This window comes from Fringilla coelebs, assembly GCF_963513975.1.
Source record: "Fringilla coelebs genome assembly, chromosome: 5".
Classification (NCBI taxonomy): Eukaryota; Metazoa; Chordata; class Aves; order Passeriformes; family Fringillidae; genus Fringilla; species Fringilla coelebs.
The window spans coordinates 50,384,669-50,453,013 of NC_140033.1; the positions used below are offsets into that span (position 1 = coordinate 50,384,669).

The 68,345-nt window shown below is 53.4% G+C and overlaps 4 protein-coding genes across 6 annotated transcripts in view; 3 read left to right on the forward strand and 1 right to left on the reverse strand.

Annotated features, from left to right (window-relative positions):
* Window positions 1–2,770, forward strand: part of LGALS2 (galectin 2) — a gene marked incomplete at its 5' end in the record, with an annotated part of 6,036 nt that extends 3,266 nt beyond the window's left edge. The window contains 3 exons of one of the 2 annotated variants that reach the window (XM_084205815.1): window positions 922–1,004; window positions 1,216–1,375; window positions 2,527–2,770. In XM_084205815.1, the coding sequence (XP_084061941.1) occupies window positions 922–1,004; window positions 1,216–1,375; window positions 2,527–2,673 (390 nt within the window). In that variant the 3' untranslated portion in view covers window positions 2,674–2,770. Of the gene's footprint in view, window positions 1–921; window positions 1,005–1,120; window positions 1,376–2,526 lie in introns of those variants that run through there. The other variant, XM_084205814.1, reaches the window with a different exon arrangement.
* Window positions 2,771–3,679: 909 nt separating this feature from the next.
* Window positions 3,680–11,768, reverse strand: CDC42EP1 (CDC42 effector protein 1). Of its 2 annotated transcripts, none has more exons than XM_084205712.1 (3): window positions 11,497–11,768; window positions 7,142–8,024; window positions 3,680–6,144 (listed from the first exon to the last, which is right to left on the reverse strand). In XM_084205712.1, exons 2-3 carry the CDS (start codon window positions 7,584–7,586, stop codon window positions 5,348–5,350), a joined length of 1,242 nt encoding a protein of 413 aa, XP_084061838.1. In that variant the 5' UTR covers window positions 7,587–8,024; window positions 11,497–11,768; the 3' UTR covers window positions 3,680–5,347. The 2 variants fall into 2 exon arrangements, with proteins under 2 accessions (XP_084061838.1, XP_084061839.1); XM_084205713.1 differs by lacking the exon at window positions 11,497–11,768 and adding an exon at window positions 10,094–10,245.
* Window positions 11,769–28,010: 16,242 nt separating this feature from the next.
* CARD10 (caspase recruitment domain family member 10) lies at window positions 28,011–41,803 on the forward strand (the record flags this gene model as incomplete). Its single annotated transcript, XM_084206609.1, is given in 21 exon segments — window positions 28,011–28,108; window positions 28,110–28,414; window positions 28,734–28,871; window positions 29,202–29,527; window positions 31,390–31,572; window positions 31,924–32,079; window positions 32,199–32,324; window positions 32,468–32,662; window positions 32,762–32,899; window positions 33,601–33,716; window positions 33,959–33,999; window positions 34,464–34,584; window positions 35,029–35,209; window positions 36,043–36,166; window positions 36,519–36,759; window positions 37,048–37,117; window positions 37,466–37,565; window positions 37,878–38,036; window positions 39,962–40,083; window positions 40,726–40,841; window positions 41,058–41,803. Coding segments are annotated over 21 exon segments (3,264 nt in total). The 3' UTR covers window positions 41,266–41,803.
* A 4,902-nt stretch (window positions 41,804–46,705) lies between these two features.
* On the forward strand, window positions 46,706–56,550 carry MFNG (MFNG O-fucosylpeptide 3-beta-N-acetylglucosaminyltransferase; the record flags this gene model as incomplete). Its single annotated transcript, XM_084205523.1, has 8 exons — window positions 46,706–47,044; window positions 51,616–51,664; window positions 52,153–52,255; window positions 52,342–52,495; window positions 53,513–53,598; window positions 54,880–55,045; window positions 55,554–55,639; window positions 56,481–56,550. The coding sequence occupies 8 exons, from the start codon at window positions 46,706–46,708 to the stop codon at window positions 56,548–56,550; spliced, it is 1,053 nt and encodes a 350-aa protein (XP_084061649.1).
* Window positions 56,551–68,345: the final 11,795 nt, after the last annotated feature.

Consider the following 68,345-nt stretch of genomic DNA (forward strand, 5'->3'; position numbering starts at 1 on the left):
GGAATGCCTGCTGGAATGCCTGCTGGAATGGATTTTGGAGCTGCCCCTTGCCACAAAATGAAAGAGCTGGGATGTTCTTTTGGGTGAGCTGTTACATACAGGAAAAAAGTGAACATGGTGGTCACACCTCCTTGGCCAGCTGGGAAGATGTATGTCCTATCTCATGTCTAAAGTAGTACCCCTAAGGGCTCTGTGTCATAGGCCTTCCACTGGGAGCCCACCAAGGAGGGTGGTACTTGCTTTTATTTGCTGGAATCCTTAGTAAGAAGTGTACATATGGAGGTTTTTTCCTAGGATCAAAGTCTCCAGGCTTAATAGCAGCCATTGGAGCTTTGCAGAAGCAGGAGTCATGTTAGTGTGTAAGCCACAGGGAAGTTTAGAGCTGTAAGGTCCCATGTGCAAAGCATTTCTGAGCTAAACTGCTGGTGTCTCCCTGCCTGGTAACTCTGCCCTCTGAGGAAAATGCCTGTAAGGGCAGTTGCTCCTGTCCTCTGTCACCCAGGGTCCTCAGCTCAGCAAGGCTGAGTGAGACTGGTGAGTCATAGTCGCTCTCACCCTTGCATTTCTTGGGCAGCATCAGCTTTCCACCAAACCCTGGACAGTGCCCCCCTGCTTTAACCCTCTTTGTATCTCTGCTGTCCTGCTTTCTCTTCATTCTGCTGAGGACAAGCCAGTTTTCACTTCCTCTCTCTCTGGTGCCTCTTCTCTCTTGCGGGTTTCACTCAGCCCACTCTTCTCTCACTGAATGAGAAGTTCCCACAAGACTTGCAACGTGGAGGGTTTTGTTATGAGAGGAGCACCAGCTCAGAGCAATTTATGTTCTCCTGGCTGGGCTGCCTCCAAGCAGCACCCTCTCAATGGCAGTGCCAAGTCAGGAGGAATGGCTGAAGGAGCCTCACAGACTAATTTTCTCTGCCTTAGGGAAATATTGAAATCTTAAACCTGAATATGAAGCCTGGGAACACCCTGAAGGTGAAGGGCAAAGTATCTGCTGACACTGTTGGGTAAGTACAAAGAAACCCCCTTACCATGTCAGGGTTGAAGGTGGGCTATAGAGGAAGGTGGTTTCCCAAGGCTCCCAGATACAAAACGGCACATTGTTGTGCCACCTGCAACACTGATGGAGGAACTGGGTGCAGAGATGTGTCTTGGATCTCAAGTATTCCAAGACCCTCTCCTGTCCATGCATATGACTTTCCTCATGCTCATTTACAGCTTCAGCATCAATCTCGGCTGCAGCTCAAGAGATCTGGCACTTCACTTCAATCCCCGCTTCAACGAGTCTGTCATCGTCTGTAACTCCAAGTGCTCCGATTCCTGGCAGACGGAACACCGTGACAGCCACCTCCCTTTCTTCAGGGACTGCACTGTCAAGGTGAGGGTGCCAGCATGGTGTCATGGGCTGTGTGTGGTGTGGGGGGGAGTATGGGGTGGGAGGGGAAGCCCCTGGTTAGCAGATTCCCATACCATAGTTTTCCCAGTCCCACCCAATACCTCCTGCTCCCTCACCATGGTCCCTTTTCTGGGTTTTTGTTCCTGATTGCCATTTCTGCTCCTCTTCCAAAACTGCAAAGCTGTTTCTGGGAATTTTAAGTGAGTCCTGTCTGTCTCATGCTTTGTAAGTGCTTTCTGGCCCCTCTGTCTGCCCTGCAGGTGAGTGAACCTGGGGCATGTATGAAAGTAAAGAGAGTCTCCAAGAAGCAGGGTTTTGCTGCTGTTTACCTTATTTCTCTCCCTCCTTCCTATGTAAACACAGCCTTTAAGACAACCTCGAGTTTGGAGCAATGTCCAAAAGCCTGTCCCTGAACTCTTCTGTCCTAATTACTCCTGAATCTATGCTGCCAATCTGTCCTTTCTCTCTTCCTGCCAGGGATGCTGTCCTAGTTGCTGCCTCACCTTATCTGATGTCCCAAATCGTCAATAGGGCTGCATTTAGGAGTAGTCCATTTAGGATTAACAGGGCTGCATTTAGGAGTAGCTCCTATATCTGTGGAGAGGAAGCTTGTTTCCTCAGACAGAACTGGCTCTTGGGGAAGGAGTAGTGAGGTGACAGCTTTGGGGAATATGGCCTTTAGTTTTCAATGACCAGTGTGAAACATTCTTATCCTGTCTGCTTGTGCATGTTTATCAGCAAAGCTCCTTTTTCTGAGTCCTGGTGAGCTGCTGAGGGCATTGGGGGGGTTAGATTTATTTTGCCCTGTTCAGAAGAGAACGGTGGTTGTAAACATTCCATATGCTCTGTGAAGACATGTAAAGGCATACCTGGGTTTATCTGCTCTGGGTTTACAGTCTGAGTAGCTGAAACAGCCTTGGGAGTGGTCCTGTCCTTAGTCATAGTCTGTAGACCCTTGATATCAACAGCTCATTTCCTGAATCACCCTCACCTCAAACCCCAGCACCTTGCTTGAGGTTGTAGTGGATAGGTCTGACCCTCTTATGTAACAGTCAGGCCTTTTGCCTAAATGCTGACCTCTGAATACCCTCCTTGCTCCCAATTCCTGCTCTTCTTTCTCTTTTTTCTCCCAGTTCTTCATTGAAATGCTGTCAGACAAATTCCGTGTGAAACTGCCTGACGGTCACGAAGTGTGCTTCCCCAACCGGCACGGCTACTGCAACATCAACTACGTAAGCATCGTGGGGGGCCTAAAGATCATCTCCTTCAAGCTGACCTGATGGGCACTGCTTCCAAGCTCTAAAGAGGGGGCCTAAAGAGGGGCCTAAAGATCATCTCCTTCAAGCTGACCTGATGGGCACTGCTTCCAAGCTCTAATAAAAATCCAAGCCAGTGGAAGTCTGCTTGTTCCACCTGCTTTGTCATCTGTGAGAGCTCTGTGTCTCTGTGTGAGCCACTGACAAAGCCCAAGGCTCTCCCACCAGTAGGAAAGAAGCCATTGTTGGAAAATGCCAGGTACCTTCCAGGTCAGAACAGGCTGTGGGGTTGAAGGGATGGCAGGTAGGACAAAGCAGGCTGTAGGTGGGGTCCAGGATGAGGACACCATATGATTGCTGGGGAAACGGTTGTGTAATCTTTTCACAAAGCTCCGTAGCTTCCTGCAGCCAGCTTTTGGGAATGGGGGATGGTGAAATGGGAAGGAAGGCATAAATGTAAATTAAGTGGCATTTGATGTGGCATTAGGTGCTACAAAAGTGCATAATTAAAAGGGGGCATGGGGATGACAGCACAGGTGTGCCCCCAGCCAGCATTCCTGCCATAGATAAGGGATTGTCTCCAACTTTGCCTTCTACCTCACCTCACTTATCTGCTGGCACATTCCCGTCAGCCATTACTCTGAGATTTCCGCAGCAGATCCTACTCATTGAAAATGAGGCAGTGGGATTTGGGCTGAGTTATGTGGCTCAGTACCTCCTTGCACAGGACTACAGGAAAATAGTCCCAATTTTACATGCTGCTGCTCTAATTGAAAAGTATCTTGCCAGCCCAAAAGGGAGACTGATGTGTAACAGCAAACATTGGGACACTTCAGGCTGGGTGGGAGGAGAGCAGAGCAGAAGAGCATCTTACAGAGAGCCTGGTCCAAGGCAAGGTGTCAGTGTCCTTGCCCTCCCTCTCCACTTCCTCACTGCCAAAGATGGAGGGATTGGTGGCTGGGGCTCCAGCAGACATAGTGAGGAAGACAATAAGGTCACGGCAGCCAAGGGGATGCACCAGAGGTTAGTATCAAAACTGTTTTAATAAGGACAATAATAAGTGCATGGGATACAGAGGGGAGGCAGAAAGGGTAATTCCACAGATATGGATCTTTGGTCTTGTGTTATGGTCTGGGAAGCAGAGGGCAGAAGGGAGCTCATCCTGAGAGCCCAGGTCCCCAAGCTCGAAGGTGCAAGGGAGAATAAGGCTGATCCTGCTGGCTGCCAGTGGCCAGACCTGGGGACTTCCTGAAGCTGGTGCCTGCCCTGGTTTGCTGCTGGTGGCTGGCATGAGGCATCCCCTTGGGGAGGCTGGGGAACATGGGCTTGTCCTTAACCTTGGTGGCCTGGCTGCAAGTGGCACTTCCACGTGCAGTATATGCACACCCTGCAGCTCTTTATCCTGCTCTGAAGAGCTTCCTGGCAAGAGCAGCTGGGTGGTGGGAGAGATGTGTGGGAGCAGAGTCCTGCAGCCATGGCCCAGCATCTCCTCCCACTGCACACGCCCCCCTGTCCCAGAGAACAAGGGGGTCCTGTGAGGGTCCCTCGGGTGACCTCAGCCCCCGAGCATGTTGGCTCCACACCGTGGCACAAAGGCGCTTCTATGAGGGCCAGTCTGCACACGGGCCAGCGTGGGGGGCAGCTCATTCCAGGGCAGCTGTGTCACCCAGGGCCACCCGGTGAGGGACATCAGCCATGCTCCACATCACCCTGGGGAAGGGGTGTGCTGCAAAGAGGGGCGTGTGTGTGGGGAATGGGCAGGGGGACAGGATGGAGACACAAACTGTGCCACCACCGCGAGGATGGTGGCACAAACCGAGTGGCTGCAGAGGAGTCTCCTTGTTCTGAGGCAGGCAGAAAAGAAGGGATTTTTAGGGCCTGAACTGCAGAATTTGGTAACCTGATAACCTGCCTTTGCCACCAGTCAGACAAGAAGTTTCTCCCCTCTCAATTGCTGAGGGGAGTGGGGGTGAGGAAGGAAGCTGTCCTAAGTGATACCCAGCAGCAGGAGGCAAGTGGAAACATTCCTGACTATTTCTGTGCATGCTCTCACCTCCTGAACACTGAGCACACAGCTTTTTGCGGGGAGCAGGGGAAAAGAGAAAGCTCAGCTCTGTGGGGTTTGCCTGTCCCTTGGGACCCCAGCTGACCTTCTCCTGTTGATAGATGTGCTGTTCTGAAGGGTCTTGCACCAGCTGGAGCTGGGGAATCCCCATCCCCTACGTGCCAGAGCTATCAGTGGGAATACCTCTGGGGAGGCACGTGTGCCATTGCAGAGGATGGTTGGGGACATCAGTGGAAGGATGGAGTATGTCCCCAGACATGCTGGTAAAGCCATGCTGGGGGTTGAGAGAGAGGGTGCTGGGGAGAATGGGATGGGGTAGGAAGTATTCGGGGTTCCTTTGGCACATGGGAATGTTCCTTTGATGTCTAGTGGCCGTGAGGCTGGAGAAGGGGTGCTATGCCTGGCTCTGTGGAGCCCACTGGCCCTCTGCAGCAGCCTGGCCCAGCCCTAGGGAGCCCCCCAGGAGCTGGGCTCTCCTCTGCCCTCCCCAGCCTGCCCAGTGCACCACTTGGCAAGGAGGTCACCCACTGGGTCTGCTGGTGACACTGGCACCAGCGGGTGGGGCACAGGGAGGAGGGCAAAGACGCTGGCACCAGTGTCTCTGGTGGGGCCTGTGATGGGCGGGATGGCTGTTCACACCTTGACTTCATCGTCCTCTTCCTCCTCCTCGTCGGCATACTCGAAGGAATTGCTGCGGCCCCCTCGGGCACCGCTGTGGCTTTCCTGCAGGCTGGAGAGCTTGGTCTCCTCCTCCTCCTCTCCTTGGTTCCAGCTGGCCTCGGGGGACCGGCTCTCCCTTGTCACTTGTGACCCCCACAAGCTGCTGCTGGGGCTCTCCCACGGGGTCTGTGTCCGGGCCTGCCGGGGACCCTCACCCTTCTCGGCGCTCCGCGGGGTGCTGGTCCCACCGTAATGGCGGGCCAGCACCTGGGCTGCTCGGTCAAATTCTCCGGCCTCAATGGTGCAGTCGTTCCAGTGGCCTTGCCACGGGGACCCTCTGGACGCTGCCCCCGGCCCCGAAGCCCAGACAGAGTTCGCTCCAGCGCCTTCGATGGCACGTGCCTCTCCGTTGGCATGGACCGGCAGACCTGGCAGTGAGCTGGCCCCTGACAGGTTGCTCTGCCTGGAGTGGTCCCAGAAGCTGGATGCTGCCTTGTCCTCTTCATGGGATGCATGCACTGCTGGAGGGACCCTGTCCTTGGTCCCCTCTTCACACAGGAGGTGTGGGCCATCCTCCCCCACCTCGCTGCCATTGGTTTCAGGGAAGCTCATCACCTGGAGGAGCTCGCTCATCAGGGAGGGCCCCAGGTCTAGGCGGAAGGACAGCAGGGAGTCGGAGCGATCCAGCTCGTCCTCCCCAAGACAGGTGCTCTCTTGGGCCTTTTCCAAACGAGGGACACGAGGGATGGTACAAAATCCGGACTCCAGCCCTGTGAGGCAGAAGGTATGGCTGGTGAGGGAGCAAGCCTGACTTAGTTCTGCAGGGGAAAAGGGACACTGCTGACAAAGTGGCTCAGGTCATGCTCCTGTCAGTGGCACTGGCCTCTAAAGGACTGGTCAGTGTCTCTGTGGACATCTCCAAAGCCCAGAGTTACAGCAGAGGGTCTCCGGGTGGGCTCTGGGCTCGGTAAGATGGCAGTGGGGGCTGAGCCAGGCAGGTGAGACCAGGAGATGGCAGCATTGCCTCAGCCTGCCTTTCCCTCTGAGCCCGGCCACCTCCCCCGGCTGCTGCAGGCACCCCACATCCAACCCCCACCCTGAGACCTTCTGCTCCAGACCTCTCTCCCTGGGGAAAAGCTGAGCGCAGCCCGGTGCTGTGAGGCTGGAAAGGAGCCAGACAGATGTCCTGTCCCGTCCTTCCCACAACCCTTCCCCAAAGGGCACCCTGGCTGGCAGGGAGGGATGTGGACACGATGGAGAAGGGTGGATGGAATCTACATGGAGATGTAGAGGTTGGCACAGCTAGGGACAGGGTTGGAGCATCTGTGTGGAGGTGGGGAAGGCCATGCTGTGGGTCCCCTTGACCTCGCTACCTTGGAGTGGAAATTGCTCCACTGTCCCAGCACCTTTTTGGCTTCCTCAGGCAGGCTGCTCAAGTGAAAGGGTAGATGGGGGGAGCTCCCTTACAGCACAGGCTGCCAGCTGTGCGGGGCTACAGGAGAGGGGCAGAAACAGAGAAACCATCCCTGCCCCGCTTTGAGGGACACCCTGGGAGGAGACCTTCCAAGGGCAGGAGGAAGGACCACAGTTCAGTGCAAGGTTAGGTTAATCTGCTTGGAGGGATTGTCAAGACCGGGCAGTCTTAAATTTCCCATCTCTCCTTAAAACCCTAAGTTCCTTACTGTGGAGGGAACATGGAGCAATGGAGAAGGGCTGCAGAGGGTGCTCAGTACCTGGGCACCAGCCTCTGCCTCGCGCTTCACTCACCGTAGGCCTGGTGTGTTTTGGAGAAGCTGTTGGAGGCACTTTTGAAGGAGAACTTGCTGGTCAAGCCCCGGCTGGTGCTGTCTCCATCATACATGGCCTCGTTGAGCTGCGGCAGCGAGACGGCGTTCTTGATGATGGGCGAGACGGCCGGGGGCGCGGGCGAGGCGCCCACCTGGCCCCCGCTGCCCCGTCTCTTCAGCGGGCTGCGGCGCACGTGCCGCAGCGTCCGCGCAAAGAAGTTGTTGGGCTTGGCCGCGTCGGCCCCGCCGTGGTTGCTGAGGAAGGAGGTGTCCCCGAAGACGTCCCCGCCGCGCCCCACGTGCATGGTGTGCCGGAAGTCGCCCAGCGGCGGGCTGATCATGTCCGGCGTCAGCTCCGACTTCAGCCGCCGCTTGCCGTGGGAGCCCGACACCCAGCTCAGCACCGGCAGCTTCCCCAGGCTCATGTTGCACCCTTCACCCTGCCTTTGAAAAAGCTCCAAAAATCAGCCCTCACCAGGCTTCCGGCACTGGGCTGGTCTGTCACATCCCCAGCCTCCCCATTGCTTCTGCTCCCATGCTCTTGGGGTGACAGGGCATGGCACTTTGGCTTTCGGCAGGTTTCCTGCTTCCCTGCACTACGTCGCGCTCATGAAATCACCCTCGGAGGGTACGGCCCCAGTGGTGAGGACAGTGGTGGCACGGAGAGGTCCCCAGGGGGTGTCTGGGTTACCCCTCCGTTCTGCAGTCACTGGAGGCTGTCTCTGGTCGTGGACTTGGAGGTTAATCCACTGTCTTCTACTGCCTCTGGGCGCGTGGGAGCCAGTCACGGATGGGGCAGCAGGCAACAAAGAGAGCTTCAGGTGGACTGGCAGAGCAAGAGCATTCGCCCCCTTGTTGGCCACCTAAACAAGGCAAGAGGAACAGTGAAACCCTTGGACAGGATTTTCCCAATCCCATTGGCTGTATCCACAGAACTGCCTGAGGAGGTTAAAGGGGGTGCATAAGGCAGTGGCGAGATTGCTACTGGCTGCCCCTTTATCTGGCTCTTCTCTTGGGGAGGAAGAAAAAGGCTTTCCTCCAAAAACATGTGCTCTCCCTCACCTTGCTGACCTACCTCAGTATGCCTTAGTTTCCCGTCTGCAAAGCAGCTTTGCCAGACCCACACCACAACACAGGCTGAGGATTTCCCTCCGAGGCAGAACCTCCTCCCAGAGCAATGCCCTGCTTGGCTGCCCCAGCTCCTGGGGCGAGAAACCTCTCCCTCCTTTTTGCCATTCAGATGAACCCTTGAGGAGAGGGTGAGGCCTGGGGCCCATGTGCTTCTCAGGAGGAGTGGTGGGAAGCAAAAATGCAGTATTTGTATATTGCTTTGTTTGTCCTTCACTGGCTGGGTCCTCGGGAGCTGGGCAGACATTGCAGAAGCAGGGAGTCGGCAGTGTGGGGAGGGCAGCTGCTCTGCAGACAGGGGAAACTGAGGCACGGCAAGGGAGGTGATTGCCTGAGGCTGGAGGAGAAGGTGGGTGGGTCCCTGCACTCAGGCAGGTCCCAGAGGCACCGAGGGGCAGGCAGGAAGCAGCAGCTGGATGCTCGGCAGGGTGATGACCTCCCGGTCAGTGGGGAGGACTCTCAGATCAGCAGATCCCCTGTTGGTGTGCACAGCAAGTGGGAGAGGGTGGGCTGGGGAAAGGAGAGGATTTGGGGCATCTCAGAGTGTTGGTGGCCTGGGCAGCCAGCTGGGGATGTGTCCTTCCCTCGGTTCTGTGGCTGGGGCACCAGGACAGAGCCGAGTCCCACCCCAGGGCTGGCTGTGGAGGACAGCATGCCAAGCGGTGACGCAGGAGCCTCACAACCCTTGATCTCCATGTGCTGGGACCCCCACTGCTGCATGGCTTCCCCTCCCACGTTCCCTGCCTCTCCTGCTTGTCCGTGCATCGCCTTGGAGCAGCCGGGCAGTGCCAGCATGGCAAAGGCTCTGGAGAAGGGGAGTCCTGGACATGAAATTGCTTTCCTGGCTGGCTAGATGCATTTTTGCTTTGCCCTGGCCTTGTTTGCTCACCCGGGGCCTCTCTTATCTGCCAGGGGTTAATGACTGGGGAAGGGAAAACAAACCTCCCCCAGCAGCGCCCAGCACCATTGGCTGCCTCCCCAGGGTGGCAGTGGCCTCCTGGGGTGGCAGTGGCTGGTGGCAGCAGGGACAGAATGGTGGCAGGTTGGGTTCCTGCTGGCCCCCAGCTCGTGCAGCTCATGTCTCCCTGCTGCCCGCAGACGCCATGTAGTGCTGCCTTGCAGCCAGGACAAACTAGGCACGTGGCAGATTTGGGGTGAGGGGATAACTGGGGAGCTATTTCCTTTCTGTGGCAAAAGCCCACCCATAGCCATTGGGTCAGGGCTCTCCTGGAGTGCAAAGGAAACTACTGGGCTGGTCCCTGCAGCACAGCTGGGGTCTTGGGACCACAGGGAGAGAGATGCAACCATATTTTTGAGCTGTCCCCAGGATCTCCCAAGGAAAGCACATGACTCTGGAAGAGGGGATTAGGTGAACTACAGCACTCAAGTGTTCCCTTTCCTCTGCACATTGAAGCCCCTGAGAAACCCAAAGTGGAGACTGTCCCCTTTAGCATGTATTGCACCAGCCAGGGCTACTCCTACCCCCACCCCAGATCCCCCCACAACACAGCTGCCCTGCACACCCCTATGGGGGACATCACACCTTGGGATGGGGTGCGGAGGCAAGGAATAGGGGGGATGTGGGAGGAGAGCATCCCCTTGTTCCCTATCTGGACAACTCTTGAGTGAGGGAGTGGGGTGGAGGAAAGTGTTTCTCCTTCCTTCTCTCTTGGTCACCACAGGGAAGCAAGCCAGCAAGTCCTGGCTGCTGGCTCTCCTTGCCTGCTGGCAGGCAGCAAGCGCTGGGATGAGGAGGGAGGGAGAGAGTGAGGGAGGGAGTGAAGCAGCTGGTGCCCAACCCTACCTGGATGGCAGGTTTCTGGCAGGCCTGTTGAGCTTTTCCTCCTTCCAATCTCCCTCTTTCTGTTCTTTTCTTTCCTTCTGCCCCCGGTGTGGCTCCCTGCCTCCTTTGAGCCCTCCCCTTCACTTGAACAGACTCCTCCAGGCCAGGGAAACTCGTGATTCTGCGGGCAAAGGGTGACCTGTGCGCTGTCCTTTCCTCCACTGGGCAAAGGGACCCCTCTGCCGGGCCCTCTCTCTGTCCGGGTGCCACCGCTTCCATCTGGCAGCCCTTGGTGTTCGCCAGTTCCTGGCACAGCAAGCCCACAGCCCACCACGGCCTCCCCTTCCCTGGCACACTCTCTGTGGCTCCCTTCTTGCCTCCTGTGGGAAGCCCCCTACCTTCAAAGACCCACTGCCAGCACCTCCTCCTCCTCCTCCCAGCCTGTTTCCCCCTGAGTTCAGCTGGTTACCACTGGTTTTGCACTAGCTGGGAATGGCCAGAGCTGTTCTGCTTGCTGGGAAGAGCGGAAACCAGAAAGGGGGGGAAAATAATCCAGATGTCTAGTTGGATAGAGCTGCTGAAAGCAGCCTCTTCCCTCCCCCAAAGGGCACATACTGCAAAAGAGAGCGAGAAATTTGGGGTGGTCTCAACAGCAGGAAGAGCGGGTGGAAATGGCTGTGGGTGGCCAGGAAGGCTTTCCCAGCCTTCCTGAGTGATGAAAAACCTCCCTTTTCCCCGAAGGAAGGGAGGCAGAGTTCCCCTATTGGGTGACTGCTTTGGGATGAGGAAAGCCAGCAGGGACAGGCTCTTGGGGAAGGGGGAAAGGGGCTTGGCTGGCTGGGTTGGGCCTCTCTCAGCTTCCCTGGAGCAGTGCCGGGCAGTAGGCAGACGCCTAAATCTGACTCCTGTGCTGCTGGCTGCTATATATACACATAGTGATATCTCTGTATAACAAGGATATTTTTCCAAGCGGACATTCTGGGACATAGAGGGAGGCTGGAGCTACGGAGATGGGCAGTTTCCAGCCATCCCTTCCCTGCCCACTTGTGAAAAAGTGCTCCCTTTCTTCCTCCATACCCCTAAGACTGAAGTGCCGAGAGCCTGTGGGGCTTTAAGGGGTATCCCGAGCAAGGTTGGGGAGACAAGCGTCCTCCTGCCTTCCCCCATCCGTGGGACCTTCTTCTCACTCCCTTTCCTTCCCGCCTCTCCCCCCCGTCCCGTGTCCCCTCTCCTCACTCCCAGTTTCCTGTTGCATTCCTGCTTTCTGCTCCCTTTATTTTTACCATCCCTCCCGTCTCTGTCGCCTTGCCATCCCCCCTCGCTTCTCCCCTCTCCAAACACCCTCTCCACCCTTTTCCTTCTGGTCCCCATACCCCCCTGCCCCCAGCTCTACAAACTGATGAACCAAAACTTTCAGGATTTACCTCTTTCGAACCAGGGTTATTATTTTTTCCCCGTCCTCCAGACGAAAAGTTGCGAGACACTCTCCGCAGGCCCCTGTAACTTGTTCCAAGGATTACCGGTGCTGTGCTCCGGGATGGAGTGGGGGAGAGAGGGGAGGCATTGTCCCCTCCTTTTCCCACGGCTGTCCCCCCAAGGCTGGCTCTCCCAGGCTGACGCCCTGATGCCACGGGAGAGAGGGAGCGAAGCTGGCGGGGAGGGGACGTGGGAAGGAGGAGGGCGGGCTGCAGCGCTGCCGAGCCAATCCTCGCCTCGGCAGGGAGACCAGAGAAAATGAGATTTATTCCAACTATCCAGGACAGAAAACTTCAGGAACTTCTCTGCCGCTCCCCTCCTCCTCCCCGCTTCCCCGGTGCCATTTCCCGTCTGCCGGCGTTGGCCGCCTGCCGCTCCCGGGTGCCGGCATCGGTGGGTCTGGGGGAAGGCCGGGCTGCTGCCGAGCCTGGCTAGAGGAGCCCGGCTGCAGGGCAAAGGAAAGGGGCTTGAACCCGGTGTGTGTGTGGGTGTGCGACCCCTGGGTGTCACACAGGGTCCCCTGATCCCATGTTGGATAGGAAGTTCCCAGTGGGGTAGCACTGGGGGCCGCGGGCGGGTGGTGGTACCAGGGGCTGTGGGTAGCCCAGCTTGGGCACTAGCAGGGTGACAGCCTCCCTGAAGGCCACCTGGGCCGGGCTGGTGTTTGTTACAGGGTCAGGACAAGTGTCATACCAGCGAGAGTGTGTCAGACCAGGGTGAGGGGGTGGCTGTGGATAATTGAAAGGAGGTGCTCTTTGGTGGCAGTGGATAAATGCAATGAGGTGCTCTCTGGTGGCACTAGGGAGGGCTGCTGCCCACATGTGGGACACCACATCCCTCTGGCATCGTGTGTTATCCCTCGTTGGCCACAGGGCAGAAGACCCTGTCGGTGCCAATGAGGGGCAACCTGCTGGTGGGTGTAGTGTCATCAGTGCCATTGGTGACCCTCATGGCCTTCAGGCTCGGCTTGCTGGCTCTGCTGGGGACCACTTGGCCACGTACAAGCACCTACTCAGGGCTATGCTGAGGAGAAGGGAGGTGTCTCTGCTGGTGAAGGCGAGACAAGACTTGTTGGGGTTAAGTAGGGCTTGGCTGAAGGGATGACAAGATGTCTGCAGAGGAGATGTCAAAATGGAGCCTGGCCGTTCACTGGGCTCGGGTGGCTTGTGCTGGGGTGCCCAGGCAGGAGCACCCCATTGCTCAGAGGTTTGCTAAGTGGCAGTAGTAGGGTTTGGCACTGTCCTCTGGCTTCTCTTCTGCAAAATGGAAGTTGGAGTTTCTGCCTTCCATGGAAGTTTTCTCCCTTAGGAATTAAGACCGTATGTGCGTGTTGGGGGTACTTTAAGTGGGTCTGTGTCTTGGAGGAAGATGGAAGCTTAGCTCTGATAGGAGATGAGCTCTGCCATCAGTGAGGAAAGGAGGAGAAATCATGACATGCATCCTCCCGGCTTGCCAGGGGTATGGTAGGCATTCCTTCCCCTAGGCCCTGCTCAGTGGAAGCGAATGGGGGTGGTGGGAGAGGCAGGAAAAGACCTTTTCTTTGGGTCTCCTCCCTCTGCATGGCCTGCCAGAGCATTTCCCCCCACCCTGCCTGAGGGGCTCTCCCTCACCCCCATCCCTGTGCCCTGCAGCAGAGGCTGCGTCAGGAAGCAGAGCCTGGGCCACGGCAGCCACCTCCACTGGGGAATGCAGAACAAATCTTTTCCAGATGGGACAGGGGCCACGTTCTGCTTCTTGCAGGGCGGCCGGCTCTCCACTGCCTCCTTCTCACTCCTACTCCAAGCATCTCTGTGCTCCGGGCCAGGATGGGCTTCATTTCCAGGAAAGCATCTGGAAATGCCTTCTCCTCAGCATCCTTCCCCAAACCTGTGATTTTGCAGCCATGCCAGCTGAGCTCTGACTTTTGTACTTGTAGGCCTAGCGCTGAAGTGCTTTGGTGACCTCAAGGGTCAGGGGATGTGCCAGCTCTGGGTCTCAGTACTCATCCTGGCCTCTGGCTGCTCGGTTGCACCCCCTTCTTTCATATACAGCAGCCTGGAAAGTCAATCCATACAATCCTGCTTCTCAGCCTATTTATCCACCTCAGCTGATAATTGAGAGGCGGCTGTGAGGCTGGACAGTGCTGCAGAGTCACTGTACCACCCATGGGTGCCCAGGGCAGGAGCTTATGCCTGGACCCCTCCCAGTGCGGCTACCTCATTTACCTTCAGTCACCCCAACCTTTCATCCCATCTGTAACCCTGAGCCCCAGGCAGCAGTACCAGTCTCACCATGACAGAGAGACCGGCTACCGGGCTTATCATGGAGCAGACAAGTGGCCCAGCAGCTTTCCCGGGTGAGGATTTGCTTTGACTACCACAACATCAAAGACAGGGCTGTGCAAATTGCATCCCCTCATCTTCCCAGCACTCATCCCTCCAACACAGGGCTGAGGTCTTATGGATGAACTGAATGTGATGGGGAGGCAGAGAGGAGTGGATGGATGTGGGGTGGCTGAAGTCTCTGCCCCACGCTTCCTGGTGCTCAGTCCTCCGTCCTATCTCACTCTGCAGTGCCTTCCGCTCACAGACTCAATGCCTGAAGGAGGCTGATACAGGACTCCCCTCCAGTAAAGAAAAATCCCTCTACTTCCTTTCCCCAGTGCCTGGGAGAAGCCAAGGGAAGGTGATGAGGGCATCCCAGCTTGTGATAGGGTGCTCACCCATGGGTTTATATTCCCTCCCATTTCAGTTTGCTGCCTTCCCACCTGCCCTCCTTCCCTGGGATATTTCCAGGGAATGGACCTCCAAGAGCACAACAGTGCTGGAAACTTCCTGAAGAGGGAGGGCAGGCAGGGGGCTCGGTGGGAAGGGGGTGCCTTGCTCAGTGCACAAGAAGCAGATATCCTGTTGCTGCCCAGGGTCTCTGGCTCATATTTCCTCATTAACTGAAAGTGCTGCTTGTTTGCAGGTGACTTCCAGATGTTTCCATTCTTCTCTTGGGGCTGTGAGGGCACACACCACAGGGGTATGGGGATTACTGCCAGCAGTGGGGCGGGGGACAGAACCCTGCCACGATGGGGGTGGGGGTGCAGAGAGCTCCCTTGCCCCACCAGGCATGGCCTCATCCAGCTCCCCCTCACCCTGGTGCTGTCAGGTCCCTTCTCCCTGCTCCCAGCCCATGGCCCTCGGTGCTGCCTCCAGTCCATGTCTCGCTGCCCTGGGGATGTGCTGAAGGCAAAACCAGTTTCAGGGTGAGCAAGCCAGAGTGGTGGCAGGAGGTGACACCCTGGGGCAAGGGATAGGTGCAAGCACCCAGCGTCTTGCCAAGAGCATCCCTGGTCTGATGCCAGCTCTGGCTTTGTAGGCACTGCGTCCCTCATGCCCTATTGCTTCTCCACTGGGCTGATTTCTCCTCTGGCTGAAGCCCCAGATGTGCTCAGCCAGGCTCAGCCCATTTTTGCTGCAAGTCCCCCACTGTGCCTGTTGCCTTTGAGATAACCAGGGAGAGGGGCTGGAGCGGTCTGCTTCCCAGAATCCTTGTGCTGCACTGGGGAAGGAGAGCAGGGAGATTGTGGTGAGCACCACCAGGCAGGCAGCAGCATTGGCTTAGACCCACTCATGCTAGAAGTGGGGTGGATAGCCCTGTAAACGCCCACTTCGAACTTTCCCCACCAACTCCTCCCCTCCCCTGGAGCAATGGGAGGCCGAAGGAATGGGACTGAGTGACGGCGTCCTGCTTGTGGGATTTGCAAAGGGGGGAGTGTGTGCTTTTCCCCTGGGAGCAGGGCTGGGAACTCAAAGCCTCGGGGTTTGCCAAAGCCCAGGAGGAGGCACGGATGAGTTCCCAGGCTTGCTGGCGGGCTGCCTCCCTCCCTCTGCCCATCTCCTCCTATCCCAAATATTTTCATCTTTCCTCCTCCCCCCACACTCCCCGGCTTCCTCCTGGTATGCTATTCCTGTCTGCTGGCCAGGGATGTGGGGTGCTGTAGGGCTGCTGTGGGTGTTGTGGGGTGTTGTTGGGTGTGAGGATGGCCCAGGACAGACCCTGATCTATGCTTTCCCTCCAAGTTTCACATGGGCACAGAGGAGAGGGAAGGGGGGTTTGGGACATAGCTGGGAGGGGGAGGGAGGATGTTGCATAAACCAGAAGTAATCCAGGAACAGCTGCCTGTGGCCTGGAAACACTTCTGTGATTCCACGTACTAGGAAAGGAGATGTAAATATAAAGATATATATTTATGTATGTAGACTACATCTCCCCAGAACAACCCCACCCTTGATTCTCCAGTTCTTTTTCACAGACCTTGTAAAAGTTAGTGCAGGAGGGACTGGGGGGAGGGCTTAAATACAAATGTGGTGCTTGGAGAAGCAGCTCTCTGTGTGCAGGGGCATCTGTGAGTCTCTTTGCCCTCCCTCAAATATGTTCCCTTGACAGGACAAGGAGGGGTAGCACATCTACAGGAGTTTGAAGCCCAGGCAGGCTGAAGGGAGCTGGGATGGAGGTTGTTGGGGTGGGGAGAGAAAGGAGGAGATGGTGAGGGTAGGAGGGATGCAGAGGGGAAGGAGGGGATGGGGGTGAGTGGGAAACTCTGGGCCTTTGGGAGGAAAGAGCTTTTTGGAAATGAATTACATGAGGAGGTGCAGAAAGGTGTTTTGGGGAAAGGAGGAGCTGGGGGATTTCAAGGGAAGGGAGAAGGTTGCCAGGGCTGGTGTGGCATGGGAGAGGGGACCATCAAGGAACAAGGAATGGGAGATGCATCCATAGAGCAGAGGGGGAGTGGCATGCAGGGGTGAGGAAGAGTACTCAGTGTACAGAGAGATGAAATGGGTATATAGGGAATGGGGATTAAGAGATAAGTCATCCATGTTGGGAGTGGGAGACCATGCTTGGGGAACCATTCTGGTCAAAAGGAAGAGGTGAAAGCCAGGGGAGTGGCTGGACACAAGGCCTGGACAACTCTTTTATCCTAATGATTTTGCCTGTCCATCCAGCCCATGTATTTTTGGCCCACGGAAGGAAGGGGGTGGGGATCCAGGAGCAGCTAAAAATAGGGGTGTCCCTGCCCATTCCCCCAAGGCGTGCATCCGTCTGCCTGCCTGTGGGGTTGCTGCGGGATCTGGAGGAGGGGAGCAGACCCAGCCTCCTCCCCATGGCGTCTGGCTCTGCTTTTGTTTGTCTCACAGCCCTACAGGGACAGGAAGAGGCTGCAGGGCTGGGGAACAATGGCTCATTCTCCGGGAGTCTGCGCCTGCGGAGGAGCGATAGGGGACACGGGATGGTGGCCAGAAGGCACAGCCTCCTAGCGCCACTGCTGCGGGAGTTCAGCCCCCAGGAGATGATGGGCTCCACTGCGGGATGCAGGGGCACCTTCCCCAGCCCACCCCTCTTCTTCCCCACGGTCCTGTGCCCGGTGCAGAGGGGATGAGGCGCTCACTCACAGTGGGTGCACTTTATAGAGGAAGCCAGGGAGGCAATGCTGCCAGCCTGAAGAGCGGTGGGAACACGTTTTCAACCAGCACTGGGGAATGCACTGTCAGCCTCTCTTGAGCCTCTGAAACCTGGAGTGAGGCTGCAGCTTGCATCCCCCAGTGGGAATGTCCCCAGGTGGGGCTGGGAAGGTATTTATTTGGGAGCTGTACTGTGCCTCTGTCCCGGCTGTCACGGTGCTCCCCGAGGCACTGCCAGTATTGATGGAAGCTCCCTCCATGCTCTGTGCTCCCTGCTGTCTGGGAGATTGCCAAGGGGCATGGATATGTGTGCATGGTGGGGGGTGATAAATCCTTTTATCCTACCTCTTTCTTCTCCAGACCCTCCTTTTGAGGCAGTGTCTCTCCCGGATGTTAGATCTAACAGCATGGTGCTGGAAACTCCGCAGGGAGAGTCTCTCCCCACACTTCTTCTCCAGACTTGCTAGGGATATGAGGAGGTGGTGTTAGCACCTGAGGTAGGGGAGAGGTTAGGACATATTTTGCAAAGATTGAGCAAGAAGGGGACAGAAGAACCTCCCTGTTTCCAGCCCCCTTTTTTTCAAGGTCTTGGATAGTTGGGGCTGAATGCTTGCCAGGGCTCCTCTTGTTTACTCAGCCGGGGAGCTGACACATCCAAGGTCTCTGCTGCCTCCAGTTTCCCACATGCTGCTGGCCGGCACATTCCAGGGCAGAGTGGAGATCAGTGCAGAGGCATACCAGAGGTTTCCATCCGGGATGCCATCCCTCCTCCCTGCTCTCCGGTGCCAGGTTGTGAAGAGCGGGCATCACACGTGCTCAGCGTCCTGGGCCTTTAGAAGCCAGGGCTTGCACAGAGCCCAGGCGTGGGTGGGGACCCAGAGACGGGGATATGCCTCTCAAACTGGATGCCTTCAGCAAGGCTCTCTCCTTCTTACTGCTTCCCTCTGCAGGTCTCAGTCCTGTTCCCTGTCATGATCCATGAGAGATGTGGAAGAGTCAGGGATGCCTGTCTCAGCTTAGTCCTCCCTAGGGGGACCTGGGGGAAAGGGGTAACACCCACCTAGGCAATTTTAGGACGGGCACCTATTCCTCCAGCTGGGTTTGGTTTGCTGAGGGTTAACAGCGCTGGGCTTTGCAGCTGCACCCTTCTCCTGCAGGCACGGGCTCTGCTCCCTCCTGGGCAGCAGCCCAGACCTGGTGTGGCTGCCTTTGGTTTTGGGACAGTAGGCCACAAAGCTTTTAAAAATAAACGTCAGGAGATAAAGAAGGGTTTGGAGAGCTGGCTGCAGGGCGGGGGCGGGAGCATGGCCCTCGCCCTGTCATTTAGGCTGGACGCCCGTGTCCCAGCGATGCTCCCAGCTCCACCGGGGCTGCGGGCATCTTTGCCTCCTCCGACCTCGGGCTGCCGCAGGCAAAGGACCGCCGTGACCTTTCCTTTTCCCCGCAGGCTGGCCCATAGAGGCCCCTTTACGCCCAGCCCCAGCGTCTGGAAGAAGGGGCCTCGTCTCCCTCCTGGGCTGCCACAGGAAATGCGGAGCCTGGAGGTCAGGGGCCAGCCGGCAGCTCCTCCCGAGGGGGCGCGCAGCCCAGCACTGCGCCTTGCATCGTGCCGGCGCCCGCCGCAGAGCAGGGGAGGGAGGCAGAGCCCTGGAAGGGGGAGGGAGAGGGCCAGGCTCTTCCTGTTTATGTGACTACCAGACCCCCAAGAAAGGGAAAGGACTTGGAAAGCTCATTGCTCTTGGGCGGGCTCCAGCAAGCGGCTGTCTGTGACTCTTAGGCCAGGGATTGCATCTATGTGGCAGGGCGTGACTTCTTTGTAGGGGAAATGGGCATCCAGCTCCAGGGAGGGCTAGGATTGCATTCTGGGGCCTTGTGAAGCTCTGTTCTAAGGGAGAGACTGTGGTTAGCTTCCTGGGAAGCGAGGGACAGCTCCTGCTACATGCCAGGCTTTGATTCCTCCCATGGTTGTCTCTGGCTGATGCTGGTCTCTGTGGGACGGTCTAAAGGGCAAAGACCCACTCAGGCCATGACAAGGAGGTAGCTGGGTATTTTGGCTTTGGGACAGAGGAATGGGGAGCACTGGGAATGCCAGGCATGGAGGAGTGTTTAGGGGAGGGAGCCTATTCAGCCATGACAGCTCCAGAACAGATCCCATACAGCCACCAGAAGGGCTGGAGACCTCCCATGTTATCTAGGGTCACATCCTGCAGGGTATCTGGTGTGGCCGTGGTGGTATGCGGAGGAGGAAATGAGGTCCAAGATGCCTTGCTCTTTTCTTCAGCTCTGGCACCATACTGCTCTGGCTTAGGTCACATCTGTACCGAATTTGTCATATCTCAGCTTTGGTTTGTAGTCCTTGGCTCATGCTGAGTGTGGGTGGAGGTGTGCTCTGTGCCACCTCTGGTGGATGTCCTGGAGGACACACCATTAGGCAGCACTAACAGGGGCAGGTGGGAGTTACAGCCCCTTTGCAGTCCCACAAGTAAGCCCAGGCCTGGCTCAGTGCAGCAGCTGTTGGATACAAATAGCTGAATGCAGTGTAGGTCATAGAATCACCACTGAATAACAAAAGTGCTTGGGTTGGAAGGGACCTTAAAGTTCATCCAGTTCCAATTCCCTGGCCAAGGCTTGGGACACCTTCCACTAGACCAGGTTGCCCAGAGCCCCATCCAACCTGGCCTTGAACACTTCCAGGGATGGAGCATCTGGGCAACCTGTTCTGGTGCCTCAGCACCCTCACAGTTAAGAATTTCTTTCTAAAGCTAATATAAACCTGCTGTCTGTCATTTTAAAGCCATTCCATGAAAGGTCTTAGGAAAGGTCACTCAGAAGCAAGGAGCCCTGGCAGGTCTGTGGGGCAGGAACAGGCACAGCCCTTGGCTCCCCATATCCTTCTCCTTGCAAGGCTCCAGTTTAAGGTCAGGCCGACCCAAAGCAGTCTGGCTTTGCCCAACCACCTCCTTCCCCAGGGGGTTGGCTGGTGGGGTGGTGACACCCTCTGGCTCTGGAGCAGTGTTACAAGTGATGTTCTTGGCTGTTCTCTGCCCTCTCTACAGAGACTTTGTTCTCTTAGCATCTACTCAGCTCTTTTCCCTCTTCATGTCTTGGACAGGTTTGCTCTCCAGCCAAGAGGAAAAGCTCCTGATACAGTCCTGACCTGTCCCTTTCCCGATATGGCACATGTTTAGTATGAGTGTTGTGGGATGGTATCACCCCTCCTGCCTCTCCTCCATCAGCATCTGGCCAGTCTCAGCCTGACACTGACCCAGGGACTCTGTCAGCTGCACAGCCTGGGGCATGTTTATGTACCAGCTCAGGAGAGGAGCCATACAGGACTTGGATCATCTCAGAGAAGAGGAGGGGAAGATGGAAGTGGTGTTTTCTATCTATGCTTCTTCCTTTTCTCCTGTTCAATCATTCAGAGTATTTCTGAATGGGGGTGAGCAGAGCTCCCAGCTAAGCATCTGATTGTCTTGGTGACAATTTGTTCTTCTGAATTCAAACTGCTTACAGACAGTTTGCTCATCTCTACGATGACATCTGAGCTGGTTCTTCTGACTGTCACAGGTTCTTTGCCTTCAGCTGCCCTGTGAAGACAAGCCAGGGTTTGTCTCTTGGGGATTCTTTGCTCCCATCCTAAGCTAGTGCTCCTGGGAGATGGTGGAAACACACTTGGTCTGGGCAGCTGGTCTTGTGAGGGGGTCACTGGTGATCCTGCAGTGCAGTGGAGTCATCTTGGAGAGGATGAGGTGTGCTGTCTGGGGACACCTGTCCTTCCCACAAGGCTGGAGCCTTGCTGGGGTGGAGTGGGAGTGTTTTGTTTGCTCTGACTAGGTGAGTGTCTACAGGGGTGATGGAGGGGTTGGGAGCCAGGATGGAAAGGGCTTCTAGGTGACTATTTGTGGAGGTCTAGGGGAGGATATAGGGGAGAACTGGTACACATGGGAGTGCAGAGCAATGGCTGGCTGGCTGTTATAAAGCTATCTAGGCACATTGATTTCTGTTCTGCAGTCTCATAATCCCTCTCTGACTTCTAACCCAGACTGATGACCCTGCCTCATTTAACCCATTTGCCTTTCTCTGGCTGCAGGTCAGCTACTTGTTTCATCCAGCCAGCCTGGATCTGGGGCAGACCTCATTCACTATGACAGACCTATATCCCAGAAAGCAGAAGTGGGAAGGACAGACTGCCCATTTCTACCTCTTTCCTGCCACCAAGGCTGGGATTGGTGAGAATACCTGAGTGACACTGAAACCAGCAGTGAGACATGCTCAGGGTGTCAGGAGCACTTGTGGGGCCCACAGCCAAGTAAGAGTCTCAATTCAGTGGGCTTGCAGGATGCTAACTGGAGACGTCATTCCCAAGCTATTTTATTCCCAGGACAATGCTGAGGCCCTATTGTGATTAATGCTTTGAATGTTGGTTTACAGGCAAATCTGTCCCTAAGTTATGTCCTAAGAGGTGGAAAACACTACTTCATGCTTGTGTTCGACGTCCCAGTTTCAAAGGGGTGCAGCAGCCAGCAGCTGGGCGAGGTTCATGGGGTCACATTGACCTCTGGTGGCTGCAAGGAGGCACTAAGGCAAACGGGCTGGGTTTGGTCAGCTGCTGCTGGCTGCAGTTGAAATGCCATTGCGTTTGTTCCTTCTCTAGGCTCCATTCCCCACCACTCTCCTCTTGGACAGTAATTTGTTTTCCTCTCGAAGCAGGTACCCACTCTTTATGAGTACACCCTCAGTCCATGTAGTTCCTCTCCCTGAGAAACAAATTCTGCTTCGCACACAGCTCAGTAAACAACAGAGGCGGATTCCTTGTTGGAGAACTGAATTCACTCCCAGTTTCTAGACAGAGTGGGTCATATTTGGGGAAAGCAGGCTGCTCCCCTGTATTCACTGTAACCTGTATTCACAGACCCTTCTTCTGCAGCCGAGGGCAGACTTTAATGGTCCTCTTGCCAAGGGTCACCAGCCAGACTGGGTTCACAGTGACCCCTGAGATGAACTCTTGATTGGCTTGTATTCTGGAAAGCAAGGGGAAAAAAGCTGGGACTAATCCCACTGGGATAATGGTTTAATGGATAATGGATAATGCTGAGTTGGAGCCCCTTTGCCAGGCAGCTGGGCAGCATTGGAGCGAGAAAGCTCATCCCAGTGACTCTAATCCCGTCATTCTGCTCTAATTCAGGTCTTCCTTGTGGCCCTGCACACCTCTGGTGCCCTAAGGAGGACACAGATTTCTTGCCAGTATCTTACCAAAGAGTTCCCACATGCTTTTGCCTCCTGTAGCTCCAGGCCATGGGTGTGTGCGTGTGGTGAGGGGGAGGAATGCTGAAGGAAATATTTGCTTGTTTTGCTATCTCCACACAGATACACGCATTTCCTTCCTGCTGTAAAGGCCACTCGGTTTTTGAGGGGGACCTCATTCCTCCTTCTGCAGCCACTGCTGTGAAGGGAATAAACCACTGTCAGTGCTGCTGTGGTCTTATATCAGCTGTTAAAAGTGTCAGGCAAAAGAGCAGGTAGTCAAAGTCCTTGCAAAGGCTGTTAATATAAACACTGAGTTTGATGAGTGTCGTTAAGAGAAGGTTTTTTTCCTCTGTGTGTTAACTAATCCAGCGTGAAGCAGTGTATGAGCCAATTAGACCAGGCTGGAGTCGATAATTCTGTTCCACAAGTCCTTTTGTGTTTTTGGCATTTGTTTTGTTCCACACAGGAACAGAAACTGCAGAGAGTTTTTTCATGACACCAAATCGTGTTGGGACAGCTATTGCAGGGTGGAAGTTTTTATTATTAGGGGAATTATTTCAAACTCACTTCCTCAACCTGACTTGGGAGATCACCCTGGAGACCTTAGCAAACCTCCATGCTAAAACTTCAATGGAAACTGTAAGTCTCTGCAAATCACCAGGTTGCAAAAATAGCTTATTTTGTTTGGGGAAGAAAAAAAAAAAAGAAGGACCAAGTAAGAAATATATTGCTGAAGATGTTCTGACTGGCTCACATTCTGGACACTGTGTGGCTAGGGAGTTTAAGCTTTGTAGATTTACTGTGCTTCCCAAAACACAGGGCAAGACTTTACAGAGCACCCAGCTCACCATCGGTAACCACAGCTTGAGCTTTGCACCAATGGCATTTTAGCCACACAATCAGGAATTTATTGAATTCCTGCCCTGCTGCAGACCTTCCTAAAGCTATTTCCAGGCAGGGGCAAACAATGCAGTGCTGAGGCATGGCCAGCCCAGCTCTCCACAGCACGGGCTCGCTCGCCTCGGTGGGATCCCTCTGACCTCAGTGCCACCGGTCACCCCACACCGCAAGGCTCTGCAGAAAACCCAGCAGCTGCCACACTCTGTGGCCATGTGTGCTGAGCCCATCTTCTGGTGGTGGAAAGGACACGTGGCTCACCATTTGCTAGCTTCTTACTGATTTCCTCTGTGAGCCTGTGTGGCTTGGAAAGTTTTACCAGTGCGACTGTTTTGGTTAGGATTTGATAAAAACCCAAACCAACAATACAAGAACAAAAAAAAAAAACCCACCCAAACACCCCAGTGTCATTCCTAGTGTGAACTCAAGTGTGCCAGCACTAAAGCAAGTGCTACTGCTAAAGCTATTTTGGAAATGTAATACCTGGCTGTGAGCATGCACAGTTTGGTGGGATTGTGTATCTCCAGCAAACTGAGGTTGTCTTATACAACTGAACCTTCCCTCCAAAGCATGAGCTTTGCATCCTTGTGCCCCCACACCCTGGCCAAAAAACAAGCATGGAATGTATTATTTCTCTTTGCGAGCTGTTGGGATCAGTTACCCAGCCCAGAGCCAGGGGTGGTCTTCTTGCTTGTGGAGAACCTGCCAAGCTCAGAGACTCTCCATGAAGGAACACAGGTAAATGGAGCCTGTGAAAAAATTAAGGAAATTAGTCACTTAGTCAGTCTAAGGACCTGCCCTTATTGCAGTACCAGTCAATTATTGAATTATTTATTTTTCCCTGGACTTGAATGTCTGAGACTCTTCCGTGGGCAGCCTAGGGTGAAAATATTTCTTTAGCTGTTCTTGATGTGGGACCTGCTCTGTCTGATGTCTGAGTGCTCTGAGTCACAAAGCAGTGCAGCCACTGCCATGGGGTCAGGGTGGGTGGAGGAAGAGGATTTCTTTGTCATCAGCCTTGAGCTGGTCTCTGTGTGAATGAGAGAAACCAACTCTTGCTTTGGGACTTTTATCAGGATTGTGAAGATCTTATCTTCTATCACCACATAACACTGAGCTCAGGAAGTCTTTTCACTAGAGTGGGAGAGAGAGACCTGAGTTGTTTTCAAGAGCATACCTAGCAGGCAAAAATTGACATGGCCTGAGTCAGAACGGGTTTCCAGCAGCAGCCTTGCTTGTACTTGCTTTTCATCACTGAGCTGGATGCCTCTGGCTGGAGGTAAGGGCTGGAGAGAGGAGCTGTGCCCTGCTGCTGGTGGTCCTGGGTCACCATACACCCTCTGTGTGGGGGCTGTGCAGTGCTGGGCTTACAGGGGAGGGGAAGGGGCTGCTGGGACCCCTCCCAGGGTGGGTGAGTCAACAACAAATTCATGTGCTCAAAGTGTCAACCAGTGCCTGTTGGGATGGATGCCACCCCAGGGCAGTTTGCTGAAAGCCCCACGTGCATGCATGTGCCTGGCACTTGCTCAATATCTGTGTATATTTTGCAACAAAAAGGCTGTGTGCTCTGTGCATCACACAGATGCACTCTCAGTCCCCAGGTGGTGGTTGTGTTTGATCTTGAGAGGAGCTATGCAGCGCGGGGAAAAGGGTCCCGTGAAAGCCTCCCTTCCCTCAAATCACTGTACTGAAACTGGTGCAGGAGCCCTGCCATTGGCCCTGGAGGAGAAACAAATGAAGATGTTCAGTTTGGATGCAGCAGAAATTCTTTAGGAAAGGGTGGCCCAGTACATACATCTGCTTCTTCAGTTATGTGAATGAGGAAAGACTTCCATGGGAAGGTGGGGTTTAGAAGCTGTGCTAAAGGCACCTCCCTTTTCCGAGTGTGTTGGGAGGGCAGGAACAGTGCAGGGCTCCTTCAAGTTGTGTTCAGAGCCCTGGAGGGATGCACAGCAGTACTCTGTGCTACCCTGTGGGCTGACTCCAAGGCTGGGGAGAATCAGGGAACTCCCATTTCTTATGAGCTCGATAATGCATTGGGAATTTCTTTCACAGAGCCTGCACTGCATAGCCTGGCTATTGAGGTCTGATACAGCTGAGAATGAAGAAATGAGAGTGAAATAGGGTTGCTAGAGAAAATGAAGAACAGCTTAGCTTTGGGGGAGGGGGGGGGTGGGGTGTGGGGGGGTGTTGATGTTGGTGTCCAGTTCCATCTCTCCCAGAGCCCTCTTTGTCCAGTGGTATGCATAGATTTGGGCAACAGAGAACGTGGCAGGTGTGGAGGGTACTCAGTGCAAACTCTGTATGGACACACAGGTCCACTCCTGGGATTGTTGTGGCCACTTGGACCAGAGGAAGGCTTCCCAGCATCCACTGTGCCAGGCCCAGGTTGCAAGCCCCTGCATGCCCTGGAGTACATCCCCATCACACTGCCCTGGGGTATCTCCACACCCAGTTCCACCCACGGACACGGCTGAGGACTGGGGCCAAAATCTAGCCTGTGGGATCTCTTCTTGGCCTGAATCAGGCATCTTTCCAACACTCTCAACTTTTCCCCCTTGCTTGGATCCCCCCTCCAATCCAGAACCAGGCCTACAGCTTGGGTGGCCCGGCTACAATTTCTGCACTCCTGGAACCAAAGGAAGCCTCTCCTTATTAATCTCTTCTTTGTGGAAGAGTGCGGGGGAGCTGTGCCTTGCCGAGGAGATCCCCATCCTGCCCGGGCAGGGTCCTGGACGAGGCGGGCACCCCCTTCCCCCGCCGGTCTGTCCCCTCGGGTGCGTTTAGGAAGAGAAGTGGCTGGCGAGCCACATCCTTCCGGGGAGCAGCTCTGTCCCAGGGCTGGGGACCGGGGTGGGTTAGGACAGGACACAAGCAGAGAAAAACCCTTCCCTGGCTCGCCCAGGTGAGGAGCAGCCGGCGGCTCTCAGGAACCGGGAGCGGCCGAGGGGGATCCGCCCCCGCCCCGCCGGTGAGTGCCCCGCGACCCCCGGAGGAGGGCCGAGCTAAGCTCTGCATAGCCCGGGGGTGCCGGCTTCTCTCCAGCCGGCTGGACGAGGGAGGGAAGGAGAGGGAGGGAGGCAGGGAAAGAGGGTGGGAAAGTGCGGGGGGTGGGCAGGGCGCTTCAGACACACCTGCCGGGGCGGCGAGGCGGCAGCGGCGAGCGGAGCGGGGAGCGGGGATGGCAGGTAAGGGCGAGCCCCGGCCGGGAACGGGGTCCGGGGGCGGCGAGCCCCGCCGGGCCCCTGTGCCGCGGAGGCGGCGGCTGCTCGTCGGCATCGCCCCGGGACGTGAGTTTCGCACCGGTCGGGAGCGGTGGTGGTGGCGGGGGATGTCTGCGCTTCTTGTCCTCTTGGCCAGCCCCTCCTCAGGAATGGCCTCCGGCTCGGCATTTCTCGAAGAGCGCCTTGAGCCCGGCGAAAGGGAAGCGCTCCCTCCGCCCGCCGCGGGAGGGGGGCACCCCGGGCGGGAGCGGGGCTGCCGGCTCTGGAACCTTCCGCCCACCCCTCCCCTCTCGTTCTCTCCCTCCCTCTCCCTTTCCACCTCTGCCGAGCCCGCCTGCCGAGAAGCTGGTCGCGGCTTGTACAGCCGGCTTGAGTTTCTTGGAGAAAGAGTTTGACTTAAAGGGACAAATCTGCTGTGGAGTTTGAAACGGCTCAACTTCTGTGACCTGCTGCTGCGTCCCCCTCCAGCATGCCTCCATCTGTCTGACGAGTCTCAAATGAGAGTTCAGTTTCTGCATGAGACACTGGTTTTATTCAACGTAAACCAATCCGTATCTGTATTTGTATTTAGGCTCCTAAACTCTTTGGTGCAGAAAATAAGACACTTGGGAATCTTTTGTGGTGTCAACAATTCTCTGTTCCTGCTATCTTCCACCCATCAGACCCCAAGCCTCCTGTGTTTGTATCTGGAGGATCTGCACAGCTCTCTTAGCCATCCTTCTTGTTGTGCTGGCTGTCAGTCTGAAAAGGCATGCCATAATTTGCACCACAAGTAAAAAAAAAGAAAAAACCAAAATGAAACCAACAAACAGAACTCCACCCTCAAATTTCCAAAGAAAAGGAAAAGACTAGGACATTTCCTTTCCCCATGGAATGTAAACCTCTGCCCTGCCCCTGGGGATGTTTGTGTGCCTTGGCTCCCAAAGCTGGACTTAATGCCAGCACCACAGCAGCAGGTAACCGTGCACACGTTGGAGGAGAAATGACTTCAGAGTCTCAGGAGATTTTTGCTGTCCTTTGCCTTGACAGCTGAAAGGATTTGTGCTGGCTTGTGAAGCAGACTTCATTCCTCAAGTGAAAACAGATCACACTGTTTGAGTTGATCCATAGCTGGAGAGAGCACATTGCGCATACCTGCTCCATCACAGCTTGTAGGCCTTAGTGGAGCAGGTTCACCATGGCTCTGAGAGGTTTTGGCCCATTCACTTGAGGGGTTCTCTCGTCCTTTATTTGGTTGGCAGAGTGCTTGCTTGTTTCTACATATTTTCAGGGCTCCGTACAGCTGTGTGGAAGATACACCAAAGATATGCTCATGTGATTCCTTGCTGATTCCAGTACCTGTAGCCAAGCTTTTCTGTGGGATGGTGCCCTTGAGAACTTGTTTGGTCACCACTGCTTGGTGCACAGTGCCAGGGATTCATTTGCTGGATGCTTTCCAGCCCCAAGGATGAGAAAGCATGTCCCAGGCTGCAAAAATTCTTGGTCCTGAGAGTTTCTCATTCTCAGGGATGGGACAAAAGGGAGGGTGTGTGATGGCTGGGGGGATTTAAGAATATTTGAGAGAGAAGGGTTATATCTTCTCTAGACTTCCTACTATATAGGCTTCTAAATCCCTTATGCACCACTTGTCTTCTACATATCTAAGGCTCTAGGTGAACACTTAAGATGCTGCTGAATCCATTTGGATGTAAAATATTTTCTAATGTGTCTGAGTCCCATTTGCAAGATTGGACAAATGGATCATTTGCAGGATCATACCTCAACTCATGTTGTCCCGTGCCTACTTATGCCCTCTATGTGTGCTTCTCCATCATTCCTCATCATTTTCTCCTTTCCTTTTATCCTTCCAGCCGTGGAGAATGCGCCTCTCCAAGCCAGCAGCCTCTCAGAGCAGGAGGAGGAGGAAGACACCCTCTGGGAGAAGATTGAGAGTGCCCGACACCAGCTGACCCGCTCCCTGAACCCGGCCAAGCTGACGCCGTACCTGCGCCAGTGCCGCGTCATAGACGAGCAGGATGAGGAGGAGGTGCTGAACTCCTGCCGATTCCCTTGCAAGAGCAACCAGACAGGTGGGAGAAGACACAAACTTGCACTTGGCTGGGCCTGGTTTGGGGGGATAACGTGGTTTTGACACAGAGTGGATGCTACACACGCTGCGCTGCTCCCTCAGCTTTGTTGTTCTCTGAGGTGCTCTGTAGCCAGGGCCTCCCCCTGCATGCACACAGAAGAGGGCAGTGCTCTCACCTCATTCTCTCTCCTCTAGCCTTTCCCATTTTTGTGGATGGAAGTAGAACTGATGGAGGTGCTATTTTCACATCATGAAGTGAGGATACACAGTGTTCTCTGTTTTGCAGGGAATTCATCCTAGCTCTTTATCTGTTCTTCCAGGTTACCTGATGGACATCCTTCGGCGCCGTGGAAAGCGAGGCTATGAAGCCTTCCTGGAATCCTTGGAGTTTTACTACCCAGAGCACTACACACGGCTCACGGGGAGGGAGCCAGCCCAGCGCTGCTCTATGATCCTGGGTAGGAGCAGGTGCTCTGTTCTCCCTTCAGCTGCTGCTTGCATGGGAAGGGCCAGAAAATTTTGTGCAAGTTCATGCATCTGCTTAAAAATTGGGTTTGTGCTGGCGATGTGTGTGGAATCCTGACAGTTCTGTACTCTGGAACTGGCAGGGAGGGGGCCCTGTATACAGGTGGGACAGACTGCTGCCATAAGCCTGGGACAGCAAGGGCTGCAAACCCTCAGGAGAACTTGTCACCTCTTGGTGGAAAACAGAGCATTGGGCAAATCTGTTTCTTGGGGTTACCCCTGTTTCAGCAGCCAGGAACAGGTTCTCCTTTGTCTCTCCCCAGATGAGGAAGGCCCTGAGGGACTAACTCAGTTCCTGATGATGGAGGTGAAGAAAGTGAGGGCTCAACGGAAAGAGCACCTGCTGAAGGAACATCAGCTCCAGGTGAAAAACCAGGCATTGGAGCAAGAGCAGGTCCGGCTGGAGCAGCAGCTGAAGGAGCTCCTGAAGGTGCAGGAGCGCTGCCAGCGGCTGAGAGAGGAGTGGGACTCCAACAGCGTGGAGCTGCTGAGGCTGAAGGACGAGAACTACATGATGGCCATGCGCTACGCGCAGCTCTGCGAGGAGAAGAACGTGGCCGTGCTGCGGAGCAGGGACCTGCAGCTGCTGGTGGGATCCTGGGGAGCACAGGGTGGGCAGCGGGATGTGGTGGGGCTCTGATGGCCCAGAGGGATGCGCACGGATGTCTGCACGTGGCGGCTTGCGAGCGTGGAGGAGCTGGTGGCACACAGGATGTGTGGTGGGGATCCTGCCCTGCTCTTGGTGGAAATGTGCCCTGCAGAGAGGTTGAGGCATGGGCACAGTGCAGGAGGCTTGCCACTGCCCGGGGGCAGCTGGAGATACATCACCAGCTCCTGCCAACTGGTGTAGTTGGAGTTATATCTCTAGAGGAGCCAGAACCAGGGCTGATGCCTTCCCTGCCATCCCTTGATACTCAGCCTGGCTGCTGGCACCACGGGATGCCCTGTGTGCTCCTGCCTGTGCTTGCTGCCCTGGGCTGCCTGCACTGCTCTCTGGGCAGTGCAGGCAGGCAGCAGGCAGCTCCATGCTGTCAAGCTGTGTGTCTGTATTTACTTTTTCCCCTTCAAGGGTTTGCGTTTTCCTCTCCCTAGGGAGGCCACTGGCTGTGCAGCCACCCACACTGGGTGTGTATGTGTGCTGCCTGGAGCTGCCCAGCCTGCCTTGCTGAGCTTAGGAGCCTTTTGGCCCAGACTCCATTCCCCCTGCCACTCCCCACCGCCTCCTGGTGTCTCTCATGACGTTTGTAAGACTCATGCCCTGCATAGCTGCAGGAATTCGTGACACTGCACTCCAGCTGCCAGGCTCTCACCTCCCACAAACATGCACCCATTTCCTGCCTGGGCAAGGACAGCCCTACCTTGGACCTATTAATAACCCACATTTTTAAGTGCTCTGCTGCCTCCTGGCATTCCCCCTACCAGTCTGGACCTGGACCTCTCACACAGCCTTGTGATTTCCTTTCATACCTTATTCTGTTCTGCCAGTGGTAGGATCCTCCCCTACCTTTTTTTTTCTGGTATTCCTGACAATGCCAGGCTCCCCTGGGCCTCCCCTGAGCAAGGAGGTGAATCACTTGAAGTAACTGTGAGCTGAAGAAATCCCCCTGGAAGCAGCCTCTCAGCTTGCCTTCCCCTCCTGACTCTTGGGTCCAGAACTGTCTGGTCCCCAAAAGTCATTGTAGGTTTTTTGGGCACATTCACAGAAGTAATTCAGTTCCTGAATCCCTCCTAGGCAATTTTGGCAATGCTTCTTGATGGCTTTAATAGGCTTCTCCTGTCCTATTTCCTCTCAAAGCCTTACTTACCTGTGAAATTGGTTCTCTGATCAATCTTATTAGTCATTACAGGTCTGGGAGGACTTTTCTTATTCTTAAAATCACTGACCTCTCCTGTCTCCTGTTGGTGAGGAATGTGGGAGTAGGCTAGGGAATGATGATGCCCCTGTAGTACTGTAGAACTGCCCTGTTCTGCTGCCTCCAGCAGCTTGAACCTCAAACACCTCCCAGGCCAGAGGTGGCCTCCCACACTGAGTAGCCTCCAGTGGATTTTGCTGCTGTGATGTTGTTTCACAGCTGCTCTAGGAATCTTTGAGATATTCACAGCTGCTGGCCCTGGCAGTGCACCAGAGGTCCCCCGTCCACCGACGGTCAAGGCAGCTGCACTGTGGATGCCCCAGGGTAGCAAGAAAGTTGTTACACCAAGAGATGATCTGAATATGATTATGCAAGTGTGCCTTCCTCCTTTCCCTGAGGGAGAAGCTTTTGATTGCAGCTGTACTGCTAACCTCGGCCCAGCAGTAGGATACTCCTTCACATGGTTGCCTGTGGTTGCCTCCTGTGCCTTACTCGCCTCCAGACCTGTTTTCTTCTCTGCACCTTCTCTGCTTCGGTCTCCTAGTAAGGCAGTGGTGCAGGGCCCTGTGTGTCAGACTGTCTCTTCCCTGGGTTGCAGGTGGACCAGCTGAAATGCAAAGTCTCCAGCCTGGAGGAGGAGTGCAGCCTGCTGCGGAAACAGGCGTCGGCGGCGCCCCAGCGAGAGGTGGAGGAGCGGGGCCACCCTGACACCATGTCTGAGCTGTGGGCTGAGAACCAGCGGCTCACAGCATCGCTGCAGGAGCTGCAGGGGATGCTGCAGGTACCTGCCAGGGCAGGGCAGGCTCCAGGTCACCTCCCTTCCTGGGCCATCTCCGGTGATGTTTATATAGCCACTGGAAAGATGGGGAAATTGTTGGTTTGGGCTGGCCTGTCCCATCCTCCAAGCATGTTGCTTGGCTGTGGTGGCTGCCATTGCATCCAGGTAGTGACGGGTGCTTTTTTCCAGCTCTGTAATTCTTGGTTGGGCTCACAGGTGTGACTCTGTGCCTTGGAGTGCACAGCAGATTGATGCTGCATGATGATGGCAGTTGTGCCAATCTGCCAGTCACTGCCCTGCTCGGTTGCTCCCTTGGTGCTTGTGGTGCAGTTACAGTGCCCTCTTGCCTCTTAGAAACCTGGTGAGGGTCCAGTGCCAGGCTCTGAGCAGATCCTTCTGGACATCCTGGAGCACGATTGGAAAGAAGCCCAAGACGACCGGCAGGATCTCTGTCAGAAACTCAACTCCCTGCAGAATGAGCTGCAGTGGGCCGAAGAGCTGAGGGATAAGGTAGAGCATTCATCACGGCCTCTGTCCCTGCACACCAAGCAGGGCCTGGAAGAGAGGGGAGGGATGCTGTAAGGCAGTTGCTTTCAGGAAAGCTAATGCTCATTGCTTGCTGTTACCAGTACCTCCAGGAGGTGGAAGATCTGCAGCTGAAATACCGAACGCTGCAGAAGGACTGTGATCTCTACAAGCATCGTATGAACACAGTGCTGCTGCAGCTGGAGGAGATCGAAAAAGAGCGGGACCAGGTAAATTGCTTTTGACTGCTCAGCAAGAACAGGGCTCTGGATACCTCTCCTTCCCCAGTGGATCTCGTGCAGCCATGCCAGGGTGGGAGGTGTGGATCAGCAGTGCAGTTCTGTGTCTTTTCTCGCTCTCTGGCTCCTTGCAGGCCATCCAGAGCCGTGATGGGGTGCAGCTCCAATACTCCCAGAGCCTGATTGAGAAGGACCAGTACCGCAAACGAGTGCGGGCCCTGGAGGAGGAGCGGGATGAGCTCCTAAGCAAGCTGAGCCAGGCAGAAGGGCTGAACAGCACACTGGAGGCACAGCTGCAGCGCTGCCAAGGCAGCCGCAGCCTCAGCAAGGTGAGGGTGGCTAGAAGGAAGGGGAAAGAGGGAAGGCAAAGGGGTCAGGACTGGTTTCTGGAGGATGCAAATGGAATGATGGAGTCCCTTCTTTCCCAGATGTGCAGCTCTTCCTACTCCCTCTGCTCCAACCTCAGCAGCACCTGGAGCCTCATAGACAACCCTGCAAATGGACTCATGGATAGCCTGGGGACTTCTGTTACCCCATTCCCAGGGGATTCAGCCATTCAGAGCATGGTGAGTGCTTGACCACGTGAGGCTGGCCCTCAGCTGAGGTCAGTGGAGACACTGCTCAGGAAGGGCACACAGGCATTGGAGTGGCTTCATCATGAGGTTGTGACTTGGTGTGGGGTGGTGTGTAAGGGGTGAGCAGATCTCAGATGCAAAGCTCTCAGTCTCTAACAAACTGGCCAATGCTGCCCTAAAGTGTGTGAAAACCCTTCATTCCATATGACAGCCTCATGTAACATGCTGTCCTCCCTAAAATACTGTTTAATGTATGCATGCTGGAGGAGAAATCCAGACTCTTTTGAACCCCATAGCAGCATCGTGTTGTTTTTAAGGGAGTCAGTTTCTTTCCTTTGACTCCTTGAACTGTCATGCCAGAGCACCCTGAAATAGGCAGTCCCACGGGTTACTCACACCTCTGGGTGTGTGGTTGCTAAACCAGGAGCATAAGGACAAGGGTTGGATAGTCTGTTCATCTGCTACTGCTCCCACAGCTTGTGCTTTGCAAAAAGATGGGGATGTAGTGTCATGGATCTCTAGCTGAGCTATCTGCTTGGGAAAACAAGGTGCCCCTGTGAATTTGGAGGGATGTGGATTATCCTAAAGAGGGTTGTGGTAACCAAGGAGCAGTTTGCTCCCTTGGCCTGAAGGGAGGGGAGAAGTGGTGCTGGGTGTTGGTGTTAGCAAGCATGTCTCTCACTCTGCCCAAGGACGAGACTCCTGACAGCGAGAAGGATATCAACCGTCTTTCCACCTTCCCCTTCCCTCCCTGCATCGGCTCCATCCTCCGTCGGCAGCGGGAAGAGAGGTGCATGCCCCACAAAAGGTGATTGCTGAGGGCTGCTTGGCTCCTCTGTGGGGGTCTGGGGTCCAGGAAGAGATGCCTGGCGGGGTTAGGAGAGAACCTGGAGTGGGAACTGAGTGGAAAGGCTGTCTGGAAGTTGTGTGGTGGCTCCAGGGGTGCTTGGGGGTGGTGGGGAAGTCTGTGGAGCTGAGATTGAGAATGGGATGCAAGCAGGCTTTGGAAAAGCTACTACCTTACAGATCCATTTTGTGTCTCCTTTTTAGCTTGTCCTGTGGCTCCTTTAGCAGCATTGATGATGGAACAGGTACAAGGCTTTCCTCATTGGGTTGGCTAAAAATAAGTGGGGGCTGTGGGGAGAGGGGTTGGACAAGTGACCCTCCCTCACACCTCTGGTTTGTGCAGCTCATTGTGAGGGCTATGAACCTGTAGCATGGTACTATAGGCCCTCATATCCCCCCGTGCCTTGTCAGGCACAGCAGCTGGAAAAGCTGGCTTTTCCTCTGCAGAGCAGGTAGCTATTTGCATCAGCTCTGTTTGGCTCATGGAGAGCTGTTGAGGGAATAATAGAAGAGGGAAATACTTTTGCCCTGAGGTGTTACTGGATGCTCCCTTCACCTGCTACTACCTGTGTGATGGGTTGTAAGTCTCCCAGTCAGATGCTAGAAAATGGCAGGAGAGGATGGCAGACCCTTGTCACCCCCAGAACAGGAGCTCCCTGTAGCATTAGCACAGGTAAAGTGCGCCTTCTCCCTTTTTGCTTTTTCCTAGGCAGCAGTTTTCCTGGCACCTTGCTGGGGGCCTTCTCCTCTTCTTCCAGCAGCACCTACACCAGGGTGAAGTCGGAGATCTGCTTGTCCACGCTTTCCAGCCGCAAGGAGGTCACTAGGAGGTGACTGCTGCTCTCTGAGCTGGGCATTCTGTTGGTGGTGCTTGAAGGGGGCATTTTGTGGTGCCAGGGACCACGCTTGGGAGACCTTCCTTTCTGCCCCTCCCTTGCAGTTGCAGCCCTTTCTTGCTAGTGGGAGAGGAGAGAAATGAAGATCTTACAGTTCTGGCTTCAGTTTTTTGCACCATCCTATTGGTTATGGCAGGGGTGGAGATGTTTCTCTGGGCTGGACATGCAAGTGTCTAGGTAGGGAGGGACTGTGGGAGTCCAGCTTGGTTTTCTTGGTGGCGCTTGTGGGATAGAAGGGGCTGTGGGACTTTGTCAGCTCTGTGTGCCCTGGTGAGTCACAAGCTCCGTGCTGCTGTAGCTGGACACAAGGCATGGGGGACAGGCTCTTAGAAAAGGCAGTAAAGCTCAATTGCCAGACTTGGCATTTCTCCTTGGCAGGTCACTGGTGGTGCAGCTCACTAATGTGGGTCATCCCAGCCACCCCTCACCCCAGGAGAAGAGGCTTGGAGCAGACATCTCCATCCTTGGAGGGAACAGGACAGGAATTTATGTCCAGTGGGTCAAGCCGGGCTCAAGGGTTGAAAAAGCAGGACTCAGGGAAGGGTGCCGGCTCCTTGAGGTGAGTCTGGGAATGGGCTCCTTTTGTGGCTTTGCAAAGCACCTGAGGTGATGCAAGGAGTGCACAGTGATCCCCAGTGCAAGATGACCTCTCCCCAGCTTGAAGTCCACCTCCATTTCTCTTGTTTTCTGGGGCTGCTCCCTGTCTAGAGCTTTACACAGCACAAACACCCACCCAGGTCTCACAGTACTTGAGTGTACCTGTGCATGTAAAAATGCCAAGACCTTCTGAAACCCTTCCTTGAGCTGTGGGAAGGGAGAAACAAAAATGAGTCACACAATTAAGATGCCAGTACACCTTTGTGTCCCTCACCTTTGTGTCTGTCACCTTGTGCCTTTTCAGAGCGGTTTGCATCCTGCATCCTGCACATGCCCATTGCAAACCAATCAATTCTGGAGCAAGATTTCTCAGGCCTTTGTGACCCTCCTGAGTTATAGAGAATAATTGCTCTGAAGAAAGCTCCTGGAAGGAGGGAAGGGCATTTGTTTTGCCAAGAATGACACTACTTGAAATACAGCTGCACTACTTGAATTAATATCCCACCTGTATCCCACTGAAAACAAGCCAGTGCTCCTGCTCCCACACACGTTCATGCACACACACATTTCCTTTCATGACAGCCCACCATCCAGGCTGGGTGATGGCTGGCAGCAGGTATTTCAGAGGCAGAGGAGGGAGCCAGAGGCAGACTGAGGATGCCTTATCCTCAGACACAGTTTTCCCCAGACCTGCCTCACTCTGTAAAACCTTTTGTGTAACCCTGATGGGTGAGGGAGCCTGGGGGGTGCCTGCTTTTCCAGCCCTTAGGTCTAATGGCATCGGGTCCTTGCTAGCTGAGGGTGCCATCACTGAAGGAAGAGGTGCTTTCCCTGGAGAACTGCACACGGGAGGTTGCCTACCTAAGCCTGCTGCACTGGGATGAGCCGTCTAGTCTCATCTTTCAGCTTGACCTAGAAGGTAAGGTGCTGGCAGCTAGGTCACCTTCGAACCTGAGCTCTCTGCCTCCCTTTCTAGGCCCTCTACTCAAACCTGGAGATTAATCTCAGTTATTCTTTCTCCTCTCCTGTTTGGTCGTAGGCCACCATGTCAGACACAGGGGTTGGCCATAGCTCCAGTAGCTTTCCCTCTCTGGTGTGACTTGTGCATCCTCTGAGTTACAGGACAGAGGTACAGACCTTCTGTCTGTTTGCCTCCTCTGCACCCCAACCCCAATCCAGAGCGTCACAACTGTGCTGGGGACTTGGCTTTCTTACTGGTGACTGTTGTCTACTGCGTCCCCACCTGTGGTGACCTGTGTTCTATGCTCCAGGGTACCAGCCTCTGCGGGCAGCCCTGGAGGAAGGGAAGAAGTTTTCTGGAGACTCGTTCTACGTGCGCACCAACGTGTCGCTGCTGGAGCCGTCAGACCCGTACGCGCTGTGCGTGAGGTGTCGCGAGATCCTGCACGTCACGGACACCATGCACAGGGGCCGCCTGGAGTGGTACTGCTCGCGCGTCGACCCCTTGACCCTGCGGGACCTGGACAAGGGCACGGTGCCCAACTACAGCAGGTAGCCAGCACGAGGAGGGAGCCAGGGGCTACCTGCCCCTTGTCTGTGCTGGCCATCCCCTGGTGGTGCTGGGGCTGCAGACTGGCCTCTCGGTGGTGTAGGATGACTAAGTCTTGTTCGAGGACCAGCGTGGTAGTGTTGGGAGCCCTGGAGGGACTGGGAGGTTGAGTGAGGGCTTTGATATGCCTATGCTTCAGCAGGTCCGTGGGATTGGTGAAGAGATTCCCAGCACACTATGGCCCCTGGGGCTTCCGGAGTTGCTTGAGTGCAAGCTCTCTGTCTTTTCAGGGCTCATCAGCTTTTGAAGATCCAGGAGAAGCACCAGATGCCTGGGCAGCAGAGAGGCCACAGAAATACCGTAAGCCAAAGAAGCAGGTGATGAGAGCCGTGGTGTGCACCCATGGCCATCTCACCACCTCAGAGATGTGCCCCACTCTGCCCCACTCTGTTGGTAAACCAGCTTGTACAGAGGTGGCAGCAGATGGGTTAGCAAACAAAGCTTTTAGGCCATGCAGTGTTACTGCTCTGTGGATGCTTTTCTACCACTTCCCCACTTCCCAGACTGAACCTAATGGATGGCAGTCCTAATCCATTGCTTTTTGTAAGGGTGCACCATCCTTTTTGCTAGAGGATGTTCTGCAGCCAGTTCTTCATGTGTGTGAAAAGGGCACTGCTCTCAGCCTAATTGCCCTCACTTTCTCCTCAGCTAAAGAAACGGGCCTTAGGCCAACTGCGCTTGGTGAAATCCAAACCACAGAGGAGCCCAGAACAGCCTCCCCAGCAGCTGTGGCTGGACCCCTGCTCAGGTGAGCTGTTAGCTCTGTGCCTGCCCTGTCACCCTTGGAGACCCAGTTGTCCCCTGGCCATCCAGCTTTTTGTGGAGAATAAACTGCTGTGTAACTCATGTCCAGAAAACAGGCAGGGGGTCTACATCCAGGGTATCTGTCCATGAGTGGGTGTTGTGACCAGGGTAGGGTCTCTCCTGGGACCTAAAATGGTTTGGTAGGTGCCTCCATGATTCAGGATGAGGTGGTACAGAACGATGGCATGGTCTGTAGGCTGTCCTGGTCTCCTGTGTTCTCACCTTTGACTTTCTCTGCTTCAATGCTGTCTTCCAGACCCAGACACGAACCTGAAGCCTTACAGCCTGGTGCGCCCTGTGGTGGTCAAGACACCCCGTCCTGTGGTGCTGTTGCCAAGCTGCATTGCACCACGGCTCATCAGGAACCTGCTGGACCTGCCCACCTCTCGCCTGGACTTCCACGTGTGCCCAGCAGGTAGGCAGCAACATGTGGTTGCTCAGTCCATTTCAGTGAAGGGCTTGGAAGGTTGAGTTATGGTCTCATGGGAGTCTTGGAAAACCCATGAGGTCTCTCTTCAGAGGGTGTGTGTGGGAATCTCTCAGTCTTCCCACATAATACCTGTCGACAGGTCACTTTTTTGGGCTGAATGTCTGCAAGATGTTCCCTGCTGTTTTTAACTGTGTCCGATCCCTTTGGCCCCCTGGGAAGCCAGCCCTCCCTTCTGGTCACCTGAGGCATGGGGATCTTTTCTCTTCCCTTGAGTGGGTGGTGGTGTAGCATTGCCTTTCTGCTCGGGGTGGCTCTTCCCAGAGATGAAAACCCTGGCTGATGTGGGATCTGCAGGTTGACTTCATGCCAGCTCTTCCTGCCCAAAAAGGGAGGATCCAACCACATCTCCTTCTTTTGCCAGGAGATGTGATGCTGACACATGGCTGAAGAGGCTGCTGGGGAAAGAGCATTTCTCCCATAGGGAATGTTCAGAGAGGACAACTCCCTCTTTCCTCCGTCCTCCTCACTTCTCCAGTGCTCTCTTTTCCCGGTGTTTTAGAGTTCTCCCTTTACCAACTGCAGGACTGAAAAATGAGTTGGTTTATTTGTTTGCGGGGTAATGATGGAGGTAGTGAAAAATCTCTGGTTTGCTGAAGGATGGCTCTGAAAATTCTGGCTGCTGGGCTTCTCAGTTGAGTGACTTGGCCATATATCCTGTCCTGCTGAGCCCTCTGCAGGGTTCCCCTCACACTGCACAGGGGGGACCTGCTTCCAGGCTTTTACTGTGATTGGGAACTTACACTGAGGGCAAAAACTCCATTGTCCCCTGCTAGTTTTGTGTCTGCGAGGGAAGGAAAATAATCCATGAGCCCCAAGCCATTTCTCTTTTGTTTGCTGCCTGTATTTTCTTTCAATCTTCCAGGAGAGTCTACTGCCTACAAAGGAAACATGGCTTTGCAGGATCTAGGTCTGCCTGGGGAGTACTGTGTCACCAGGCAGAGGATGCCCAGCCAGCCTGGAACCTGAGATAACTGGAACATGCTCTGGACCCAGTTCCAAACATGCCTTCTGCTAAAAATATGACTTTATTTCCATCTTAGGGACAAGCAGCTCCTAAAAGCCTTTCCGTGGCAGTGTGGGCAGCTGCCTAGAGCAGCATGGTGGGCAGGTAAAGCCTGGCTCCTGCCTCAGCCACACTGGAGTGCAGGGCCTGTGGCTCCCAAGCCAAGTCTGGGTGTGTGTTTTGTGTCATCCTCCTTCGGGAGTTACCAGGGGCACCTGGCTCTCCTTGCTTTGACCGTGCTGCATCCAGCTCTGCCCCCAGTTCTCTGTCCCAGCATCACCTCTCTGCTGCTTTCCTGGTGCTGGCTGCTGCGTGCTGTCCTGCCTCTGAGCAAGCTGCCACCAGCAAGAGGAGGTTGAGCTCATCCCCATTTTCCTCCCACTCTTCCAGCATACACCCACTCCTCTTGCTTCCCCAGCCGTGTTGCTCACTTACAGGAGCCGTCTATAAGCCTGTGTAGAACTCAAACCCTGCAGAAAATCCATCTGGCAGGATAAAGTGGTTATTTTTCTGCCATGCTCTGTTAGGGAGGGGTTGGGACAGTGTAGCAGTGGGTGGATAATGTCTGTGAGCTAGCTTAGGCTGCTGTGGTACAATACAAGGTGCTGCTCTTGCCATGCAAGGTGTCTTCAGCTGTGATATCTCGCTTGTTGCCTCCCAGAAAGCTGCAGGAGATCCATGCCTAAAGTGTGATGCTGTATAATTAGTCTTGCTCTCCAGAATCTGTAAACACTGAACTTGATAAGCACCAGTGCAGCAGCCAACATGTGGGATCTGAGGTAGAAAGTCCATGTAGGAGGGAGAAGGGGCTGACATCTCTCTCTTCCTATTTCCTCTTGGCTTGCAGAGAAGCTGGCAGGAGGGGATCCCGGCACAACCCCCACTCAGGAGCACCCTGTGCCTAGAACTGCCCCCCAGGACCAGAGGGAAAGCAGACGAATCCACATGATCCGGGAGGCAATGGAGAAGGTGCTGAGGCTTTTGGTGTGGGGAGAAAGGGCCAGGAGGGGGCAGCTCATTCAGACAGGAGGAGAGGAGGGGGCAGCTGACTGGGGGAAGAGGGAGAGTGGTGTGGTGATAGAAAAGGAGCTGCTTGCTCGGGGGGTTGTGTAATTTGGAGAGTGTTTCAGGTCAAGGTGCTGTGGAGTTGTGGAGCAGCAGATATGGACGTTTCCCTGAGTCTCTGATGAGCTCAGATGAAATAAGTGGGTAATGGGGATTTGTGGGGGAGGCAGTGGGACATGCCATACTCAGAAGTGACCTCTCTGCTCTCACATTCCTCATCTTCACCAAGGTGGCAACAGCTCTGCTCAGGGCAGAAATGTGAGGTTGTGGGTGACAGCGATGACAAAGAGGATGTGAAGATGAGCTGTGGCTGAGAGAGAGGTCCAGTGAGCTCTTGGGTTGGATTGGCAGTGATGGAGTGGGTGACCCTGCTCTTTAATTCTCCCCTTTTCTGTTGGAACTGTCCATAAATCTCACTTTTAATGGAATTAGTATTGGAAAAGCAATGATATTGCACAGTATGGGGTTTGATTTAATGTAACTGTCAGGGGCTGGGGTTATTTTTTCTCCATTTAAATCAGTAAATCTATTCAATTTCCTTTCCAGAATAAACACTGCCTGCTAGAGCTGGGAGTTGAGGGTGTGAGGGATCTAATTAAAAGTGAAATATACCCCATCGTTATCCATGTCGAGGTCACTGAGAAGAACGTTAGAGGACTCAGGTGAGGACAGAGCATGGCATGGTGTCATGGGAGGAGAGAGAAGCCCTGGTCTCTGTTCAGAGACAGAACAAGGATCAGGCGAGAACACTGGATGTGTGTGCTGGGCTCGGTGCTGTGAGGGAAGCAATTCCATCCTGTAGTGCGAGTGCATTCCTGGGCGGTTTTGCCACGCCACCTCTTTATGCCAAGGGTGACATTTGTCCCTGTTTTCCGTAGGAGCTTGCTGGGGAAGGCGGGCCAGCGGGACTCGGAGGTGCTGAAGATGTGCCGCGCTGTGGAGCGGGCTCTCCACACCCTGCCCTGCTCCTGGGCCCGAGTGGAGCCCCACACCTGGAGCCACGCCCAGGAGCTGCCCAAGGTGGTTCGCGGCTGCATCTTCCAGGAGCAAACCCGCCCGCTGTGGATTGAGGAGGGCGATGACTGAGTGGGGGGGGGGGGTAGCAGAGTGGCTCCTGCCACCTACTGTCCCCAAGAGCTGCTCTCAGAGGTCCCTGCCTCTCCAAGGCCTTCCAGGTAGTGTGTTCTTCCTCCCTGAGGGGATGCTGGTAGCTAAGGCCCCCCAGGGTAGCCTTTCTCGTCCCCTTGGGGGCCACCAAGAGCTAGGAAGTAACAGATAACAGTGCCTCCCCTGTCTGAGCTTTCTGTATTTCACTGGAAAGGCATCTTCCGCCATCATGGAGGAAACCAGCCCTGTGGGCTGTTCCCTGTCGCCTTGGGCTGTCCTCATACGTGGTCAGATTGACAGACGGAACATAGGGGAACTGTGTGGGATCAGGCTGCCTAGGAGCATTTCTCGCACAGATTTCAAGCTCTTCAGCTCTTCTCCTGTCACCACCATCTCCCCTGCCTGGTGGCACTGTGTGTTCCAGGTCCTCTCTTCCCATCTACCTCGCCTCTGGCCCCAAGGCACAGGGAGCATGGCTCATACACCTGTGACCCACTGCGGCTGGAGTGACATTCAGGTTGCAACAAACTCTGGTTTTATAGGAGCTGTACTCTTTATTGCTTGTAAATTATTAATGGAGCCTTTCATTGGCAAACCGCCTGTAAAGGAGAATTAAATACCATTCATAATGGGAATGGGTGGCAGGCTGTGTGCTTGTGTGTTACTGGGAAGGTGTGGGTGAAGCACAATGGGATATTTTTCTCCTCCTTTAGGTGAAACCCGAATGCCCAGCCCTCCAGGGGAAGGAGGGAGCACTTGTAGGGCAGCAAGAAGTGTGGGCAGAGGACAGGCTAAGTGTGCCACAGACTGAGTCCCCTCCCTTTTCTACTTGGCCCCTGGATTTCAGTCCCTTGCTCTCCCCAGCACTGATGCTGGTCAGGGTGCTTTCTCCCGGGAAAAGCTTACTTGAGTTTTGAATTGTGTCTGGCTGGGGTCCCTAGAGCTTTGCATCCCTCCATGCCCTTGTTAGCGTGACGTGAGAAGCCAGCTACCTCACCCTCCTGGGGGCCAGCAAGGACACTGAGCCCAGCCATGCTGCTGGGAGAAAGGGGACAGTGCCCCTGCAAGATGGGGTTCTCACCCTGACATGGGACCCAGAGTGGGTTCAGACTCTGGCAGGGGGAAGATGGAGGCTTTGGGTAGCCACAGCAGTGCTCATTTAAACTGCATGGTCCTGGGTCCTGTTATGCAGCCAGCATTAGCAGATGCCATAGGAAGGGGGTGTCTGGATACCCTCACTGGGGAGAGGTGGTGGTTGTGGTGGTAGGTGGCTTTTCCTGAGGCATGCCAGAGGAAAATGAAGTCTGTGGCTCTGGGAGGCTTGGGGCTCTTGGGGAATGAGGTCAGGCAGAGTCTGCTGATGCTGGGGTCAGTGGGAGCAGATGGGCAGCTAGCACCAGAGTCAGGTCCTCTCTGTGTCCCTCTTGCCCCTGTGGTTTGGCACTGCTGGTGCCATGCACTTGTGAAGCTCTGAGCAAAGATTAACTTGCTGATCTTCACGAGTCCCCTGTGAGGTGTTATTTCAGGCTCTAAACCAGTTGCCTGTGTCTTTTATGAGGACGAGAGTGAAGGGGGGAGGAAAGAAAATGAAGACTTTAACTTGCAGTCACTAAAATGTAGAGCAAAGTCTTCGCTCTGCCCTGGAGCCATGCAACTCTTCTCTCAGGGAAGGGGGAGCTGGCATACACAGGGCTCCAGATGAAAGCTCCCAAGTGGCATCCACTCCAGGGGATGCAGCCTGAGCATTCCAGCACAGCCAGTCCCCTGGGAGGGTGCTTGCCCTGCAGGCAAACAAACTGGGATTCTTGTTGAGCTGATGAGAAGACAAGTCCCAAAACAAGTTCCCATTCACCCTGTCATGGATTTGGAGATTGGAATTTGCATCTTTGCTGGGCAAAAGTAGCGCTTGAGTATTCAGGGAAAATGCCTCACTGTGTGTGAGGCAATGTGACTCAGGGCTTCAAACTTGTCCCTGCTGGCACTGGGAACCAGCCCCAGCCCTGTGGGCTGGGCTGGAGGGGGTTAAAAGTAGCGCCTCCACCCTGGGTAGGGGTCAGGCTGTGCTCCCAGCTTAGGCCTTGCTGCCCTCCCAAAGAATCACATCCCCCAGCACTTCACTGGGCCATCAGTGCTCTCAACCACGGGGAAAGGGAGGCAAAGGGAGGCTGCTGGGAGACAGGCTGGCACTGCCCAGCTAGCCAAGCAGCAGCAGCAGCACTGCCTTCCCTGCTTCCAGGTTTCCATGCTCTCTATCCAGCTTCTCTCCCCTGAGGCTTTCAAAATCTGGCCTTAACCTGTTCTGGACATAGGTGAGAAGTGGAGCAGAGGGCTTCAAGGCAAATGTAAATGACCCTCTCTGCCCTGCACACCCCAGCCCACCTTTTTTTTTACCTCCTAGGGGGGCGGCTGCCTGCTTGGAGGAATGAGTCACAGGTTAGGTAACAGGCACAATGCAATTAGCAGCCCTGGGCACCAATTACCAGCTGTAACAGCCTTGTGCAAACCCCTGTAAAGAGTCACTGAGAGCAAGATTTCTCTCTCCAGGGAGGGGATTGTCGAGGTGGCACATGTATCACCCTGGGAAGTCCACAGTGGCCCCCTGTCCCAGCAGAGTTTCCTGGCACCGTGGTCTGTATGAAGTAGCTTTGAATTGTATTTGTAATGCCTTCTGGGGCCATCACTAAGGGGCCCTGCCTGTGCCTCACCTGTGCCTCCCAAATGGTCTAAGCCAGAGCTGCAGGATGCCTTGGAGCTATAGAAGCTTCCTTTACAGGTGCCTGAGGCTGCAGGCATGTGGCTGGAGCACTCAGGGAGGTTAATTTCTGGCTCAGGAGCATTGACCAGCCATGTGAGCAATCCCAGTCACACCAGGTTCACATCTCTGCAGTAATGTAAGGCCTGAAGGTGAATGACTCCCCCCGTGCCCCAAATCAGTGTAGGAAAGTATCAGTATTCAAAGGGATCTAAAAATAAAACCTGCAGGGACTCTCCAAAGGGATATGGGAGATGCTCTGGAGATGTTCTTGCTTCAGGGGAAGGCAGGAGTCTTTGAGACTTAGAGAAATACAGGGGAGGAGGGAAGACAAGTGGATTCAGTGGTTTGTTCCTTAAGTAGTAAAGAAAAAGTAAAAAGTTGTAGCCAGGGACAGGGGCAGAGTGAAAGTATGTCTGAGATGTGGAGAAACTGAGCATATGGGTTTAGCCCTGCAGGGAGATCTTCCCCGTGTGCCTGGGAAGTGCCTGTGGCTGGACACACGGTGGGAGTGTGGCACAGAGGGACCCTGGCAGGCTGCCCTGCTCCTCTGTTCTAAGGTCCCATGATCTGACATGTGCATGGGGCGGGGTGTCCTTTTCCACACAGAGCCATTCCACACCCCCGCCAATTCTCCTGGGCCCCAACTTATTACTTTTAATTTTTATTTTTTTCTTTGCTGTGCTGAGATTGGATGCCCAGAGCTTGTAGCTCCCTGAGGAGGCGCTCTGATTTCAGCAGCTTATGTAGAGCACTCCCATCCTGCTGTCCCCACGCTTGCTGCACAGAGAAGCTGAGATGGGGGCATGGATATCATCCCCCCTCCTGGGCTGGTTGTCTCTCTGGATCTCTCTGGCTACTCTGTAAAGTGGCCTGCAGGTAGTGTGAAGGGGACGGCATGGTCACCTACCCCGTGTCTAACTGAACCAGCAAAAGCATGCAGCAGTCTGTGGTACTCGCCCCAAAATTTCCCTTCCATGGTGATCTCTGTCCTTGTCTCTATCCTCTGATATCCCTATCCCTTGCTGGCACCCAGAGGGCTGGAAGTGAAGGTGCCTCAGGGGAGACCAGTGGTGAAGATGGGGAGTGAGGAAGGAGCTGGAGGTGCCACTTTGCTGCTGTGCCTGCAGGTGTCTGAGGTTTTCCAAAGAGAGAGGACATTCCCTTTCCTTTCCCAGGGAGAGGGAGGCTACATCTTGGACAGCACGAAACCCACAAGGGACAAATGGCTGAGCTCAGCCCTACTGCAGGGGGCAAGGGCCTGGGTGGGATATAAACTCAGCAGTGACACTGCACCCCACGCCCCCACCCCGTGCTCCCACAGAAATGTTCAAGGCCGGGTTTGATGGGCTCTGAACAACCTGGTCCAGTGGAACGTGTCCCTGCCCATGGCAGTGGGCTTGGAACTGGATGATTTTTGAGGTTCCTTCCAGCCCAAGTAATTCCGTGACTCTACAGCTGGAAGGGAGGCAGTAGGGCCTTGCTCGTGCTTTTGGCTGCCGGTGCACCTCTTCTGTGAGTGTCACTGGTTCTGCAGCCACCTGGGCAGCAGAATGCCCTTGGATATCCTGGTGGGGGTTGCAGGGCTGGAGACAGAGGAACAGGGACCTTCCAGAGCAGAGTCATGGTTTAGGGAGATGGGTGTCAGAAGTGGGGGTCACAGCCCAGCTTGAGACTCTGGGGTGTGGCAGCAGGAGGGACAGCAGGGAGCGAACAATCCTGCTTTGGGAGGCAAGCTGGGACTAAAAGGCAGGAGCAGCAACTCAGACCTGTATCCATAGGAAAAGTTTGGGGCTGAAGGAATTCCTGGGGAAAAATCGTTCTTTGCAAGATCCACAAAGGAGCCCACACCTTAACTTCACCAGAGCCCACATCAGTGTCACCTTCCCCTCCTCTGTCAGGAGCAGGGGATGAGCAGGCCTACAGAGATCGGGCCGAGCTGTCACAGAGAAGCGGGGAAATCAGTCAAGCAACAGGTTTGTCCTCCCAGACCTGCCGTTTGTCACCTCGCAGGTGTCCCAGAGCGGGGATGCGCTGCGGAGGCAAACCCGCTGTCAGACGCAGGCCTCCCCCGGCTCCATCCTTCCTCCCCGGGGCCGGCGCCCCGCCCCGTGCCCGGAGGCGGGACCGGGGCTGCGGGGAGGGCAGGGGCTGCGGGGGGAGCAGGTGCCGGGGCGCCCCGCGTCCCTGCCGCCCTGCGCCCGCCTGCTGCCGGCTCGCCTCTGTGCGCTGGGGTCTTCTGATGTCTTCGCTCCAGACTTCCCCCTCATGGCTCTGATCTCCTTTGCCGCCCCCTCAACACCCAGCCTGGGACACTCGGCCTCTCCGTCGGGAGCAGGGATGCTCGCTTTCCTCCTGGCAGGCTGGGCCCGCCACGTGCCGTCGCCTCGGAGTGTTTTCCAGCCGTGTGTCCCTGCCTCGCTGGGTCACTGAGCTCTCCGTAGCCCGTGAAACCCCCCCTGCTTCAGCGGGATCCTTCAGCTCTGCCGACTCTGGCTTCCTGGTCTTTGCCCACCCTGTTCCTTGACCGCATCTGTTCAGACCTTGCTCTTGACTAATCTCGCCCCCTCAGAGGCTTCGAGAAGAGCAGACAGCGTCACGTGGGGGTACGGCAGAGCTTGTCCCTGCTCAGGAGGATACGGGTGCGGCAGGATCGGCTCCGGAGCCATGGGCCGTCGGTTCCTCCGCGGTGTCTCTGGAGCCGCAGTCTTCCTTGCCAGCGTGGCCCTCCTCTCCATGCGGCACCGTGGGGCTCGGGAAGCGGCTCAGCACCCCGGGATCGGGGAGGGGATGTTGGAGAAGCCAGAGCAGCAGAGCGAAGGGATCCCAGAGGGAGCTGGTGGCAGGGGGCAGAAGGACCTCAGACTCCATCCTCCGGAGGGATACAGGAGTGAGGGAAGCCTGACGCTTGGAGACATTTTCATAGCTGTGAAGACAACCAAGAGGTTTCACCAGAGCAGGATGGAGCTGCTCCTGGACACGTGGATATCCCAGGTCAGCGAACAGGTGAGAGTGTGTGGATTCTGACCAGAGAGAAGGTGTTAGTAATGGGGGAGGCATGAGGTGTCAGGGCAAGGGGATGAAAGCCAGAGGAAGAGGAGGCCGGGCACTGTAGTGCCCCTCAGTGCTTTGCCTCATTTTCTCTATTTCTCACTTCATATTCAAAGGGAGATCCTACCCAGCAAAATGGGTACCAGTAGCTGCTTCCCGGGAAAGGCTGGTGAAGATGCCATGCCAGACTGAATGCACAGACCATCCTGTGTCTGTATGAAATGGTGGCTTTCCAATTCTCCTGCTGCCATGAGTTTGTTGAGTTTGGAGCTGACAGGCTCTCCTGGCCCTTTGTCAGGATGCCTACACTGTGCCTGGGCACCCATTGCCCTGGAAAGGTGCAGTGCAGTGGGCAAGAGAACAAGGTAGGCAGGCTCCTGGAGGACCTCCTGTAGTGAGCCCTGTTCACCCCCCACCCCATCAGCACAGTCCATACTTTCCCTTCTTGGGCAGATGCCTTCATGTGCATGATCTTGAAGTGTTGTGGGTGTATTTTTGACTTTTTCTTTTTTCTTTTTTTTAAACTGAGGGCCTGGTGTTTCCATCCTTTGCTCAAACAGTTTGGAGAGTTTCCTTCCTGCTAGAGAAACTGATGCAGGGCACCACATCAGTGGTGCTGTGCAGGCTGGCTCACTGGTGGGCAGGAGCACTCCCCAGAGCTCCAGTGCTTTTCTCTCTCCCTCGCAGAGCTGCTCCTCAAGAAAGAAGAAATCCTGTGGCTGCCCTGAAGGGTTTTTTTTTTGCCTCTGCCTGTGTGTGATGGGTGCCTATAAGGCAAACTCAGGCCCCAGGGAGGAAGGGGATGGGGGCGGAGGTGCTGGGTAGGAGAGCACCCAAAGCAGTGCAGGGTTTGCTGGGTAAGGGTGGTTTTCCACTTCGTGGTGCTGCAACTGTCTGGTCTGCTGCGGTCGTCACAGGAAGCCATGTCCTATTTTGAGCACGCTTCCTCTCCTGGCTGTGTGTCCCTCTCGGTGTCTGAGATGCCCTGCTTCCTCCTGCAGAGCCACTTCTCCTCTCCAGCCAGCTCCAGCCCAGCAGCTCCTTGGAGAAACCAAACCCAACCACGTGGCTGCACTGGTTTTAGGATATTGCTCGTGGGGCCTTCCCAGTGGGTTTTTAAGGAGCAATTCACCTGTCCCTCCTTTGTTTGACAGATCAGTGCCCGGCCTTTCTGCTGATGACAGGAATGAGATACTAGCTCCCCAGACTTGTCTGATCCCTTCTGGAATGCAAGGGATGTCCAAACCTTGGAAGAGGTGTTGAATTTTCCATGCTGCTGCCAGCCTCTGGAAACCTACAGAGACTGAGCAGAAAAATAGGAAGGAAGGGGTAGAATAGGAGTGTCACTCATTTTTAAACTGAGTTTTTTCAGTGTTAACAATTTTTGTTGCAAGCTTGATATTTTCCTTCTACGTCCTCAATTTTCTGTGTTTTTCTTCTTCTTTTTTACAAAATGGCTTTGAGGGAAGGGGAGTGGGAGCAGAAAGGGAGGTAAAGAGAAGTACATGAAAATCAAAAACTTTTAAAACATATATTCCTGCTTAAGGGAAGTTTACAGGAAACAGTTAGTTTTGAAAATATGACAATATAGAAAGCCTCACTTAGCAAAAAAAGGACAGCTTTCAATTTGTAAAGGACATTTAATTGTTGTGAGGACAGGAATAGTGCGCCAGACCTCCTATTATTGAGCCCTTTATGGAGAGACATAGGCTTTAGGAACCAGTCCTGGAGAAATTCAGGTCTCAGGAGTCGTGATGTGCAGAGGCTGCCTTCTCCTAGGCCTGATCCAGCATCTTACTGTCTCACTTGCCCTAAGTAATGGCTGGAGACCAATTCCCTGAGTGTTTCTCCACCAGTGACCAGCAGGGAAATTTTAGCAGCTGGCTGTGTTGCTGATGCCAAGCCTGGCTTCAGAGCTGGATACCTGCATGGTTTCCTCCTGGAAGAAGCAACCCAGACCTCCCAGGTCAGGCTTAGGTGACTGTAACAGGAGGCAGGAACAGCTGTGGTTTTGATGGCAAGGACAGACTGTGTGGGAGCCGAATTAAAAATCCTCTGTGTTGGACTCTGTTGGGGTAGAAAATAAGAGAGAGATTGTCTCTGAAACGGCTCTATTTAATCTGAAAACAAGCAGTTGGTGATGGGGAAGTGTGAGATGGGCACTCTCTGCTGGACCATGCTCTGCCTCCTGAGAACTGATCCATGAGAAACCTCCCACTGGAGATTGATGTGAAAGCCATTTTAGTGAAAGGCCTTTTCCTCAGCAAAAGCTTAATCTAAGTAGGAGTGTGGGTTTTGATGGTTGTTTAGCTGGGCAGAATCTTGGAGTGACTTACACTCCTGGCCCCAGTAGTTTTGATGGAGATAAGTCCAGCTTTCTGATGTGGTTTGGTAATGTGAACTATTTCTAGCACTTCCCCTCCTTTTAGCCCACACACCCAGCCAGTTGGAAGGAAACCTTTGAATGGCCCATCCTGAAGTGGCTTTCAGATTTTCAGTGATGTGAATGCACCCCAGATATTGAATCTGTTCTCTGTGCAGGACACAACAGTAATCCTGCTCATGTGTTTGCATTTTGGAGAGGGTTTCTTCATCGAGAAATACCCTGGGAGCTTAGGCGATGACCATGGCCCTGGATTGTCAGGTTCCACATCTTCATTCCCTTTTGCTAGTTTTTTATTGCTAGGCTATTTCCCCAATTTGGGGAGAGGAGGTCTCAAAGTCTAATGTTTATCCTTTGCCTGGGCTCTTATGTTCATGAAGAACTGCCAGAAAAAGCTGTTTGCACAGTGGCTCCATATCACTACTTGCCCTGCTGTTCAGCAGACATCCTTTCCTACACAGACTGGAGGGATACTTTCTGTGCTTCATCTCTGGCAGCAACTGCTGTGCCAGGTTTCCTACCCTCAGGTGTGTGAGGGATGGTGAGATGAGGATGGAGGCAGCTGCATGTGCTGTTGTGATCTTTTGCACTTCTCGAGCACAGCCAGGTGTGCCATGGACATCAGAGTTTGAAAGGGACAGATAAATTGGACTTCCCTGGTCCCCACACTCATATTTCCCTTTTCCCAGTTATTTTGGACAATCTGGTGTTGCTTGTGGTGACAGTGTACTTTCATCCTTGGGTTCCACAGGAACATGTTCGATGTCTGCAAAAAACACTCCCAACATTTCTCATCTTGCATCAAGAGAAATCTGGGAACCTCAGAATATTTTTACAAGTAGAAAATTTGGAAAAGATGCATCTTTCTATTTTAAGTCAATCAAATGTGATGTTAGACACGTGATATCAAGATGGTTTTATATCTGTGAGTAATTTCCAGCAACAATATTTCTTGGGGGTTTTTTTTGGAAATGTCAGAAAGTTCCAGCGGCTTCAGATTTTGTTTTTCTTAAGTTGAAAATATTTGCCATAGTGGAAATTTCTAACTCTGACATGCTGGCAAGGGAAACCCCATGCTGCTGACAAAATCCCTGCCTTGCCTGAAGGTCCCCTGACCCAGAGCAGTTCCTATACCTGAGACTTGGCTAATTGCTGCTTGTCACATGATCCCCTTAAAAGTGGTGTTAACTAAGATACTTTACTGCTGGGGTGGGGTAGGAATGTGTCCATGCTCCATTGCTGCAGCTCAGCTCTCAGAGGGTAATTCACCGAGCCTGTAGCTCATCCCTCTGAGATCAGGAAACCATCCTGCTGTCTCTGTTTGAGCCAGGTATCTCTGAGGGTCCTTCACTGCCTTATTTTCATGTGCACAACCTTTCTACTGCTCTGTCCTCGAGATAGGGATATATCTCCCAAATGCTGGGTGGGTGTGGGAGATGTGGAGAATTCCCTGCCTTTGGGAGATTTCCCTGCCTTTGGGAGCAGTGATGGCTCCTGGGGCTGCTGTCTGCCTGCCTTGTTCCATTTGTGCCTGTGCAGGTGCTGTGTTTAACCAGCCTGTGAGCAGCTGGTGTGGAGACTGTTTATGGCTCGCGACTCCTTTTTCATTTCATGAAAGCTCATTTTCTGCCTGAGGAAAGCTTTTCTCCACCAGCCCTGATCCTCGCCTGGCTCTGAACAGGGGGAGATGTGCCACATAATGGCAGCAAGGGGGATTAGAGAAGCCTGGGAGTGGAGGAAGAGGAGGAGGGGGCAGAAAGTGGCAGGGGGCTGTGCACACTTCACACACAAGCAGATGTTCTTTTAACCCAAGCATCATTTAACCACAATGCCTTAATTTTTCTACCACTGACACCTAATCCAGGGCTACCTCGCCCCCTCACTCAGTGTCATGGGTCCCCTGTTCCCAAGGCAGTGGGATGGAGGTGAAAATGAAGCCACACAAGTACTAGTAGTTGTGCCCTGCAGGAAGAGGGAGCACAGCCATCCTTCTGTTCATCTGCTGCCTGGGAGTGGGTACAGCAGCAGAGCATGGAGTGGGGTAACCATGTCAAGTGTGTCCAGCTGTGGGAGGAAGAAGTGGGCAGCCAGGAACAGCACCAGCTCCATCCCTGAGAGTAATCTCTTTTCCTTGTTTTCCCAGACCTACATCTTCACTGATGAAGAAGATGGTGCCTTGAAAAGGAGAATGGGTAATGACCTATCCTATTCTACCTTCAGCCCCTGAACTGTCCTGGCCTTGAGAGGGGGTCTGGTGTGAGGGCTGGCTGTCCTGCACCAACACTGCCCAATGAAACACGCCCCTTGCTGTGTCCTGTGGTGGTGATGGTTTGGTGTGGCTGCTTACCCCAGGGTGTGCTGCCAGCTGGAGGCACGGTGCTGTCTGCTTTAAAGCATCCATGGGCAGAAGTGGCACATGACAGAGCCCCTCAACCTCTGCATCATGGTTGGCAGTGGAAGTGTGGATAACAGGTGTCCTAGTCTTGGCCAAGTTGCTTGGCTCTGTCCATGTTTCATCTTCTGGTACGGGGAGGAGTGGAACCCATGTCTCCATGGGCTTGGATGCCTTTTGGGGGGCCATGAGGAGGCTGTCTGTGAACAAACCCCTTCCCTCCTGCCCAGATGTCCTCCCTGTGACCATGCAAAGTGGGCTGGCTCTGAGTTTTCCCTCCTCTGGCAGGTGGCCGTGTGATCTTCACCAACTGCTCTGCCGAGCACAGCCACCTGGCCCTGTCCTGCAAGATGGCTGCAGAGTTCGACGCCTTCCTGGCCAGCGGCCTGAGGTGAGGCAGGGCTGCTGTGGGGGGCCCCCCGAGGGCAAGGGCACCCTCCTTACTGCAAACTTCTTGTGTCTTCCTGTCTGCCCCAGCTGGTTTTGCCACTTGGATGATGACAATTACCTGAACCCTCGGGCGCTCCTGAAGCTCTTGTCCTCCTACGCGGAGACACGGGATGTTTACCTGGGCAAACCCAGCCTGAACCGACCCATCTGGGCCTCCGAAATGCTGCCAAACAACCAGACGGTACAGCCTTTGCTGGTGGCGGTGGTGGGCTGGGGGCAGTGGGGTGTTTTGGCACTCTGGCTCACATTTGTCATGGTTTAACCCCAGCCAGCAGCCAAGCCCCATGCAGCTGCTCGTTCACCCTCCAACCAGAGGGAGTGGGGAGAGAATCGAAAGGGCAAAAGGCAGAAAACTCGTGGGTTGAGATAAAGACAGGGAAAGCAAAGAAAAACAAGGAATTAAGTCACTGCTTCCCATGGGCAGGCAGGTGTTCAGCCACCTTCAGGGCCCCATCACACATCTTGGTGACTTGGGAAGACAAACACCGTCACTCCAAATGTCCCCCCCCCTTCCTCCTTCTCCCCACACCTTATATACTAAGCATGGTGTCATATGGAAAATCCCTTTGGTCACTTGGGGTCACCTGTCACAGCTGTGTCTCCTCACAATCTCTCTTGCACTCCCAGTTTCCTCACCAGTGTGGCAGTAGGAAGGCAAAAAAGGCCTTGGCTGTTGTGTAAACCCTGCTTAGCAATAACAAAAACATCTCTGTATTGTCAACACTGTATTCTGCACAAATACAAAACACAGCCCCACACCAGCCTCTGTGAAAAAAGTTAACTCTACCCCGGCCAAAACCAGCACAGTATTGCAAGGAGAGACAGGTCCCAAGAGGAGTGACAACAGCTGAAAACTTGCCATCTTGTCTAAACATGGCTGTAAGGTGTTGACTAAATTTGATATCCAAGAGGCAGAGTCCCACGTTGCTGCTCTGCCTTTGGGTATGTGTCTGACAGGACAAAAGCCTGCCCTAGGCACCCCACCTGTTGCTGCCAGCAGGAGCAACTGGCTGTTCCAGTTATGAGGAAGTGAAAATCCATGGTGTGCTGCGAGAAAGTCCTTCCTCTGGGCAGCAGTCATGTGACAATAGGGTTGTGTTTGTCCTGACATCAAAGCTGGGTTTCCAGCATTCCCACCTCTGGGAGTATGGGATTGTCTGAGCCTCTGCCATTAAATTCTTCTGGTGTTTCTCTCCAGAAATCCGTGCGCTTCTGGTTTGCCACGGGAGGGGCCGGGTTCTGCATCAGCCGCAAGCTGGCAAGGAAGATGGTGCCCTGGGCCAGGTGAGCTGGGGACTGTGGGAGCCTTTGGGGATGAGCAATGTGGCTGCACATTAGTTCCTGGCAGTGTCAGACCTGGATTTGTGCATGTGGTGTTTGCAAAGGTGCAGAGTGCCGCGTGCTGCACATCTGCGAGATGTGAGACTGGAGGAAGGATGTAGTGGGTGGGTCTGCCAACTGATTGAAAACTGGCAAGAGCAGGCACATCAGTAAACATGGTCACAGGATGATGTACTCCTCTTTCCCCATCTCCTTAACGCTCTTGGTTGCTCCCCACACTCCTTCCAATCCCTTTCACATTCGTGTGACTCTTTTCCCATCTGCCCATCTGCCTATCTCATCTCCCCTTCATCTGCCTTTTTCCAGATTTCCATACCTCCCTCCTGAGCTGATTTTCTGTTCCCTCACCCCAAACCCCCTTTGGCTTCTTAGGTGTCCACTGTCATTTCTTCAGCTTGATGCATGGAGAGCAGAGGTAGGTCCCACAGTTGTGTTATCTCAGCCTAGAACAAGATGATGCCCTAGGTTATACCACAAGCACATACACTGAGCATTGGCTCTGCCTTAACCAGCCTTAACCAGATCTGAGCATACCCAGCAGGACAGATCTGATCCACACCAGGTGGCTGCTTTAGCCAAATCCCATGACAGGTGTTTTATGGTAGACACAGTCAAGAGAGTGATCTGTGATCGAGGGTAAAGTGAAAGTGGCACAGATAGACAATGCCTAACCTGGCATAAAGTCTGCCACTACTGTTTTTAAAATGCTTAAAACACATTTCAGTTTGCTGGGGGTTGTTGTAGCAGACAGTGCTTTATACTGTGTAAATAATTTCAGTTCCAGAAGCCTTAAAATTGGGTTTAGCCTGTCATCAAAAGGTGGCCAAGTATGTGGTGTTACATTACAGTAGATGGCTTATCCAAGCTGCATGTCCTGTTTTTACTTCGCCCTGGACCTGGCCATGTGCTCCCACTATTTCTCTTGTGGTGGCTTGTCTGACCCCCCAGGGGATCAGTGCACTTCACCAAACATGTGGAGAAGTGACTCAGTGAAGTCTGTCAGCTCTCTGCATCAGCTTACCAAGGGCCTGGATTATGTATCAGGGACAGCATGGCTGGGAATGGTGAAAGAGCAAGCTCGCTCCTGAGTATGTGCAGGTGGAACTCAGGGATTTCTTGCCTAGTTACAGGATTTACTCTGGTTTTCAGTAATCTCCTGCCCAAGTGGATGCCTACATCTGCCCCTACCCTTTCCCTAAGCCATGCAGCCCTACTCTCTTCCAGTGGCAGGAACTTCCTGAGCACTTCCGAGCTCATCCGCCTGCCGGATGACTGTACCGTGGGTTACATCATCGAGTGCAAAGTTGGTGGGCAGCTGATTCCCAATGCACTCTTCCACTCCCACCTGGAGAACCTGCAGCTCATCCCCACCTCTCAGCTCATGCAGCAGGTGAGGAGGGGAAGGGAAGCAAGAGGGAGGTGTGTGAGGAAGGAGGGGTGGAAGGAGGCTTACAGGCACGTCGTTCCACTGATGGCAGTGATGTGCATTGAATCAATCATCTGCTCTTCTGGGGAGGCTTTCCTGACAAATGCATCTTTGAAATAAGGAGCAGATGTTGCCTGCAGCACAGCTGCCACTCAGAGTGCCCTGGGATCAGTGGTGGGGAGCAAATGTAGGGGGAGTGATGGGAAATTGAGGGCATCCCTGGGAGAATGTGGCACAAGGACAAGCAGAAATGATGATTGCTTGGGAAAGGGCCTTTGACATGGCACTCTCTCTGCCTTGCAAAGGACTAGTAGGGTGGACCATCATGGCAAGGAAGAGAGGAGAGATGTGGAAGGCAGAGGCTCAGCCAGCAGAGAAAGAACTAGAATGGGAGTTTTTGTCATCCACACTAAATTCCTTGTTCCTGAACTCCTCTCATTTTGTCTGCTCCTTTCTCACCACTGTGTTGTAGGTCACACTCAGCTATGGTGTGTTTGAGAACAAACTCAATGTCATTGAGCTCAGCGGCCCCTTCTCGCCCCAGGAGGATCCCTCAAGGTATGGGGCATGAGTGCTCTGGGTGTTGCTGCTGTGTGAGCCCTCAGACAACAGGCTGGGAGGGGCAGGCAGCCCAACAGGGTGCAGGGGTGCTAGAGGGAGGGACAGGAACCTTACAGTCAGGTGGCTTACTGGGTGAGGGGCACCCCAGCATTAAGCTATTTGTGAATGCTTATAAACATTGCAAATCTTTTTGGGCGAGTGGGAAGAAACAAAACATTTAAAACATTTTATTTGGACAATGCCTAAGCCAAAAGTATTGCTGTTTATTTCCCATTTTGAGACTGAACAAGCTAACCTTTTACCTCAGGGACAGGAACAGAAATGTTCTTTTAAACTCAGGAAAGAAAATTCTGCTTGTTTTTTCATTTTATGCTTTGCTGAAAAAACTGAAGGGAAAAAAGAAAAAGGTTCACTTCAGGCTGACTGCAAACAAAACTGTTCTTTGATTTACCTTCTCCTCTTTGAGTGAACAAACCTAAAGTTGTTATTTGCAGAGCCTGAGTAGGAAGATCCTGGCTGGAGATAGGAGGGGTGGGAAGCACCTAGGTGATGAAAAGAGCATCAGCAGAACCATGTAGCAGGGGCTGGTGCAGCACCCATCTCCCTGCCTGTGATCTGGGTGAGCTGTGGGCTTGGGCTCCCTGGGCTAGAGCTGGATTTGGGTATCAGAGGGAGGCTTTGCTGAGAAAAGACATCTTGGGGTGAAGAACCAGTCCTGAGCTCTGTAATGTAGGGTGGGCACCTGATGTGGAATGGGGTGTGAGGGAGAGGCCTCCCATCTTCCAGCTGTGTGCTGGTGTAAAAACTGTCCTCTGATCTTACTTTGCTTTCTCCCTAGCAGGTTTCGATCCCTCCACTGCCACCTCTATCCCAACACCTCCTGGTGCCTGCAGGCTGCTGGCTGGTGATGCCTGAGCCTCAGCTGCAGCGGGTCCAGGTGACACCTGTTCACCTGTAGGGCGTGGGACACTGAAGAAGCTTGGTGCTCCCAATTTCACCTTCACCTTGGTGGTCTTGGTGCTCTGTGATGGCTTTCTTGGGCCTCGCTCAATACTGGTGACACAGGACAAGAGACAAGGTCTGATCCAAAGATGGATAGGATGGGCTGGACACATGAATGAGCTTCTCATCTGAGCTGGGATATGTGCAAGGGATGGGAGCAGTATGCCTTCTGAGCAGATCAAGGATGGGATAGTGACTGCTGGGCATCTGGGTAGAAATGAGGACTTGCTGCTGCTGCTGCTACTCTGTGCCTGGCTGCATCTTGCTGGACTAGAAGGGCCCTGTGTGTGCATACCTGGTGCCCAGCTCCGGGTGGGTGGCAGCATGTCATGGCTCCAGGCTCTCTGAGCAGGGCCTCTTCCTCCATGTCGGTGCTTTCCCTACTGCCCACACTTTGCAGCCACAGACCTGTTGAGTCTCTGCATAGTCAAAGTCTATAGAAATGGAAAATGCGGCCATTTTTGGGCTGAATGAATCCTGGAAAAGCATAGTGCTTGCTCAACAGAGGGGAGACGGGCAGGAAGTACGAAGAATCCGGAATCCCCTGCTCTGCTGGGACAAAAGAGAGGGCAGGGAGTAAGGGAGCCAGGGGGAAACTGAGTGAGATGGGGATGGTTCCCACATTGAATGTTGAAGGTTTGATCTTATATGGTGCTGCATTATTCCTCTCCTTTTACCTTCTTGATGTGGGGTCAGGATAATCTCTTGCTCTAATTACCAACCTGTCGTCTGAGATTAGAGTCCAGCTCCTATCAGTGAGAAGAGACATAAAGGATTAGAGCTGGCTGAAAGAGAGGAGGAAGGAAGAGATGGAGAAGGAGCGCTCAGGAGCGGATTAGAGGTTACAGCTTTATAAGCTTTTCTGTCCCCAACCAAAAAAATTAAGTCGTGAAGGAATGGAAACAGCAAGGCAAAGAGCTTTTTATCTCTGTGGGGCTTCCCTCCAGGTGCCACTAGCAGCATTATGCCTTCCTGCTCTCCCTGCTGAGCGTAACAGGGGGAAGGAGTGGACCCAAGTAGGTTACAGGCTTTCTGGCATGTTTATGAAGGGTCCTTTTCTCAATACAGTGTCCAGTGTGAAAGCTGGGCAATGGTCCTTGTTGGGGAATGAACTTTGGCATCATTTTGTCCTTGTACACACAGTTAAGTGGCTTGGGGAGGGTTTTGCAGGGAAACCTGGAAGGCAGAAAGGCTGTTTTAAATGGCAGGTGGTGCCACAAACAGGTATTTTTCTTTAAAGAGTATTTCAAAACAGACTGCTGGGATCTGTGAGAGATCCTGTAATCTCCAGATGAAAGGACAAATGCCCTTTCTCTAAAGAGCTGCTCAGCTTTGATGCTGCTGATGTGACTAAGCCTGCTGCTGGTGGGCTGGAAGAGCCAAAGGCGACTGTCACTGTGGCTTTGCTGTTTTGAAAACTGGCCACTCTGTCACCTCCTTCCACCCCCAAGCACCAGCATCTCCTACACAGTGCACACAAAGTTTAAAGGAAAGGCGTCAGAAAGACCTTCCACCTCTGCGAAGGGGGATCTAGAAAGGAACGAGCACTTTAATTTCTGGAAAAATCAGAAGGCAGGAGCCTGCAGAGCTGTTTTCCAAGCTGGACATTCTTACTGGCATTTAGTCAGCGTGTGTAGCAGCACACAGCCTTGCTTTCTTCTGTTGCACAGCAGGCCTTTGAAGTAGAAGTTCATCCTGAGCACGCGCAGGGACGAGCTGATGCCAGTGACCGTTCCTTGAGTTGTGGAAAGCCCTTGGCTCACAGGGCTATGCCAGCCAAGAATCCACGTGGCACAAAACAGGGACACAGCTATTGGAAGAGGGATGCAGCACCAAGAAGTCCTGCCCCACAGAATTAGTGGTTTGGGCACAACCAGAAGATGAAATACTGTTTTGTGAGAAGGAATGAGTCTTCAAGAGGAACCTACGCTACTTGGATAGATCATTTTTCCCCATTCAGAATTTCAGCTGATGTTAATAGAGTCCTTGAGTTAAAAAGCTGGTCCTGGCTGTAGATGTCCTGGTGACAATCTGTGCAAAATGCGATTCATGTGTGGAAACTGGTACAGCAGCTTCATTTCCCTGGGGTAAAAGCGAAGCAGAGAAACTGAAAGCTTGCTTTGGATCTTGGCTTCAGCTGGTCTGAATTGACCTGGTGCCTTTTGCATGGTTGAAGATCAGATGTTTAATGGGTTGAATCCTTGAGTGGGTGCATGGGGACCCGTTTAAGACTGGGTTTCGTTGCTGGAGCGGTTAAGTGCCACTTTTGTGGAAAATGTCTTGTCTCATAAGGAAACAGAACAGATGAGAAGATGTCTGGGGCAGGGCATCTCTTGGGCCATAGAGAAATGAATGACAGAAAAGTCCTGCTATGCCTGTGACGACAATAGGCTGGAAAGAAAATAGCTTCTGAGTCGACAAAAGAAACCAGGTTTTCTCTAAGAACAGAGAGACAGCTTAATGGGACGCTCACCGCATGAAATCTGATCAACGTTAAAACATGAGTTAAAATTAGTTTCAGGAATGGTTCCTGCCCCTGGGGCTTGCTGTCAGATACTGTGGTTTTACAGTCTCATTTTCCTAGTTTATTAAAATGTTTAGCTGCTTGGGAAAATGAGAAACAATCTCATGTGAAACTTTTCAGGGGGCTGTCTTCTTTTATTCTCTTTCTCTTGATGTAACAAAGATTTTGGAAAGGTTCCACTGGGTCTATTAAATTTGTATTTTCTTCTTTTTTTTAATATCTCTACCTTTCTCTAGCTCACACTTCCTTTTCTCATTGCTGGGGAAAAACACCCAAAAAACTCTCCCAAGAACTAAAAGGAATGGAGGCATGGTCTTTATATTTTACTGGGAAGTATGGGGTCAAAGTCAAGGGTGCTGGCATGACCCTGCTGTTGTACAACATTAAGTGTAGTTCAAGGTTTCAAGTACAGACACCTCTGCCTGCCCAACACCATAGCAACCAACACTATTAATGATGTTTAAACTGTGTACTGAAAATTCAGAAAAAGAAGAAGGAGGGGAAAAAAAAAGCAGTTACAGTATTTGAAATGTAAAATATTAAGTAAGGCTTTCATGTTAACAATATTTTTTCTTCACTTTCCCCTTAGCGTGAAGAATTTTTGTAAGAAAAGTCCTATTTGACAGTGCAAAAAAAATGCTAATGACTATCCTTTCTTTAGGGGAAAAGAAGTTAGTTGAAATAGGTGGGAAAATGCAGTTGTTGCTAAAGACTTGAAGGGGAGAGGGAAGAATAGCAACACTAGACAATGGTTCTGTCTCTGGTGCCAACTCCTCTTAACAGCTCTGCTGCCAAAGAAAAACAGATTCCTGAGCCACTGTGGGATTTGCCCAACTCGTACCCAGACTGCAGCCTTCAGCTCTCTCCTCAGGCTTCTTCTAAGGAAGCAGCCTTCAAAAGGTGAGCAGTTTATCAGACAGAAGTCAAAGGATGAGAAATGGGAACAGGAAGAAAGGAGACCGGAAGGAAAGAAAGCATCAAGCAATGCCTTGGAGGAGTGTGGGAGTTTTAGCAGTGCATTGAAAGTGCTGTTTGGGGGCTGCCCAGCAGGAGCAGGAAAGGGGTGTTGCCTGGTCTCCCAGGTCTGGATTTTATATTTTTTTGCGACCAGGGCAACTGCAGCTCACCAATGCCACTGAGGATGCCAGTCTGTGAGACAGCGTGCACCTTGGAAGAGGTGAGATCAGTTTTGTTGGCCCTGAACCTCTTCTTTTTTTAACACTCCAGATAAGTCAGTGGCTTTTCATCAGTGTTACACTCACTTGCTTACAACAGATTTAGCTTCTTAATTTATTTCTGCCCTTGCTTACATTGCAGGTTTTCAGATAATCCAGAGTGGGATCAGCAACTCTTTTAGTTATTTTGTTAAATTTCTTTTGTCTTCAATCTCTGAAAAACCTGACGACAGCTGGCTCTACACACTTCTGGGATGGATGCAAAGCTGTGGGAGGGTGGGTGACTGCTCCATTCAGTAAGTGCATGGTCACAGGGAGGCATGGACCATCCTTACATTTTTCCTCGAGGAACCTGCTAGCAGTTGGTGCCTGAGAGGGAATCTCAGACTAACTGGAACTTTCTCCTCTGCCAAATAGTGCTCATCATGTGGCTTCACTGAAGAGGATGCAAGGGTTGCCATAGACATAAGCAGGGCCAGGAAGAAGAGCAGCATCATAAATGTTAAAGTAACTGTGCCTGTTCTCACCAGCTGGTGCAGGATTTTTTTCCTGTGGACTTTCTGCGTAAATACCTGGGAGGTTAAAGGAGTGCAGAACTGAGCTGTTGTTGCTCAGATGGCATTGCCTCTTAAGGCTGTTCCTTGACAGCCTGAGATTTTTTTCTTTTCCTGTTTGATCCAGCTTGGACTCCAAGAAAGCTGGGAACTTATCTCTCTCCCTGTTTGAACTGTAAGTGATTAATTACAGACCCCAAGAATGGGCTCCTTGCCTATCTCTTGTGTTTAAATTGCCTTCCAGGATTTTGTGAGGCTAAGGAGCCTCTTCTGATTTTACAGCTGACTGTGTCTCGGTTAAGCCTCTCTTGGTTTTGTTGGGAGCTGCATCTGATCCCTAGTGAACTTTAAGAACAAATTAAACAGGATTTGCTGGCCCTGACACTTCTGCCACTGCTTGAAAACAAGACAGTGTTGGTTTTAGCAGTGTTGGAAGAAGTGTGATGAAACAGGGCATTTGGATGGTTAGAGATGCTGCTATTGTGAAACCCTGCATTCCCAATCCCACCCAGAAGTGGGGCACAGAGAGAGCCCACAGCTGGTGCCTTTGGCCACGTTGTATCAGACTGAGGATAAGCCATGAAATATCCAGCAATTGCACTGGCAAAGAATCCAGCAGCCCTGGTTCTGAGCCAAGGCAAGATTGTACTTCGTGCTGGACAGGGTGCCTACTCTGAATTACTTACGAGCAGGGACAGGGTGAGGAAGGAGGAGTAGGCTTACAGGATCAATGAGGCAGTATTGTTATATCTGAGCAGGGAGAAGATGATGTCTTTTGGGCCAGGGAGGGGCAGAGTTCAGGAGCAGAGTTTCCTTTCCACCCAGAAATATGAAGATCTGAAAGATTTTTGGTGTAAGCACATGTGAAGAGAGAGGTGAGGGATGAAGGAAATGGTTTGGATAAGAGAAAGAGCCAGAAAAAAAATCTACATTCTCTTCATGGCTGTGCTGGAAAATAATAAATGGTGGCCTGATGACCAGTAGCATGGGGCTTAGGGGTTCAAAAAGTAGAGGGGAAAGCCAGAAGGAAAAAGGTAAGGACTGTCTTCCCCTCTCCACACACTCGTTGGTGGCTGGTGGTTTCTCACTCATGGCTCTCCTGGTAGCATAGGAGGAGATATGGGGCTGGCAAAGCTTCTACTCCGTGCCACGTGTTCTGCCTGAGCATACCCCACATAATTCAGCTTCCATGAACACTGGGAGAAGCAGCAGGCTGGGGCAATGAGCGGGATGGATGTGCTGACAAGAGTCTGCCCCTTTCACACTACCCCACCTTTCCCACATCATCATCAGTTTTGGCTGGAGTGAGGCTGACTATAGAAGCTGGCCTAGCTCTCTGCTTGCCACAGTGTTTTTTCTGCAGGAGAGAAGCTCCTCTCTGGGCTCTCTGACAGGCTTGTTTCCTATGGTGTGGGGTGCAGACGGAGTCTTGGTGCAGCTGGTAGGGAGAGCAGCTCCCCCACACCCTCTTCTTTCTGCCTGGCATTCAGCTGTATTGGACAGTGTCTGTTTTTAGCAAAAGTCGCAGATTCAACAGCTGAGCTGATTTTCCAAAGGGACACATAAAACAAACAGCCTGCCATCTGCTCTATTGTCCTGGAATAGCGGCTTGGAGAGTGGGGGAGCGGGAAGGAGGGGAATGAGAGGAATGAGAAGGGGACTGGGGGGAAGAGGGTGGGAAGGATTGGGAGCAGAAGAGAGGAAAATGCAGAAAGGGGAGCCAGAGAGGTCATGGCAGAGAGGGGAGGCTGAAAGAAGAGAGAGAAAGAAGGACACAAACAAAAAGGAAAGCTGTGTGGAAGTGGGGATTTGTTGAGGGAGAGGACCAGAGGCAGGCATGGGGGCAAACAGGGCTTGCTTGGGATCACCCTGGCTGGATTCCTCAGCCCTATGAGCCACAGAGGCAGGCAATTTGAGCACCCTATACCTTGCTGAGCCAGAGTCTGATTGCAGAGAAACAAACTGGACATGGTGGCCTGGATAATCACTCCTCTTCCACCCACTCAGCCCTGCCTGCTGCACACCCCCACCTCTGCGCTGACTTTTATTGAGTGCCGCAGGGCAGGGATTGAACTCCAGGTTTGGCAGCAGAGTAAATAACAGCAACATTGGTCTCTCTGGCCTGGGAGGGAGGAGGGCTGGTTTTAATCAAAGGTAAATAACAGTCAGTATTGTCTGAACCTTAATCCAATTTCCTAGAACTGAAGAATAATGTTCCTACTTAAACGTGTGGCACTGGCCACCAGAGAGGGATGGCTACTCAGCCAGCAAGGTACTGGGCACAGGACAGCCAAGGAGAGCAGAGCTGGGGGAGATGCCACAAGGCAGGTAATTCATCCTAGCTAACCTGGGACTGTGCTGTTCTCTTCTGATTCTTCCTGGTTTATTTTCCTGGCTTCAGTCATCCCAAAAGATGAGGCTGGCTTGCTGACAGGCAGCACATCTTTGTGTCATGTGAGCCTAGTTGATTAAAAGCTCCCTGCTTTGCTTGGTTGACAGGAGAGTTGGGACCCAGCTGATTCCCTGCATCTGCATCCCTGGAGGTCATTTTGCCTCTTACAGTGACCTGGAGAGAAGTGCATATAGAGTCGTGCTTGCTGTTGCATGGACATGGCATGAATCATGTTTGTGCCATATCAAGTTCCTGCTACATGTGACGTATAAGCAAGATTTGGATTGGAAAAATGAGTTTGTGTTGTTAGTCTGGTAGCACAACGATCTGTATGACTGGAAACTGCACTCTGAGTTGGTCACATATTAGAATCACAGAGAGTTAGAGTGGTGCTGTTATTTAGCTATCAGGAGGTTATCTAATCCTGCAGCAGGGCCAGCCACCTTATACCCCTTCCACCAGATGTTTGTCCAACTTGCTCTTAAAACACATTGTTCTGTCCAGACTGTCAGTGCTGGAATTGAAAGCCCAGTTTCTGATAGTAAAGCACTGGTACCTGGTTGATCTTGAAAAGATGGGTTTTTTCTGAAGCGCTGTGCCAACACCGTTTGTAGATGCCCATTGAGCAGCTCTGTCAGGGTCCTGGGCACTGCTTTCTCCTCTGTGGGGCAGCTGATTTGCAGTTCTCTGGAACAAAAATGGCCTGGTGAGGCCAGGATGTGTTTGGGAAGAGGCAGAGACACATCCTAGAGCTGAGGGCAGAGGAGGCCAAGCTCCGTTCCAGCCCTTTCATCTTTCAAAATGACTTGGCAGGCCACAGTCACAGCTCAGACTGCTGTGTGGACAGAGCAGCTGTCCACCTGTGGGTGGATCACGGGTTTAGGACCTCTTTTCAGACTCAGCCTTTTGTAAGCATCAAGGCCATGGAGTGAAACCTCCCCACCAAAAGCTCCCTGGTGGCAAACACGGCCCAAGACACACCATGCTTTTGTGACTGCCAGTTCCTGGTCATGTAATCTGGATGGAGCAGGGGCAGGTGGGGTAGCTGTGAGTTCATCCTCCCATCTCAATCTCTGACAGCCTGGGATCCAGCAGCAAAAGAGACAGAGGGCACCCAGACACATCCAGGGCAGCACAGGCTGGTTCAAGGAGGAGTGAGGGCTGTCCTTCACGGAGGGGGTGTCCAATCCATACAATGATCTTTCCAGATAGGTCAGAAGTGCAGCTCCAGAGGTGTCTTATGCTTATTCATTCCCTGGCCATGCCATGCACAAACGCTTTACTGCTGGTCATGCAGTCCTGCCCTGAGAAAGCCCAGCCCCACTGCTGAAAACACTGGCAGCAGAGGTGAATGGGGAAAATATAATTTTTTTGTAGCTGACTGTGTTTCTTTCCCCACTGCTCAGCTCGCTCCGGGAAGCACACTGCTCTTGTCTGCCTGTAGTCCCCAGAGTGGCCCCAGCCCTCTGGGACGGGAAGGGGCAGGAGGAGGAGAGCGGGCCGGGTCCGGAGGCGGCAGGCCCTGGTCAGCACCCTGGACAGGGACGGACCCCCCCCCGCCCCGCCCTTGCCTTCCTCTGCCTTGCCTCGTCTTTCTTTTTTTCCTTGCCTTGCCTTCCCTTCCTTTCGTCTTGGTCCAGGCTGATGGGCAGCCTGGGATGGGCAGCCTGGGATGGGCAGCCTGGGATGGGCAGCCTCCTGGTGTGGAACGACCCTGCTTTGCTTTGCAACCTGCACCAGCACATTTTTTCTCTTGCTTAAGAGCAAATAGTGCTGTGGCTGTATGCGCAGCTGCTCTGAAGCTGTGGCTTAGATCTGGGTTATTTTTGCAGATAAATCCTCTTTTCTATCAGATTTGACATCAGGCAATCTCTCCAGATCCCTCCCTTTCCCCTGTCTGACTCCCCCCTTCCCTTGCATGCCCTGTGTTCTCTTTCCTTGCATCTGTGCTCTCCCTTCTGTATGGCTCCCTCCCCTTTTCTTTCCCTACAGCCAGATCTCTGTGGATATCATTTTATCTTCTCACTTTCTGCTGCTCTGCATCTCCACATTGCTCTTTGTGCTTTCCCTGCCCTCAAATGTGTGCATTTTTCTGCTTTCCTTTTTATATCTCTTTTTCACTTTCCTGGTTGTTTCTCTGTGGTTATTTCCACAGTGCTGTGAGTTTCTCTGAGAGCCCTCTGTGCCCTGGAGTGCAAAATACCTGGAGTGTTCTTATTTTTTTGGAACCCTGGTACAGCTGATGGAGCTTGGCGTACTCAGCAGGGGAGTTAACTATTTCACACACTGCCCCGTGCCTTCCACCTGATCTAAGGAAGAACTTCCAGGGTGGTGAGGGCAGGAAGTGTTCACAGAAAAGGAATTAAAACAGTCTGGCAGACAGTAGGAGTCATTGACTAATGGATGGATGGGGTAGAGCTCTGATAAAAAGAATTTCCTATATCTCAGAAGAATTCTGGTCTTTGTTTCTCATGTGGTCTGTGCCAACACAGAACGACCAGGCTGGGAATGGGGCAGAAGACCATAGAGACATGGAGGCAAAGAAGCTTGCAGAGCTTTGTAGTCGGGGCTTGTTCCAGGACTTCGGTGTGGATTTCTATCTTGCAGCTCTTCTCCTGAAAGTCTAGTTTTGATGGCACAGGAATAATCACAGGCTTCTTCCCCTAGGAGCTCTGCCAACCCTGAGATGTCCCTGAAGCTGTTGCCCAGCACTGCTGCAGGACAGCAGGAGAGGGAATTGACTTACTTGGTAGGAGCTGGTACCTGGTGGGGGACAAAACAGGCTGAAGGCTTCTGTGCTGCTTGGAAGTGATCCAGCATGGGATAATGGGATCTCAATTTCAGTTGCAGAAAATCATTTTCATTTAGAGGAGCCCAGGGAACTCCCAGTCTGACACCACTTTGGTTGAGATTTAGCCAGGGGATCATGGAGAATGGGATTCATGCCAATATCTTACAGATCTGAATTTGTCTGGTGAGGAGAAAGGAAGGAGGTCTTGGCTGCCTTTCACTGTTTTTGGTGCTTTTTAAAAATGGGAGCCCTTGTGTCAGTGACAGGTCCATCCAGTGACAGATAAATGGACTGCAGATGGAGATTGAGTGGAGGGTCTGGAAAAATAGCAGTTGTGTTCCACCTTGCTTGCTCAACAAGCCATGGCATGGCATCCAAAAGAGCTCACAAAGTGTTTGGAAGAGGCAGTGGATTTTCTGTCAAATTGTAATTGTCCTCTATAAAGTGACATTTACATTTTTACCAGGCAAAGTGGTTTTTCTGCCCTGCAATCCTTCCAGCACTTTGGGTTAATAGGAGCAGAGGTTGGCTCCTCATTGTCTGTGGCTCAACATTTAGATGGCTATCAGACAGGGAGAGAGGGCAGTGGTTTCAGCAGTGCTTAATGAAAAGCTGAGGGAAAGGGAAGTTTTTACTTCACCTTGGATGCTGTCAGCTTGTTTTTTACATTACTCTAATGAAGGCCAGGAAAGAATGGTATCCACTCATACTGCCTCCCTGGCAGAGAGCTGCTGTGCATGGCATTTCAAGACCACAAGCAGTCCCAGTGAGGGTGGCAACACTTAGTGTTAGTCCCATGATGAAGTCTTTTGATGTACTGCATATCTAAGCAATTTGAATGTTTTCTTCCAGTGCAGGATGCAGCACTGCTGCCCTTGATGAGGCTGCAGGACACCTTTTTTCTTCATTAAAAAACCCTCCTTCCACTGCATATGATTTTTTTTTGTTTGTTTTGCTGTCAATGTTCTGTAATATTTATAAAGGGCAGTTCCTGATGGAAGAGCATGCAGGGCTCAGCTGCCTACCCATGACATGTGGGAGGAAATTTCTCCTCAGGGGTTCTCCTCCAGGGCTCCTCTGGGACTCCTCTCTGCTCTGTCAGGCCTGCTCATACTGGCATGTTCAGCACCTCACTGCATCTCTCCCTCAGGGTCCCCCAAATACCTCAACACACCCCCAGACCCAAACTCAAGTCATATCCCTGGATAAGCAGCCTCCATTACCTCTTTCCAACTAAAAATTGCCCTGAATCATAGCTAGATCTGGTATTCAGCATTTCTGCAGCACCTGAGCTTGGAAGGAGCCTGAGAAGAACACCGCTAATTAGCTCACCTCCTATCTGTCAGGTCAGTGTGATCCCTGCTTGAATGGCTAATGTGCTGAAGCACCCAGTGACCAGCTCCACAGAGGGACCTGAGCTCCTTGGACTGTCATCTCACTCCTTTTCTCCACTCCTGAGAGCAACTCAATGTCACCTTTTTAGTTCCAGAGGCCAGAGAGAGCATGTTTTCTGCTGGTGTAAATCAGCATCGATCTACAGGGACTGCAGACCCCCACTCTGCATACTGAGTCTTGGGAGCTTTCTTAGCACAGCTCAGGAATCCACAGGTGGGTTCGAATCCTGGTGTCCTGGGTCCAGGCAGAATGATTCCAGTCTTCCCTGCCAGTTTCACCGTGGATGGCTGGGATAGTCAAAACACTGGCAGTTATCTAGGGGAGCTCTGCAGGAAAGTTTGGCATGAGGAATAAGAGAATAAGGCGCACACACATCCCAGTGTGATGGAAGATCCCAACCACCCGGAACAGGTAAATGGTCAGGATATTTTGCCCCAGCCTGTGGAGACTCATTCACAGGGTCAACTATTTAAATAGCACCAAGCCTGAAGGGAGAGAGAGCTCTTCCTTTCCCCCTTTCACCACAACTCATTTTCTTCCCTCCTGGGGGCTAAGGAGGAGGGGATGGACTGTTCCTTCCTCGGAACGGGGCACATATCCCGCAGGTCACCGTGAGTCTCTGCCCTCGGTAAGCAGGAGGGCAATTGATGACTTGCAGTCATTTCTGTCCCCCTTGCCCACCATGCTGGCTGCTCTGGGGCTCTAGCCCAGCACGGGCAGGGCTGCGTGCTGCCCGTGGGCTGGCTCCTGTGGGCTGCAGTGTGCCCATCGTGGCAGGGGTGTCGGGGCACGGTGGGGAGGAGCTGAGACCCAGCTTTCCGGGGCTGCTGGGGGTGTGCGGGGCTCGGGCCGGCCGGATAGCCCGGCCAT

Bases quoted from the DNA above. Each gene is read 5' to 3' on its own strand.
- CDC42EP1 (XM_084205712.1), bottom strand. From the start codon at position 7,586: ATGAGCCTGGGGAAGCTGCCGGTGCTGAGCTGGGTGTCGGGCTCCCAC. The intron at 6,145-7,141 runs GTGAGTGAAGCG...TCTGCCTCACAG, and splicing joins CAAAACACACCAGGCCTACG to GGCTGGAGTCCGGATTTTGT.